A 72,089-nucleotide genomic window follows, 5' to 3' on the forward strand; every position below is an offset into this window, starting at 1 on the left:
ACTCAGTATCCTTCCACAATCCAAATATATACTAGCAGGTTAACTGGCGTCTGACAAAGATTAACCCTTGTGTGTATGTTGGAAATGTGACAGAGAATTTAGATTGTAAACTCCACTGGGGCAAGGATTGATGTGATTGACCTAATTTTCTATATAAAGTGCTATGACATATGTGTGATAAGTTCTCCCCCTTATCAGACCGCATCCCATTAGGGCTGTGTCCATAAATTTCCCAGGCTGGTTTTCAACCCGTTCCTGCTTTTAGTTCTATTTATGCCAGATTAACCTAGCAGTTTACTGCTGCCAGGGCTTGCTGGAACTAATAGTGCACCAGGAAAAAATGCTGAAACCTTTCTAAAGACTAGTTATTACCGCAACATTTACGAGACAGGAGTGTTGGGAAGAGCTCTATGACTGGTATGGGGCCTCTATTTGTTTTTTTGTGGTGGGGGTGGGGGGGATGGGAAGCTGCATTTAGTTTGTGCTGGCAGGATTCACAGGAAACGGTCATTAGGTCAACAGCACTTAGGTCGACAGTCATAAGGTCGACCACTATTGGTCGGCATGACATTAGGTCGACATGGTCAATAGGTCGACATGGAAAAAGGTCGACGTGAGTTTTTTAATATTTTTTCATTTTTTTTTTTTACAATTGGGAACAGTAACCTGTGCCGAGCGCAGCGAGGCACCTTGCCCGAAGCATGATGAGCGTAGCGAGCCATGCGAGGGTACACGGTGCACTAATTGGGGTTCCTTGTCACTTTACGAAGAAAACGACACCAAAAACAGTAAAAAAACTCATGTCGACCTTTTTCCATGTAGAACTAGTACATGTCGACATATTGACCATGTCGACCTAGTGACCATTTCGACCTACTGCATGTCGACCAATAGTGGTCGACCTAATGACTGTCAACCAAAGTGTGGTCAACCTAATGGCCCATACCCGGATTCACCTAGTGAATTCAGAAAATGGTATTTTAACCAAAGTGGGCCTGGGTGCAAATCCTAGCTATCTTATGTGCATGCAGCATAGTTCTGCCAATATCTTCAGAAATATTGTGCTGGTTATTTTGAAGGAGTCGTGGTGACGGCATCAGCCTGACTGGCTCTTGTACTGGGGTGCAGGTGTGCAGTCCATGACTCATACAGTAGATATACCCATGAATCAAACAGTAGATATACCCATGACTCATATAGTAGATATACCCATGAATCAAACAGTAGATATACCCATGAATCATACAGTAGATATACCCATGAATCATACAGTAGATATACCCATGAATCAAACAGTAGATATACCCATGACTCATACAGTAGATATACCCATGAATCAAACAGTAGATATACCCATGAATCATACAGTAGATATACCCATGAATCAAACAGTAGATATACCCATGAATCAAACAGTAGATATACCCATGAATCAAACAGTAGATATACCCATGAATCATACAGTAGATATACCCATGAATCATACAGTAGATATACCCATGACTCATACAGTAGATATACCCATGAATCGTACAGTAGATATACCCATGAATCATACAGTAGATATACCCATGACTCATACAGTAGATATACCCATGACTCATACAGTGGATATACCCATGAATCATACAGTAGATATACCCATGAATCATACAGGAGATATACCCATGACTCATACAGTAGATATACCCATGAATCATACAGTAGATATACCATGACTCATACAGTAGATATACCCATGAATCATACAGTAGATATACCCATGAATCATACAGTAGATATACCAATGACTCATACAGTAGATATACCCATGAATCATACAGTAGATATACCCATGACTCATACAGTAGATATACCCATGAATATACCCATGAATCATACAGTAGATATACCCATGAATATACCCATGAATCATACAGTAGATATACCCATGAATATACCCATGAATCATACAGTAGATATACCCATGAATCATACAGTAGATATACCCATGACTCATACAGTAGATATACCCATGAATCATACAGTAGATATACCCATGAATCATACAGTAGATATACCCATGAATATACCCATGAATCATACAGTAGATATACCCATGACTCATACAGTGGATATACCCAAGAATCATACAGTAGATATACCCATGAATCATACAGGAGATATACCCATTTCTCATACAGTAGATATACCCATGAATCATACAGTAGATCAGGGGTGTCAAACTCAAATTCATCGGGGGCCGCATCAGCAGTTTGGTCCCCATCAAAGGGCCGGTTGTATCTGTAGGTCTATCCAAAATTTACCGCTCCACCTGCCTTATATGTGCCCAGCCATCTGCCCCCTTTTAAAGTGCCCAGCCATGTGCCCCCTTTTATAGTGCCCAGCCATGTGCCCCCTTTTATAGTGCACAGGTCCCCATTTTACACATTGCGGCAGGCACAGGTCCCCATTTTACACATTGCGGCAGGCACAGGTCCCCATTTTACACATAGCGGCAGGTACAGGTCCCCATTTTACACATTGTGGCAGGCACAGGTCCCCATTTTACACATAGCGGCAGGTACAGGTCCCCATTTTACACATTGTGGCAGGCACAGGTCCCCATTTTACACATTGTGGCAGGCACAGGTCCCCATTTTACACATAGCGGCAGGTACAGGTCCCCATTTTACACATTGTGGCAGGCACAGGTCCCCATTTTACACATTGTGGCAGGCACAGGTCCCCATTTTACACATTGCGGCAGGTGGTGGAAGGAGGGAGAGAGAGAGAAAGAGAGGAAGGGAGAGGGGCTGACTTACATTTGAAGCGTTTCTCGCCGCTCTTCAGCCGCCTCTCCCTCCTCGTCTGCGCGGCTCCCTTCTCCCTCCTCCGACGGGGTTTCGTTGAATGACGCGTTTGCGCCGTGACGTCACGACGCAATCGCGTCATTCCGCGAAACCCCGCCCCCCCCCCGAGCTGGGCACTCGGGAGAAGGGGGTTTCATGGCGGCGGCACCGCGGGCCATCAGACGAGGTCTGGCGGGCCGGATTTGGCCCGCGGGCCTTGTCTTTGACACCCCTGCAGTAGATATACCCATGAATCATACAGTAGATATACCATGACTCATACAGTAGATATACCCATGAATCATACAGTAGATATATACCCATGACTCATACAGTAGATATACCCATGAATCATACAGTAGATATACCCATGAATCATACAGTAGATATACCCATGAATATACCCATGAATCATACAGTAGATATACCCATGAATCATACAGTAGATATACCCATGAATATACCCATGAATCATACAGTAGATATACCCATGAATATACCCATGAATCATACAGTAGATATAACCATGAATATACCCATGAATCATACAGTAGATATACCCATGAATCATACAGTAGATATACCCATGAATCATACAGTAGATATACCCATGAATTACAGCTACGTGCTGTAAGACTAGGAGTGATGTTAGTGGGGCTACCCCTGCAGTAGCTACTGCCGCCCTACTCTAAATGACTTTCATTATAACTGCATCAGATATCATTAAGCTATTTATATTAATATAACACAGTTTGATGTCATCGCTTTGTACTAGGAATTTCTCATAATTCTTTTAATCCTTCTCATAATTCTTTTGGTGCTTTAATAAACTGAAAGAACAAACCCAAGACAGGTCTAGTGAAATTACTGTTTTAGTCACATTTCCACTATAATGGTAACCCTCATATGAGTTAGTAATATAGTGATTGTTCATAGCCTTCAAATGTGAATATCTTGAGAAAGTCATTAAATATAGTATACATAGGGAAGAGCCTGACATCTTGGATTCAATGCTGGGATGCTTATTGACAGCTCTGTAACAGCCGTTTCCCATTCTATTCCACAGCTGCTGATGTGCTTTACTTTACTAGTCACTTTCACATATTCATGAATTATAAAAAGCCAAGTCCAACGTAATGTATAACTCTCTCCTATCCGCCGATGTTTTCCTGCTCAGTTATTTGGCCAGAAGTTTTAGACAGGAAAAATCAAAATAATTCTGCAGCTGATGCAAGTGCAACTGATATGAGAAATGTTATAGAGCACAGACATTATCATAAAACAGTCATGCATATGGCTATGGTTTTTTCCCATGGATTTCAACAGATAAAAATGTCACGATTAAACTTAAAATACGATTAACATACAGTATATACAGTAAGCACATATGCAATGATATATTTCTTGGCACATTGGGGGTAATTCCAAGTTGATCGCAGCAGGAATTTTGTTAGCAGTTGGGCAAAACCATGTGCACTGCAGGGGAGGCAGATATAACATGTGCAGAAAAAGTTAGATTTGGGTGGGTTATTTTGTTTCTGTGCAGGGTAAATACTGGCTGCTTTATTTTTACACGGCAAATTAGATTGCAGCTTGAACTCACCACACCCAAAACTAACTCTCTCTGCACATGTTAAATCTGCCTCCCCTGCAGTGCACATGGGGGGTAATTCCAAGTTGATCGCAGCATGATATTTTTTAGCAGTTGGGCAAAACCATGTGCCCCTCCTGCAGTGCACATGGTTTTGCCCAACTGCTAAAAAATTTCCTGCTGCGATCAACTTGGAATTACCCCCTTTATGTCATGTTGTGGAGTGGACAAATAGTGCGATCTGCTGGACAGAATGTGAAAAAAAATATTTTAAAATAAATACTTTCACATTATCTGATTTAAGTAAATCCCGTATGAGACAAGTGTTATATTTCCCTGAATAAACCACACAATTTCACTTCACCACAATTTTGTGAAATACAGATATTTATTACTGAATGGGACAATGACATCTGACTCTCCATTACCACAATTACAAAGGTGAAATCTTCCACCCTACTCTCTAGTGGGTGCTAGGTGGACAGACAAGTTCTAATCAGCATCTAGGTAGGAAGGGGTTGCAGTCAATTTACCTCCAATCAAAATCCAGACAGCAATTGACCGATGGTCAAAATCCTGACAAGGTGAAAATCCTGACATGGACAAAATACCGACATTTAAAATACCGACATGTAAAATGCCGACAGGTCAAAATGCCGACATGATTTTTTCATGATTTTTTTCATTGAAACCGACTTGTTCATACTTTACCATCCCAGTGGACCTGGAGGGGGAATATAATAGTGTGCCCGAAGCATGGCGAGCGCAGCGAGCCATTCGAGGGGACGCGGTACACTTATATGGTGTCCATGTCAACCTATGTCGACATACACACAAAAACAATTAAAAATGCATGTCGGTATTTTTACCTGTCGGCATTTTACATGTCGGTGTTTTGTCCATGTCGGGATTTTGACCATCGGTCAATTGCTGTCGGGATTTCGACCGTCTGGGTTTTGATTGGAGGTATTTCATACCGATCCCGTAGGAAGTAATCACTTCAGGTACTTAGCAAGCACTGGCCCATGCCAAGAATGCCAGCTGTAAAAGGAGACTGGACACTTCCCTGTTGCAGAATAGTATAGGACAGGGAAATGACAGCGTGCAGCACCATTTACATATGCTGTGAATTGCTATATTCCTATTTGCCCATTGTTTCTTACATGGTCCTTTTTGAAGTGCGTACAAGGAGTCTCCTGAACGCTTTCCGGAAATCCCGGTTAAAGACAGTATATATGACAGGGTTCAGGCTGCTATTGCAATATCCAATCCAGAAGAAAAAGTTAAAGAGAGCATCAGAAATGCCACACCTGCCCTTACATACAGACTCCAGGCTGTAGGTGAAGAAAAATGGGAACCAGCAGATGACAAAGCCACCTATCACCACAGCTAGCACAAAGGTTAGCCTCTTCTCCCTCAGCTGTGTCAGGCGGGTCTGAGAGACTGAGACTAACCTGTCTCTGCGTTGCTGGCCCCGGTTTATGGTCCAAGACAGTCTTTTACCTTTAGCATTGTTGGTCCCATCACCTGTTTTCTCGTATGCTGAATCTGGTGGTATCTTGTGGATTGAAGATGAGCTCTCCTCCATGTCCATTGCCTCTGCATCATGGTCGTTGGGTAGGTTACCCTGGGCTAAGCACTCCTGGTGACAACATGCGCCTTGCTGGAGACTGCCACAGTCAGAAAGCGCATTTCTGAGATTGGACACTGTAGAGGCTCGATGCTTGGCTACACGGTAGATGCGACAATATAGCAGTATCATAATAATGCAAGGAAGAAAGAAGGATACAGTGCACGAAAACAAGACATACCAGGTGTCATCGTTTAGGTTACACTTCCATTCTTCATGAGAACTTGTTTTTAGCAGTGGTGGGAAACAGATGATGGCAGACACCACCCAAATGACTGCAATCATGCTCTTTATCCTCTTAGGTGTGCGCCTCATGTTGTACCGTACTGCTTTGGTAACAGACCAGAAACGGTCCATGCTGATGGCGCACAAGTGAACAATAGACGAGGTGCAGAAGAGAATGTCTAAAGCGAGGTACATGCTGCACCAAATATTCCCAAAGGCCCAGTAACCCATGACTTCTTTGGCCAAGGAGAAAGGAATGATCAAAGCTCCCACAAGAATGTCTGCTGATGCCAGGGACACAAGGAACAAGTTCTGTGGGGCCCTCAGAGCCCGACTAGTGAATATTGCTAAAACCACTAGAATGTTGCCAATGACTGTGGACAGAATGATGGACCCCACTGCAATAATAATTAGGGCACTCTCCCATGCTGCATAGGGCCAGCTCCCCAGCTCTTGCTGGCTGCTGTTTCCAGACTTGTTGTAGATGCCAGAAGATGTTAAAGTTGTAAACTCCATCTTAGTCACATGATAAAGATAGCTGAAGTCACCATTAATGAAGTCATTGTCCAGCAGATCCTCCATGCATTATAGTAGTGACAGTTCATGTATTACTGAACATGTACCTATAATTGTACTGACACATGTTGTCAGAGTCAGCAGCCAAAGTATGGGGACTGTGAGGCACAAAGCAGAGATGTCAGAAGTACAATCTCTCACCTCATTTCTTTCAGCGTCTATACACAGATAACCCCCATCAGAAGACCTCCAGCATTCCAGAGACCCAGACAATGCATTCCTTCAGCACTGATCCCAGCACTCTTCTCCTGAATGTACACACTCCAAGTATGCTGCATGTGTCAGTCAGTGCTGCTATTCTTCATGTGGCTGTTTACTGTTTGCCTGTCCTACTTGGCTGCAGACTGGGTACATTTCCCTCACTTAGGTGCCAGGGGTAAGGGTGGAACAGTTCTACAGTGCCCTCATCTCACTGCTTTGTGGTCTCAGCACCTAGCACAGGATCCTCCTTCCTTCTGCAGCAGCAGCAGCAGCACGCAGTCCGGGCACAGGATTCTCCCCAGTCCGGGTGGGATCTTCTCCTCTCCACTAGTTCTGCAGGTCTCGTAACTAGCAGGCATTGTAAGTATACAAGAAGCATGCACTGTGCAAGCAGCACCGCCCCACTCGTGCCGTGGGAGGGATTACTAGTAGTCAGGACAGGATTATATAGTGAGGAGCCAGGTGTGTGAGGGATGATGGGCTCGGATAGTGTTCTGTTTATTATAGTAATACAATTATATATACTGTTGTATGTAAACATGTCACACACAGATGTTTATTTTCTTTTCTCTTTCTATTAATACTTGCAGACTTCATATCCTCTATACGTGTCCCTGTAGAGGGCAATGCCCTGTGGGGACAGCAGGGGAAGAGGAGCATTGGAAATATGTATATTTTAGGAACATAACTATGATGAGAATCTTCCCCAACATCCTTTTCTGTAATGCGTTTGGGTATTATATATGAGATCACAGCATGTACACATTCACGTCCAGCAGATATTCTCACGTACAGACACATACTCATAATAAATAGGATCCATTTCACAAAACAGCTACTTCAGAACATTGATATTTGCTGTGACTACTCTGTTAGGTAATGATTGCACATTTCCACATACATCACTGTAGCTGCTGGAAGTAACTCCTGACCCTAATATGTTTCTCTGACGTCCTAGTGGATGCTGGGTACTCCGTAAGGACCATGGGGAATAGACAGGCTCCGCAGGAGACTGGGCACTCTAAAAGAAAGATTAGGTACTATCTGGTGTGCACTGGCTCCTCCCTCTATGCCCCTCCTTCAGACCTCAGTTAGAATCTGTGCCCGGCCCGAGCTGGTTGCACACTAGGGGCTCTCCTGAGCTTCTAGAAAAGAAAGTATTTGTTAGGTTTTTTATTTTCAGTGAGATCTGCTGGCAACAGACTCACTGCTACGTGGGACTTAGGGGAGAGAACCAAACCTACCTGCTTGCAGCTAGCTTGTGCTTCTAGGCTACTGGACACCATTAGCTCCAGAGGGATCGAACACAGGGCCCGACCTCGATCGTCCGTTTCCGGAGCCGCGCCGCCGTCCCCCTTGCAGAGCCAGAAGACGGAAGAAACCGGAGGAAATCGGCGGCTGAAGACTTCTGTCTTCATTAAGGTAGCGCACAGCACTGCAGCTGTGCGCCATTGCTCCCTATGCACACCACACACTTCGGTCACTGATGGGTGCAGGGCGCTGGGGGGGGGGGGGGGGGGGGCTGGGCAGCAATTAGAGTACCTTACATGGCAAAAAGCACATAATACAGTCTAATAAACTGTATATGTGCATAATCCCCCGCCATAAAAGTATATAAAAAAGCGGGAGAAGTCCGCCGAGAAGGGGGCGGGGCTATCTCCCTCAGCACACCGGCACCATTTTCTCTTCACAGCTCCGCTGGAAGACAGCTCCCCAGGCTCTCCCCTGCAGTTTCCAGGCTCAAAGGGTAAAAAAGAGAGCAAGCACTAAATTTAGGCTGAGTATATTAAGCAGCTATAGGGAAAATTCACTTTTGTTAGTGTAAATCCCTGTTTATATAGCGCTGTGGTGTGTGCTGGCATACTCTCTCTCTGTCTCCCCAAAGGACTTTGTGGGGTCCTGTCCTCAGTCAGAGCATTCCCTGTGTGTGTGTGCGGTGTGTCGGTACGGCTGTGTCGACATGTTTGATGAGGACGCTTACGTGGAGGCGGAGCAGGTGCCGATAAGTGTGATATCGCCCCCTGCGGGGCCGACACCTGAGTGGATGGATATGTGGAAGGTATTAACCGACAGTGTCAACTCCTTACATAAAAGGTTCGATGACGCAGCTTTGGGACAGCCGGCATCTCAGCCCGCGCCTGCCCAGGCATCTCAGAGGCCGTCAGGGGCTCAAAAACGCCCGCTACCTCAGATGGCAGACACAGATGTCGACACGGAGTCTGACTCCAGTGTCGACGAGGATGTGACAAATATACAATCCACTAGGGCCATCCGATGCATGATTACGGCAATGAAAAATGTGTTGCACATTTCTGACATTAACCCGGTTACCACAAAAAAGGGTATTATGTTTGGGGAGAAAAAGCAGCCAGTGACTTTTCCCCCATCTGATGAGTTAAACGAATTGTGTGAAGAAGCGTGGGGTTCACCAGATAAGAAACTAGTAATTTCTAAACGGTTACTAATGGCGTACCCTTTCCCGCCAACGGATAGTTTACGCTGGGAGACATCCCCTAAGGTGGACAAGGCGCTCACACGCTTATCAAAAAAGGTGGCACTGCCGTCTCAGGATACGGCCGCCTTAAAGGAGCCTGCATATAGAAAGCAGGAGGCTATCCTGAAGTCTGTGTATACACACTCAGGTACTATACTGAGACCTGCTATTGCTTCAGCATGGATGTGCAGTGCTGCAGCAGCGTGGTCTGATTCCCTGTCTGATAACATTGATTCCCTTGACAGGGACACTATATTGCTAACCATAGAGCATATTAAAGACGTAGTCTTATATATGAGAGATGCCCAGAGGGACATTTGCCGGCTGGCATCTAGAATTAATGCGATGTCCATTTCTGCCAGGAGAGTATTATGGACTCGGCAGTGGACGGGTGATGCTGATTCTAAAAGGCACATGGAAATTTTGCCTTACAAGGGTGAGGAATTGTTTGGGGACGGTCTTTCGGACCTCGTATCCACAGCCACAGCTGGGAAGTCGACCTTTTTACCTCAGGTTCCCTCACAGCCTAAGAAAGCACCGTATTATCAAGTACAGTCCTTTCGGCCTCAGAAAGGCAAGCGGGTTAGAGGCGCCTCCTTTCTGCCCAGAGGCAGGGGTAGAGGGAAAAAGCTGCACCATACAGCCAGTTCCCAAGAACAAGAATCCTCCCCTGCTTTCACTAAGTCCACCGCATGACGCTGGGGCTCCACATGTGGAGCCAGGTGCGGTGGGGGCCCGTCTCCGGAACTTCAGCGACCAGTGGGTCCGCTCACAGGTGGATCTCTGGGTTCTACAGGTGGTATCTCAGGGATACAAGCTGGAGTTCGAGACGTCTCCCCCTCGCCGTTACCTCAAATCAGCCTTGCCAGCTACTCCCCAGGACAGGGAGGTAGTACTGGCGGCAATTCACAAGCTGTACCTCCAGCAGGTGATAATAAAAGTTCCCCTCCTTCAACAGGGACGGGGTTACTATTCCACAATGTTTGTGGTACCGAAACCAGACGGTTCGGTGAGAACCATTCTAAAATTTAAATCCTTAAACGCTTATATAAGGAAGTTCAAGTTCAAAATGGAATCGCTCAGGGCGATTATTGCAAGCCTGGAAGAGGGGGATTACATGGTATCACTGGACATCAAGGATGCTTACCTACATGTCCCCATTTACCTACCTCACCAGGAGTACCTCAAGGTTGTGGTACAGAACTGCCATTACCAATTCCATACGTTGCCGTTTGGTCTGTCCACGGCACCGAGGGTGTGTTCCAAGGTAATGGCCAAAATGATGATACTCCTTCAAAAGAAGGGAGTTATAATTATCCCGTACATGGACGATCTCCTTATAAAGGCGAGGTCCAAGGAGCAGTCGTTGATCGGAGTAGCACTATCTCAGGAAGTGCTACAACAGCACGGCTGGATTCTGAATATCCCAAAGTCGCAGCTGGTTCCTACGACGCGTCTGCTGATATTGGGCATGTTTCTGGACACAGAACAGAAGAAGGTTTTTCTCCCGGAGGAGAAGGCCAAGGAGTTGTCATCTCTGGTCAGAGACCTCCTGAAACCAAAACAGGTGTCGGTGCATCATTGCACGTGAGTCCTGGAAAAGATGTTAACTTCTTACGAAGCAATTCCCTTCGGCAGGTTCCATGCAAGGAACTTTCAGTTGGAAGTGAGGATCGCATCTTCAGATGCATCGGCTGATCACCCTGTCCCCGAGGGCCAGGGTGTCTCTGCTGTGGTGGCTGCAGAGTGCTCATCTTCTCGAGGGCCGCAGATTCGGCATTCAGGACTGGGTCCTGGTGACCACGGATGCAAGCCTCCAAGGTTGGGAGCAGTCACTCAGGGAAGAAACTTCCAAGGACAATGGTCGAGTCAGGAGACTTCCCTACACATAAATATTCTGGACCTAAGGGCCATTTACAATGCCCTAAGGCAAGCAGAACCCCTGCTTCGAAACCAGCCGGTGCTGATTCAGTCAGACAACATCACGGCTGTCGCCCATGTAAACCGACAAGGCGGCACAAGAAGCAGGATGGCGTTGGCAGAAGCCACAAGGATTCTCCGATGGGCGGAGTATCACGTGCTAACACTGTCAGCAGTGTTCATTCCGGGTGTGGAAAACTAGGAAGCAGACTTCCTCAGCAGGCACGACCTCCACCCGGGAGAGTGGGGACTTCATCCAGAAGTCTTCACGCAGATTGTGAACCGTTGGGAACGGCCACAGGTGGACATGATGGCATCCCGCCTCAACAAAAAGCTAAAAAAGTATTGCGCCAGGTCAAGAGACCCTCAGGCGATAGCTGTGGACGCACTAGTGACACCGTGGGTGTACCAGTCGTTTTATGTGTTCCCTCCTCTTCCTCTCATACCCAAGGTACTGAGGATAGTAAGTAAGAGAGGAGTAAGAACTATACCCCTAGTTCCGGATTGGCCAAGAAGAACTTGGTACCCAGAACTACAAGAAATGATCTCGGAGGACCCATGGCCTCTGCCTCTCAGACAGGACCTGTTACTGCAGGGGCCCTGTCTGTTCCAAGACTTACCGCGGCTGCGTTTGATGGCTTGGCTGTTGAACGCCGGATCCTAACGGAAAAGGGCGTTCCAGATGAAGTGATTCCTACGCTGTTAAAGGCTAGGAAAGACGCTGCCTGAAGTTCAGATGTTGTTAGGGGAGTGCTGCATATTCAGCCCCTTTTGTGCCTCCAGTGGCACCTTGGGATCTCAACGTAGTGTTGGATTTCCTGAAATCACATTGTTTTGAGCCACTTCAGAACGTGGAGTTGAAGTATCTCACGTGGAAAGTGATCATATATATTTGGCCTTGGCTTCGGCTAGGCGTGTGTCAGAATTGGCGGCTTTGTCATGTAAAAGCCCTTATCTGATCTTCCATAGCGACAGGGCAGAATTGAGGATTCGTCCCCAATTTCTCCTTAAGGTGGTATCAGCGTTTAATTTGAGCCAACCTATTGTGGTGCCTGCGGCTACTCGGGACTTGGAGGCCTCCAAGTTGCTGGATGTAGTCCGGGCCCTGAAAATCTATGTTTCCAGGACGGCTAGAGTCATAAATACTGACTCGTTGTTTATCCTGCATGCACCCAACAAGCTGGGTGCTCCTGCTTCTAAGCAGACTATTGCTCGCTGGATCTGTAGCACGATTCAACTTGCACATTCTGCGGCTGGACTGCCGCATCCTAAATCAGTAAAAGCCCATTCCACGAGGAAGGGGGCTCTTCTTGGGCGGCTGCCCAAGGGGTCTCGGCATTACAACTTTGCCGAGCTGCTACCTGGTCGGGGTCAAACACGTTTGAAAAATTCTACAAGTTTGATACCATGGCTGAGGAGGACCTTGAGTTTGCTCATGCGGTGCTGCAGAGTCATCTGCACTCTCCCGCCCGTTTGGGAGCTTTGGTATAATACCCATGGTCCTTACGGAGTACCCAGCATCCACTAGGACGTCAGAGAAAATAAGAATTTACTCACCGGTAATTCTATTTCTCGTAGTCCGTAGTGGATGCTGGGAGCCCGTCCCAAGTGCGGATTTTCTGCAATACTTGTATATAGTTATTGCTTAACTAAAGGGTTATTGTTATGAGCCATCTGTTCAGTGAGGCTCAGTTGTTATTCATACTGTTAACTGGGTATAGTTATCACGAGTTGTACGGTGTGATTGGTGTGGCTGGTATGAGTCTTACCCTGGATTCCAAGTCCTTTCCTTGTAGTGTCAGCTCTTCCGGGCACAGTTTCCCTAACTGAGGTCTGGAGGAGGGGCATAGAGGGAGGAGCCAGTGCACACCAGATAGTACCTAATCTTTCTTTTAGAGTGCCCAGTCTCCTGCGGAGCCCGTCTATTCCCCATGGTCCTTACGGAGTACCCAGCATCCACTACGGACTACGAGAAATAGAATTACCGGTGAGTAAATTCTTATTTTCTGTAAGATCAGACGTGTTGTGGATGATGACACCGCCGTGTTACATGTTTGGCTGCAGTATGAGTGATAACTAAGCTTACTGTTTTATCTTGCCTGGTCAGGGCTCTGAGCTGCCACGCATATAGTATACTATCTGTGAGTATTCAGGTTGTGCACGCTGTACGTCAAGATATTAACAATTAAAAACAGCCGCAATGCTTGATTCAATTTGGAAAGTATATTTTCACACGCCGAAACTAATGCATCAGGAAGAAACAGTGGGGGCAATTCCAAGTTGATCGCAGCAGGACATTTTTTAGCAATTGGGCAAAACTATGTGCACTGCAGGGGGGGGCAGATATAACATGTGCAGAGAGAGTTACATTTGGGTGGGTTATTTTGTTTCTGTGCAGGGTAAATACTGGCTGCTTTATTTTTACACTGCAATTTAGATTGCAGATTGAACTCACCACACCCAAATCTAACTCTCTCTGCAAATGTTATATCTGCCTCCCCTGCAGTGCCCATGGTTTTGCCCAATTGCTAACAAAGTTACTGCTGCGATCAACTCAGAATTACCCCCATTATGTAACAATTGCAACATTGCTGGGTGATCATATCATTCAACCCATTAAGAACCTAGCAATCTGGTGGACCATTGGGGGTCATTCCGAGTTGTTCGCTCGTTGCCGATTTTCGCTATACTGCGATTAGTCACTTACTGCGCATGCGCTTAGTTATTTTACACAAAAGTTAGGTATTTTACTCACGGCATAACAAAGCTTTTTCATCGTTCTGGTGATCGAAGTGTGATTGACAGGAAATGGGTGATTCTGGCTGGAAACTGGCCGTTTTCTGGGAGTGTGCGAAAAAACGCTGGCGTTTCTGGGAAAAACGCGGGAGTGTCTGAAGAAACAGGGGAGTGTCTGGGCGAACGCTGGGTGTGTTTGTGACGTCAAACCAGGAACGAAACTGACTGAACTGATCGCAATGTAGGAGTAAGTCTGGAGCTACTCAGAAACTGCTAAGAAATTTCTATTCGCAATTCTGCTAATCTTTCGTTCGCAATTCTGCTATGCTAAGATACACTCCCAGAGGGCGGCGGCTTAGCGTGTGCAATGCTGCTAAAAGCAGCTAGCGAGCGAACAACTCGGAATGAGGGCCATTATGCAGTAGGTAGCATCTATCCTTGTGTATCAATGCCTATTTCCCTGTAGATTGTAAGCTTGCGTGCAGAGCCTTCCTACCTCTATGTCTGTCTGTCTTTACCCAGTTTTGTTCTATAACTGTTGTTCCTTTTGTAAAGGGCAACGGAATATGCTGTGCTATATAAGAAACTGATAATAAATAATAATAATAATAATAATAATTATAATAATAATAATAATTTCTATAAAGTGGAACAACCACCCAGTGCACATTTCTCTGTTTTTTTTTTTAAATAAACACATTGGGGGAAAGTAATAACCTTTTTAATTTTTTTAATATGCCCCTTTTATTTCAGTGATTTTCCTGCAAGGGACATGTCACTGTATGTAATAGAATGTAAATTGCCTGAAATCTGCCAGAATGGAACACGCCTGGTTGCAAGAAAGCTTTCCGATTTTTCAAATTTTAAACAAACAATATATCAGATGTTACAGCCTGCGACTTTTCAACTTGCTGGAAGCGTGCCTGAAAAAGTAGCCAAACAATTGAGGTAAAAACAATGAAATAGAGATGTGTAGGTAAAGGCCCACAAAAAAAACAAAGTTGCCCCTTCCTTAGGCAAATGCAGCCTTGTACTATCAGCACTAATGCCCTTCTCACACCCTTTTAGCGGCGGGGTGGGCTAATAAATATTGTTTAACAAGAGAAATATTTTTCTCTGACGTCCTAAGTGGATGCTGGGACTCTGTAAGGACCATGGGGAATAGCGGCTCCGCAGGAGACTGGGCACAACTAAAGAAAGCTTTAGGACTACCTGGTGTGCACTGGCTCCTCCCACTATAACCCTCCTCCAGACCTCAGTTAGAATCTTGTGCCCGGCTGAGCTGGATGCACACTAGGGGCTCTCCTGAGCTCCTAGAAAAGAAAGTATATTTTAGGTTTTTTATTTTCAGTGAGATCTGCTGGCAACAGACTCACTGCTACGAGGGACTAAGGGGAGAAGAAGCGAACCTACCTGACTGAAGATAGTTTGGGCTTCTTAGGCTACTGGACACCATTAGCTCCAGAGGGATCGAACACAGGACCCGACCTCGATCGTTCGGTCCCGGAGCCGCGCCGCCGTCCCCCTTACAGAGCCAGAAGCATGAAGATGGTCCTGAAAATCGACGGCAGAAGACTTCGGTCTTCAACAAGGTAGCGCACAGCACTGCAGCTGTGCGCCATTGCTCCTCATGCACACCTCACACTCCGGTCACTGATGGGTGCAGGGCGCTGGGGGGGGCGCCCTGAGCAGCAATATTAAACACCTTGGCTGGCAAATCTACACAATATATAGTCATATAGGCTATATATGTGTAAAATACCCCTGCCAGAGATCCATAAAAAAGCGGGAGAAAGTCCGCCGAATAAGGGGCGGGGCTATCTCCCTCAGCACACTGGCGCCATTTTTTCTTCACAGTGCAGCTGGAAGACAGCTCCCCAGGCTCTCCCCTGTAGTTTTCAGGCTTAAAGGGTTAAAAAGAGAGGGGGGGCACTAAATTTAGGCGCAATATTGTGTATACAAGCAGCTATTGGGGAAAAAATCACTCAGTTATAGTGTTAATCCCTGCATTATATATAGCTCTGGTGTGTGATGGCATACTCTCTCTCTGTCTCCCCAAAGGACTTTGTGGGGTCCTGTCCTCAGTCAGAGCATTCCCTGTGTGTGTGCGGTGTGTCGGTACGGCTGTGTCGACATGTTTGAGGAGGAAGGTTATGTGGAGGCGGAGCAGAGGCCGATAAATGTGATGTCGCCCCCTGGGGGGCCGACACCAGAGTGGATGGATAGGTGGAAGGTATTAACCGACAGTGTCAACTCCTTACATAAAAGGCTGGATGACGTAACAGCTGTGGGACAGCCGGCTTCTCAGCCCGCGCCTGCCCAGGCGTCTCAAAGGCCATCAGGGGCTCAAAAACGCCCGCTACCTCAGATGGCAGACACAGATGTCGACACGGAGTATGACTCCAGTGTCGACGAGGTTGAGACATATACACAATCCACTAGGAACATCCGTTGCATGATCTCGGCAATGAAAAATGTGTTACACATTCTGACATTAACCCAGGTACCACAAAAAAGGGGTTTTATGTTTGGGGAGAAAAAGCAGACAGTGTTTTGTTCCCCCATCAGATGAGTGAATGAAGTGTGTGAAGAAGCGTGGGTTCCCCCGATAAGAAACTGGTAATTTCTAAAAAGTTACTGATGGTGTACCCTTTCCCGCCAGAGGATAGGTCACGTTGGGAGATATCCCCTAGGGTGGATAAGGCGCTCACACGTTTGTCAAAAAAGGTGGCACTGCCGTCTTAGAATACGGCCACTTTGAAGGAGCCTGCTGATAAAAAGCAGGAGGCTATCCTGAAGTCTGTATATACACACTCAGGTACTATACTGAGACCTGCAATTGCCTCAGCATGAATAGTGCTGCTGCAGCGTGGTCTATTACCCTGTCAGGACAGGGATACTATTTGCTAACCATAGAGCATATTAAAGACGTCGTCTTATATATGAGGGATGCACAGAGGGATATTTGCCGGCTGGCATCCAGAATTAATGTAATGTCCATTCTGCCAGGAGGGTATTGGGGACCCGGCAGTGGACAGGCGATGCTGACTTTAGAAGGCACATGAAGATTCTGCCTTATAAGGGTGAGGAATTGTTTGGGGATGGTCTCTGGGACCTCGTATCCACAGCAACTGCTGGGAAGGAAAAAATTTACCTCAAGTTTCCTCACAGCCTAAGAATGCACCGTATTATAAGGTACAGTCCTTTCGGCTTCAGAAAAGCAAGCGGGTCAAAGGCGCTTCCTTTCTGCACAGAGACAAGGGAAGAGGGAAAAAGCTGCACCAGACAGCCAGTTCCCAGGATCAAAAATCTTCCCCCGCTTCCTCTGAGTCCACCGCATGACGCTGGGGCTCCACAGGTGGAGCCAGGTGCGGTGGGGGCGTGTCTCGGGAACTTCAGCGACCAGTGGGCTCGCTCACAGGTGGATCCCTGGGTTCTGCAAGTAGTATCACAGGGATACAAGCTGGAGTTCGAGGCGACTCCCCCTCGCCGTTACCTCAAATCAGCCTTGCCTGCTGCCCTCGAGGAGAGGTAGTACTGGCGGCAATTCACAAGCTGTACTTCCAGCAGGTGATAATCAAGGTACCCCTCCTTCAACAAGGCCGGGGTTACTATTCCACAATGTTTGTGGTACCGAAACCAGACGGTTCGGTGAGACCCATTCTAAAATTGAAATCCTTGAACACTTATATACGAAGGTTCAAGTTCAAAATGGAATCGCTCAGGGCGGTTATTGCAAGCCTGGACGAAGGGGATTACATGGTATCACTGGACATCAAGGATGCTTACCTGCATGTCCCCATTTACCCTCCTCACCAGGAGTACCTCAAAATTGTGGTACAGGACTGCCATTACCAATTCCAGACGTTGCCGTTGGTCTGTCCCCGGCACCGAGGGTATTTACCAAGGTAATGGCCGAAATGATGATACTCCTTCGAAAAAAGGGAGTTATAATTATCCCGTACTTGGACGATCTCCTTATAAAGGCGAGGTCCAGGGAGCAGTTGTTCGTCGGAGTAGCACTATCTCGGGAAGTGCTACAACAGCACGGCTGGATTCTGAATAGTCCAAAGTCGCAGCTGGTTCCTACGACGCATCTACTGTTCCTGGGTATGGTTCTGGACACAGAACAGGAAAAAGGGTTTCTCCCGGAGGAGAAGGCCAAGGAGTTGTCATTTCTAGTCAGAGACCTCCTAATACAAATACAGGTGTCGGTGCATCAATGCACGCGAGTCCTGGGAAAGATGGTAGCTTCTTACGAAGAAATTCCATTCGGCAGGTTCCATGCAAGGATCTTCCAGTGGGATCTGTTGGACAAGTGGTCCGGGTCGCATCTTCAGATGCATCGGCTGATAACCCTGTCTCCAAGGGCCAGGGTGTCGCTGTTGTGGTGGCTGCAGAGTGCTCATCTTCTAGAGGGCCGCAGATTCGGCATACAGGACTGGGTCCTGGTGACCACGGATGCCAGCCTTCGAGGCTGGGGGGCAGTCACACAGGGAAGAAACTTCCAAGGACTGTGGTCAAGTCAGGAGACTTCCCTACACATAGACATTCTGGGACTAAGGGCCATTCACAATGCCCTAAGTCAGGCTAGACCCCTGCTTCAACACCAGCCGGTGCTGATCCAGTCAGACAACATTACGGCGGTCGCCCATGTAAACCAGCAGGGCGGCACAAGAAGCAGGATGGTGATGGCAGAAGCCACGAGGATTTTCCGATGGGCGGAAAATCTTGTGTTAGCACTGTTAGCAGTGTTCATTCCCGGAGTGGACAACTGGGAAGCAGACTTTCTCAGCAGGCACGACCTCCACCCGGGAGAGTGGGGACTTCATCCAGAAGTCTTCAAAATGATTGTACACCATTGGGAAAGGCCACAGGTGGACATGACAGCGTCCCGCCTCAACAAAAAGCTAAAAAGATATTGCGCCAGATCAAGGGACCCTCAGGCGATAGCTGTGGACGCTCTGGTAACACCGTGGGTGTACCAGTCGGTGTATGTGTTCCTTCCTTTGCCTCTCATACCCAAGGTACTGAGAATACTAAGAAGGAGAGGAGTAAGAACTATACTCATGGTTCCGGATTGGCCAAGAAGAGCTTGGTACCCAGAACTTCAAGAAATGATCTCAGAGGACCCATGGCCTCTGCCGCTCAGACAGGACCTGCTGCAGCAGGGGCCCTGCCTGTTCCAAGGCTTACCACGGCTGTGTTTGACGGCATGGCGGTTGAACACCGGATCCTAAAGGAAAAAGGCATTCCGGAGGAAGTCATTCCTACGCTGATTAAGGCTAGGAAAGATGTGATCGCAAAATATTATCACCGCATATGGCAAAAATATGTTGCTTAGTGTGAGGCCAGGAAGGCCCCAACGGAGGAATTTCAACTGGGTCGATTTCTGCACTTCCTACAGTCAGGAGTGACTACGGGCCTAAAATTGGGTTCCATTAAGGTCCAGATTTCGGCTCTGTACATTTTCTTCCAAAAAGAACTGGCTTCACTGCCTGAAGTTCAGACTTTTGTTAAGGGAGTGCTGCATATTCAGCCCCCGTTTGTGCCTCTAGTGGCACCGTGGGATCTCAACGTGGTGTTGGATTTCCTGAAGTCGCATTGGGTTGAGCCACTTAAATCCGTAGAGCTAAAATACCTCACGTGGAAAGTGGTCATGCTGTTGGCCTTGGCGTCGGCCAGGCGTGTATCAGAATTGGCGGCTTTGTCATGCAAAAGCCCTTATCTGATTTTCATATGGATAGGGCGGAATTAAGGACTCGTTCCCAATTCCTTCCTAAGGTGGTATCAGCTTTTGACGTGAACCAACCTATTGTGGTGCCTGCGGCTACGTGGGACTTGGAGGACTCCAAGTTACTGGACGTAGTCAGGGCCCTGAAAATATATGTTTCCAGGACGGCTGGAGTCAGGAAAACTGACTCGCTATTTATCCTGGATGCACCCAACAAGCTGGGTGCTCCTGCTTCAAAGCAGACTATTGCTTGCTGGATCTGTAGTACGATTCAGCTTGCACATTCTGCGGCTGGACTGCCGCATCCTAAATCTGTGAAAGCCCATTCCACGAGGAAGGTGGGCTCTTCTTGGGCGGCTGCCCGAGGGGTCTCGGCTCTACAACTTTGCCGAGCAGCTACTTGGTCGGGGTCAAACACATTTGCTAAATTCTACAAGTTTGACACCCTGGCTGAGGAGGACCTAGAGTTTGCCCATTCGGTGCTGCAGAGTCATCCGCACTCTCCCGCCCGTTTGGGAGCTTTGGTATAATCCCCATGGTCCTTACGGAGTCCCAGCATCCACTTAGGACGTCAGAGAAAATAAGATTTTACTCACCGGTAAATCTATTTCTTGTAGTCCGTACTGGATGCTGGGCGCCCATCCCAAGTGCGGATTGTCCTCAATACTTGTATATAGTTATTGCCTAACTAAAGGGTTATTGTTATGAGCCATCTGTAGTGAGGCTCAGTTATATTTCATACTGTTAACTGGGTATAATATCACGAGTTATACGGTGTGATTGGTGTGGCTGGTATGAGTCTTACCCTGGATTCAAAATCCTTTTCCTATTGTGTCAGCTCTTCCCGGCACAGTATCCTAACTGAGGTCTGGAGGAGGGTCATAGTGGGAGGAGCCAGTGCACACCAGGTAGTCCTAAAGCTTTCTTTAGTTGTGCCCAGTCTCCTGTGGAGCCGCTATTCCCCATGGTCCTTACGGAGTCCCAGCATCCACTACGGACTACGAGAAATAGATTTACCGGTGAGTAAAATCTTATTATAAATACTAGTGTACTACAAACTGCAACAAGCCCATTCATATCTAACAGGTGTTAGCATGCCTTGACACATGCAGCTAATCTGTAAGAGGAAATATTAATATAATGACAGTACACACTCACCAAATTTTACATTATTTAATTGAAGATGATTAAACACCCCCTCATTACCATAACTTTGCATTTTAGTACTCATTCAGATGGTTTTCTTTCCATCAGGGCCTGAACAACCAATAGGCTGATCAGGCTGCATCCTGGAGCGCTTTGAAACCCTGCATCTCTTGATCGCACGTCTCCTTCCACCACCCCTCCTGTCTCTAATACCTATACAACATTCATGAACTTAACTTGAGAGCTGTTTGTTATTTAGTCACACTGTCCTTTATTACATTTCAAGATGCTGACATACCCAGGATTCGTACCCTATGCGTGTTGCATTGCAGTCAGACACTCTATTCATAGAGCTATCTCCCCTTACATAGAAAGTTAGAGACTTCTAACTGTTTGAAATTTTTAAGTACTTAAGTAATCAATGAGTTGGATATAACTGTCAACATTTTAAAAAGTAATTAGCAGCTTAGCAGCTCTTCCAACACACCTATGAGGTGGCTGCCTAATGTCGTTTTTTTTTTGGGGTGTTGCCAGTAGCCCTAATCCCCAGCTTTACTTTCTTATTAATTATAATGGGTTATATTTTCTGCTGTGGGGTACACTGGGCTCCACAAGGATAGACATTGGGGTGTAGAGCAGGATCTTGATCCGAAGCACCAACAGGCTCAAAAGCTTTGACCTTCTTCCCAAGATGCATAGCGCCGCCTCCTATATCGCCCCGCCTCCGTGCACAGGAGCTCAGTTTTGTAGTTGTGCTTGCAGTGCAAGCATGTAACATGAAGAGCTGCTCACAGCAGCTCTAGAAAAAGCTTTTTCTGAGGAAAAAGAAGACTACAAGGGCTGCAGCAGAGGCACAGATTGTGCTGGATGTCAGTAGACATTGCCTGCTGCAGCTCCACCTCTCCCCCAGCGGCGCTGTACACTCCCACGCCCTGGTTGCCGGGTACCTACAGCAGGAGGCTCCGGTTTTCCTCCAAGTTAGTCACACATGGCTGGGGCTCTCCGGGATCGCGTGGCAGCACTTCGGGAGGAGGTAAGTAGGTCCCGCTCGCGGGACCCGCACTTTATCGCGATCTGGCGCAGCCGGTGGGAGGCGGGCCGCGCGCGCTGGAGGTGGACACTGTGGCAGTACAGGTGATCCCACTAGATCACCAGGGCATGGGTGCAGGTCAGGTTTTCTCTCTAAACCTTTCTACAAGTAGCCCGCAGTACCCGGTGGTTTTGCCAGCAGAGGGGATAAGGCTTAGACTTGGAGCCCCTCCCCCAGCCCCAGGGCGCCATTTCCAACAAATGTTCCCACCTGGAGCTGCATAGTTGTCTCTCCCACACTCCCTGTCAGTGTTTGGGCGCCATTTCTCTCAGCTACACTGTTCCTGGGACTGCTTGGGCAAATCCTCCTTTGTAAAGACGCCTGGTTGTCAGCGCTGTGACTTTACATGACACTTTAGTATTCTACATGTCAATAAGACAGTGTTAGTTAAGAAAGAGTGCATTTAGTCAGGGTTCTCTGGTACAAGTACCCTGTGATATACATCCAGTTCTTACTGTGCAGTGTTATATCTATTGACTTCATAGCTATATATATATAAGCTGGTCCAGTGCAGTATTATTGTTAGTAATAACCTCTGCATTGTATAACTGTGACTATATGTGTGTGCATTAGCTTGCTGAGTAGTTTCCATTTCGTGTCTCTCACTCAACTTGCTATCCCTATATTCTATAACCTGAGGGGGCTTGGTGCATCAGGTTTTATAATTATTTAGGATTTTCACAAGATATACTTTAATACGTATTTTTCTATGTGATTTTAGTCACCGTATCTCTCCTGTATCTCTGCTTGTGCTGACGACACTGCGCAGGGGTTTGGGCAAGAGGTATTTTGCTGCTGACAATTGTGCTGTGTTACCTGATACTGCAAGTTATATCATGTCTGCTTCTGAAGGTAACGGTTCTGGGGCTGAACACACTACCGGTGTTGCTGAAGCCACAGATCCCTATGAGGAGACTATAGCAGCTGTGGGCTCTGGTTCTGGGGGCTCCTTGTCCTCCAGTGGGACTGTAGCAACGGGGGTACATAATGACCCACCGTGGGCTACTTTCTCCACGCTTCTACATACGCTAGTTACTAAACTAACACCCCCTATGGGACCTCCTATGCCGGTGCAACCGTATGTGGTCCCCGCAGCTAACCCGCCGTGGGCGGATAATTTGTTTGCTCAATTGAAGAAGTTGAACCAGTCCTTGACTACTAAAAAGTCTGGCCCTCGCTCGCCTAAGACCAAGGGGTCCTCTAAGCGAGCTCTTATCTCCTCACAATCCACTGCTGTCACTGACACCTCGTCTGATGAAGATGGCGCTTACACTGACCCCACAGATTCTGACACAGATACTGCTGATGGGGAGGGTAGTTCACATGTGGATGTTCCTGATCTTTTGGAGGCTATTAAGTTGATTTTACAGATTACGGATGATCCCGAGCCATCCGTCCCTCCTAAGAAACCAGATAGGTTCAAGCGTCAGAAGGTGGTTAAACAAGTTTTACCTCACTCTGACCACCTAGTGGATATACGTCAGGAACCCTGGGGAAACCCGGTAGAGAAGTTTGTGCTTCAAAAGAAGATGCTGGCTCACTATCACCTCGCGTCAGAGCTGTCTAAAAATTGGGAAACGCCTCCTCCAATAGACTCACATGTGGCTAGGATGGTGGTTTCCTCAGCTCTACCTGTCACTACAGTCACGTCTCTAAAAGATATACAAATAAATTCAATATGGAACCGCACTAGTCTTAACAATCTAAACAAAATGTAGAAATGACATAAAGAAACCAATATACATGCAGTTGGTAAAAAGTTTTAAACTGCTAATGATTGGCGGTGCTCCCAGGAATTTTGTAGACTGGACTACAATTGAAAAAGAGAGAAAAGACAAAAAACCCTTGTTTGGGAGCACTCGTTTGTAATGATTTGTATAATATAAGTAGAATAAATGATAAGTGAAATAAAACTTAACCTTTAATTGTTTCTTGAATAAAAAGAAATAAATGTGGAATGATTTTGAGACTCGTGTCTAATGTTTGAAAAAAGGAACTTGTTTGACCTTTTTAGCAAATGAGGTACAAGTTACTGAGAGAAGGTGAAAATATCAGAAGCAATATGTTTGATGAATATCAATGTGTTCTGATGAAGTAAGTGTATCCAGAACAATCACTGTACATGCCTTGGAATGAAGGTTTCAATAGAAGCGTGATATGGTAGCAAGGTTGAGTTGACTGAACAGAATCTTTTGAGAAAGAAAGAAAAGGGGGCCCACTGCACCTGGTATTCTCAGGGGGTTTCCCATCCTGATACTGACCAGGCCATACCTGCTTAGCTTCCGAGATCGGACAAGATCGGGCGCATTCAGGGTAGTATGGCCGTGGGCCTGTTGTAGGAAAAATAAGGAAAGAGATGAAAAAGAGAATCCACTCCTAATGTCCGTACTGTACATAAATCAACCATGTGTAGTCCGGGAGTGTTTTACCAGAAGCAGAAGTAGAAATATAGAAAGCGTTGGAGAATTAAAAAGGGCCCACCGCACCTGGTATTCTCAGGAGGTTCTCCTTCCTAGTACTGACCAGGCCATGCCTGCTTAGCTTCCGAGATTGGACAAGATCGGGCGTATTCAGGGTAGTATGGCCGTGGGCCAGTATGGGGAAAATATGAATGGAAAGGGAGAGTACACTGCTTTCTGTACTTCACACTCAACCAAGGCCACTGATGGTCTCAGTTGGTATTTCCGGACAAAGTGTGTCAAGATGATTCTAAGTGTCTAGAATTGATAGAGGTATAGTGTGGTAAGTGAAGTTCGGCAGATGGAGAACTCCCATGGAAATGCTGAAAGGATAATATATGGTGTGTGTATATATCTTAATGCTTGAACTGGGAAAAAATAATAATAACTTACAAATAAAAAAATGAGAATATGAGCTCAGAAAAAGGCTTATAGATGGAAAAAGAGCTCAAGGCTGGCTCATGGATAGTATATATAGGGGTATATTTACTAAGGTCCCGATTTTGACCGAGATGCCGTTTTTTCTTCAAAGTGTCATCTCGGTAATTTACTAAACTCAAATCACGGCAGTGATGAGGGCATTCGTAATTTTTTGGAAGTCCAATGAAAAAATTACGAATGAATACACCATCGGTCAAAACGCGGCTGTTTAAGTATGAATCTCGGTAATTTACTAAGAAGTGCAAAGCAAAAAAAAAAAAAAAACACTGCCGTGAAAAATTACAACTCGTAAAAAAGTGCTAAAAAAAACAGACCTGCTTTTTTTCCCCGTGATTGGATAGGCATGCACGGATCCATGAGATCCGTGCATGTATATCAGTGGGAAGGGGTGGGAAAGTGGTTATTTTCGGAAAAAAAAATGCGTGGGGTCCCCCCTCCTAAGCATAACCAGCTTCGGGCTCTTTGAGCCGACCCTGGTTGCAGAAATATGGGGAAAAAAATGACAGGGGTTCCCCCATATTTAAGCAACCAGCATCGGGCTCTGCGCCTGGTCCTGGTTCCAAAAATACGGGGGACAAAAAGAGTAGGGGTCCCCCGTATTTCTAAAACCAGCACCGGGCTCCACTAGCTGGACAGATAATGCCACAGCCGGGGGTCACTTTTATATAGTGCCCTGCGATCGTGGCATCAAAAATCCAACTAGTCACCCCTGGCCGGGGTACCCTGGGGGAGTGGGGACCCCTTCAATCAAGGGGTCCCCCCCCCCCAGCCACCCAAGGGCCAGGGGTGAAGCCCGAGGCTGTCCCCCCCATCCAATTGGCTGCGGATGGGGGGCTGATAGCCTTTTGTGAAAATGAAAAGATATTGTTTTTAGTAGCAGTACTACAAGGCCCACAAGCCTCCTCCGCATGCTGGTACTTGGAGAACCACAAGTACCAGCATGCGGCGGAAAAACGGGCCCGCTGGTACCTGTAGTACTACTACTAAAAAAATACCCAAAAAAAGACAAGACACACACACCTTGAAAGTAAAGATTTATTACATACATCCACACAAACATACAAACAAACATACTTACCTATGGCCCCACGCAGGTCGGTCCTCTTCTCCAGTAGAATCCAAGGGGTACCTGTTGAATAAATTATACTCACCAGCTCCAGGGTCCCAGGCTCCTCGTAGCATCCATTTGTAATCCACGTACTTGAATAAAATAAAAAAACGGACACCCGAGCCACGCACTGAAAGGGGACCCATGTTTGCACATGGGTCCCCTTTCCCCGACTGCCAGAAACCCACTCTGACTTCTGTCTAAGTGGGTTTCTTCAGCCAATCAGGGAGCGCCACGTTGTAGCACCCTCCTGATCGGCTGTGTGCTCCTGTACTGACTGACAGGCAGCACACGGCAGTGTTACAATGTAGCGCCTATGCGCTCCGTTGTAACCAATGGTGGGAACTTTCTGCCCTGCGGTTGACCGAAAGTGACCTCACCGCTGAGCAGAAAGTTCCCACCATTGGTTACAATGGAGCGCATAGGCGCTACATTGTAACACTGCCGTGTGCCGCCTGTCAGTCAGTACAGGAGCACACAGCCGATCAGGAGGGTGCTACAACGTGGCGCTCCCTGATTGGCTGAAGAAACCCACTTAGACAGAAGTCAGAGTGGGTTTCTGGCAGTCGGGGAAAGGGGACCCATGTGCAAACATGGGTCCCCTTTCAGTGCGTGGCTCGGGTGTCCGTTTTTTTATTTTATTCAAGTACGTGGATTACAAATGGATGCTACGAGGAGCCTGGGACCCTGGAGCTGGTGAGTATAATTTATTCAACAGGTACCCCTTGGATTCTACTGGAGAAGAGGACCGACCTGCGTGGGGCCATAGGTAAGTATGTTTGTATGTTTGTGTGGATGTATGTAATAAATCTTTACTTTCAAGGTGTGTGTGTCTTGTCTTTTTTTGGGTATTTTTTTAGTAGTAGTACTACAGGTACCAGCGGGCCCGTTTTTCCGCCGCATGCTGGTACTTGTGGTTCTCCAAGTACCAGCATGCGGGGGAGGCTTGCTGGGCCTTGTAGTACTGCTACTAAAAACAATATCTTTTCATTTTCACAAAAGGCTATCAGCCCCCCATCCGCAGCCAATTGGATGGGGGGGACAGCCTTGGGCTTCACCCCTGGCCCTTGGGTGGCTGGGGGGGGGACCCCTTGATTGAAGGGGTCCCCACTCCCCCAGGGTACCCCGGCCAGGGGTGACTAGTTGGATTTTTGATGCCACGGCCGCAGGGCACTATATAAAAGTGACCCCCGGCTGTGGCATTATCTGTCCAGCTAGTGGAGCCCGGTGCTGGTTTTAGAAATACGGGGGACCCCTACTCTTTTTGTCCCCCGTATTTTTGGAACCAGGACCAGGCGCAGAGCCCGATGCTGGTTGCTTAAATATGGGGGAACCCCTGTCATTTTTTTCCCCATATTTCTGCAACCAGGGTCGGCTCAAAGAGCCCGAGGCTGGTTATGCTTAGGAGGGGGGACCCCACGCATTTTTTTTCCCGAAAATAACCACTTTCCCACCCCTTCCCACTGATATACATGCACGGATCTCATGGATCCGTGCATGCCTATCCAATCACGGGGAAAAAAAGCAGGTCTGGTTTTTTTTAGCACTTTTTTACGAGTTGTAATTTTTCACGGCAGTGTTTTTTTTTTTTTTGCTTTGCACTTCTTAGTAAATTACCGAGATTCATACTTAAACAGCCGCGTTTTGACCGATGGTGTATTCATTCGTAATTTTTTTCTTGGACTTCCAAAAAATTACGAATGCCCTCATCACTGCCGTGATTTGAGTTTAGTAAATTACCGAGATGACACTTTGAAGAAAAAACGGCATCTCGGTCAAAATCGGGACCTTAGTAAATATACCCCTATATATACTATCCATGAGCCAGCCTTGAGCTCTTTTTCCATCTATAAGCCTTTTTCTGAGCTCATATTCTCATTTTTTTATTTGTAAGTTATTATTATTTTTTCCCAGTTCAAGCATTAAGATATATACACACACCATATATTATCCTTTCAGCATTTCCATGGGAGTTCTCCATCTGCCGAACTTCACTTACCACACTATACCTCTATCAATTCTAGACACTTAGAATCATCTTGACACACTTTGTCCGGAAATACCAACTGAGACCATCAGTGGCCTTGGTTGAGTGTGAAGTACAGAAAGCAGTGTACTCTCCCTTTCCATTCATATTTTCACCATACTGGCCCACGGCCATACTACCCTGAATACGCCCGATCTTGTCCAATCTCGGAAGCTAAGCAGGCATGGCCTGGTCAGTACTAGGAAGGAGAACCTCCTGAGAATACCAGGTGCGGTGGGCCCTTTTTAATTCTCCAACGCTTTCTATATTTCTACTTCTGCTTCTGGTAAAACACTCCCGGACTACACATGGTTGATTTATGTACAGTACGGACATAAGGAGTGGATTCTCTTTTTCATCTCTTTCCTTATTTTTCCTACAACAGGCCCACGGCCATACTACCCTGAATGCGCCCGATCTTGTCCGATCTCGGAAGCTAAGCAGGTATGGCCTGGTCAGTATCAGGATGGGAAACCCCCTGAGAATACCAGGTGCAGTGGGCCCCCTTTTCTTTCTTTCTCAAAAGATTCTGTTCAGTCAACTCAACCTTGCTACCATATCACGCTTCTATTGAAACCTTCATTCCAAGGCATGTACAGTGATTGTTCTGGATACACTTACTTCATCAGAACACATTGATATTCATCAAACATATTGCTTCTGATATTTTCACCTTCTCTCAGTAACTTGTACCTCATTTGCTAAAAAGGTCAAACAAGTTCCTTTTTTCAAACATTAGACACGAGTCTCAAAATCATTCCACATTTATTTCTTTTTATTCAAGAAACAATTAAAGGTTAAGTTTTATTTCACTTATCATTTATTCTACTTATATTACACAAATCATTACAAACGAGTGCTCCCAAACAAGGGTTTTTTGTCTTTTCTCTCTTTTTCAATTTACGTCTCTAAAAGAGCCTACGGATAAACGTGTGGAGGGTTGTCTGAAAGCGATTTACACCCTCATGGGTGCTGTACAAAGGCCCACTATTGCAGCATCATGGGCTGCAGGGGCTATTGAAGCATGGGCCCTAGAGTTGGAAGCTGAAATCTCTTCTGACCATGCTAGACAATGCTTGTCATATATTGTCACAGCTTCTCACTATATTAAAGAGGCGGCATCTGATGCCGGTATTCTAGCAGCAAAGGCCTCTACTACATCAGTCCTGGCTCGCCGGATATTGTGGCTGAGATCCTTGTCTGTGGATCTGGACTCTAGAAAAACCCTGGAGGTACTCCCTTTCAAGGGAGATTTTCTGTTTGGGGAAGACTTAAATAAGATAGTGGCTGACTTGGCTACTGCCAAAACTGCCTGTGTGCCAAGTACCGCTCCTTCTGTGTCGAAGGCTAAAGGTACTTCCTTTCGCCCCTTTCATCCTTCAGGTAAAGCAAAAAGTCAGGCGTACAACAAGCAGGCCCACACTTCCAAACCTGGTAAGCCGAAGCCCAAAAGAGCCTGGGATGCCCGTCAGCCAGCGTCCAAGACGGATAAGACTGCCGCATGACGGGGCGGGCCTCCTCCTGGGGGATCCCAGGGTGGGGGGCCGGCTTCTATGGTATACCCAGGAATGGTTGAAGACCACTTCAGATGCCTGGGTACGGGAAGTCGTCACTCGAGGTTACGCCATAGCCTTCAAAAACCGCCCCCCTCATCGATTTTGCCTGACAGACGTCCCGTTGGACCAGACAAAGGCAAACACTCTACATTCGGTGGTACAGACCCTCCTGGATAGAGGAGTCGTAGTACAGGTGCCTCTTGCTCAGAGGGGCCGGGGGTACTATTCTCCGCTGTTTCTAGTACCGAAACCGAACGGGTCCTCTCGGCCCATTCTCAATATCAAGGCATTGAACAGATTTGTGAAAGTTTCCAAGTTCCGTATGGAAACCCTTCGCTCTATAGTTCTGGCCTTGGAACCTGGGGATTACATGGTCTCCCTGGACATACAGGATGCTTACCTGCATATTCCTATAGCAGTGTCACATCAGCAATACCTGAGGTTTGCGATTGGCATCCTCCATTACCAGTTTCGGGCGTTACCTTTTGGTTTAACTATGGCTCCGCGAGTCTTCACAAAAGTTATGGCGGTGATGACGGTGGTACTCCGCCATCAAGGGGTCAGGATCCTGCCGTATCTGTACGACTTGTTAATCCTGGCAAATTCCCCAGAACTTCTCCTACGTCATCTGGATATGACTGTCCGGTTTCTACAAGCCCACGGGTGGCTCATCAACTGGAAGAAATCCTCCCTGGTCCCTGCTCAGAGCATGGTGCACCGGGAGCGCTATTGGACACTCGCAACCAGCGGTTGTTCTTGTCTCGGGAGAAAGTCCTGAAGCTTCAGGACGGGATTCGTTGCTTCCTTTCTCGTGCGCAAGTGTCGATACATTCGGCAATGCAGGTGCTGGACCTCATGGTCTCAGCGTTCGACATGGTGGAGTATGCTCAATTCCATTCTCGCCCCCTCCAGAGGCTGATTCTAGCCAAGTGGGACGGCCTGCCTCACCGGATCAGGTCTCACATGATCTCATTGACTCCAGAGGTCTGTCTGTCGCTGCACTGGTGGCTCCGGGACCAACGATTGTGCAGGGGCCGTCCCTTCTGGATATCCGACTGGGTCCTGTTGACGACAGATGCCAGTCTCAGAGGTTGGGGAGCGGTGCTGGAGCAACACTCCCTTTAGGGTCAGTGGACCAAGGAGGAATCTCTCCTCTCGATCAACATTCTGGAATTGCGGGCGGTCTTCAGTGCGTTGAACCTGGCCCAGCATTTAATTCAGAACCGTCCTGTTCAAGTACAGTCGGACAACGCCACCACAGTGGCTTACATAACTCATCAAGGCGGCACTCGAAGCCGTTTGGCAATAAAGGAAGTCTCACGGATTCAACATTGGGCGGAACGCCATCTACCGGCCATATCGGCAATATTCATTCCGGGAGTCCTGAATTGGGAAGCGGACTTTCTCAGTCGTCAGGACGTACACGCCGGAGAGTGGGGCCTCCATCCAGAAGTGTTTCATAGTGGAAAAGTAGGGCCTTCCAGACGTAGATCTGATGGCGTCTTGACACAATCACAAGGTTCCGGTCTTCGGAGCAAGGACGAGGGATCCTCAAGCAGCATTCGTGGATGCGCTGGTGGTGCCGTGGAGGTTTCGACTGCCGTACGTGTTCCCTCCGTTGTCACTCCTGCCCAGGGTAATTCGGAAGTTCAAGCAAGAAAGAGGAATTCTGCTTCTCATAGCTCCAGCGTGGCCCTGGCGGCACTGGTTCTCAGACCTGCAGGGCCTATCGTCAGAGCGTCCAATTCTACTTCCACAACGCCCAGACCTCCTCGTTCAGGGCCGCTGTGTCTACCAGGACCTGGCCCGGCTGTCTTTGACGGCGCGGCTCTTGAAGCTTCCGTCTTGAGGGCTAAAGGGTTTTCTGAGGCGGTCATTCAAACTATGTTGCGGGCCCGGAAACCGGCTTCTGCTCGGATTTGCCACAGGGTCTGGCATTCTTACTTTGTTTGGTGCGCATCTAACAATAATGACGCTTCCAAGTTTAGTACAGCCAAGTTGTTGGCCTTTCTTCAGCAGGGCCTGGACTTAGGCCTGCGTCTGGCCTCCCTCAAGGTTCAAATATCTGCCGTGTCGGTGTGGTTTCAGATAAATATTGCGACCTTACCTGATGTGCATACCTTCACTCAGGGTGTGTTGCATATCCAACCTCCCTATGTCCCGCCTGTGGCTCCTTGTGATTTGTCGGTGGTTTTGGAGGCGTTACAAGAGTCTTCGTTTGAACCTCTTGGTTCAGCCGATCTTAAGTGGCTTTCCCTTAAGGTGGTATTTCTGCTGGCTATTGCTTCAGCTAGAAGAGTGTTGGATTTGGGTGCATGTCTTGTAGTTCCCCATATCTGATATTTCACTGTGACCGGGTGGTTCTTAGGACTCGTCCCGGTTATTTGCCTAAGGTGGTTTCTTCGTTCCACCTTAATCAGGAGATTGTGGTACCGGCCTTTGTCTCTCCTGATCTGTCTCCCAAAGATCGGTCTTTGGATGTGGTACAGCCCGTATCTATGTGAAGAGAACTGTTTCTGTTAGGAAATCTGATTCTCTCTTTATTCTGTTTGGGTTTCACAAACGGGGCTGGCCTGCTCAAGCAGACTTTGGCCAGATGGATTAGAATGGTGATTGCACATGCTTATGTGAAGGCTGGTCTATCAGCTCCTGCTCACATTACGGCCCATTCTACTTGGTCCGTGGGACCTTCTTTGGCGGCCCGCCGTGGTGCGGCCCTTGAACAATTGTGCAAGGCGGCTACGTGGTCCACAGTGACCACGTTCATAAGGTTCTATGCCTTCGATACTGCCGCTTCCCAGGATGCTTCCTTTGGACGCCGGGTTCTTGTGCCCGCTACAGTGCGTCCCCTCCCATAAGGAACTGCTTTAGGACATCCCTAATGTCTATCTTGTAGAGCCCAGTGTACCCCGCAGCAGAGAACGAGTTTTATGGTAAGAACTTACCTTTGTTAAAACTCTTTCTGCGAGGTACACTGGGCTCTACATGGCGCCCACCCTGACGCACTTAGCTTCATTGGGTTGGTATGGCGTTAGCCGCTGACACTTCTCCTGTCGGGAGAGAGTGGTGTTTGTGGCAACTTGCAGTTGTTGTCTCTTTTACTTGCTACTGCATTGGGCTGGTTAACAAAACTGAGCTCCTGTGCACGGAGGCGGGGTGATATAGGAGGCGGCGCTGTGCATCTTGGGAAGTAGGTCAAAGCTTTTGAGCCTGTTGGTGCTTCGGATCAAGATCCTACTCTACACCCCAATGTCTATCCTTGTGGAGCCCAGTGTACCTCGCAGAAAGAGTTTTAACAAAGGTAAGTTCTTACCATAAAACTTGTTGTTGTTTTTTTGTGCAGAGTAAATACTAGCTGCTTTTTGATGCAACCCACAAATGTTAGACAGCTTTATTTTTATACTGCAATTCAGATTTCAGTTTGAACACACCCCATCCAACTCTGTATATTTCTGAAGATATTACATCTGCCCCACCTGCAATTTAACATGGTGCAGCCCAGTTGCAGGCCCTTTGTTCCACAAAGAGCCTGCACAAAAAGTTAGGCTGTAATCTTGCCAGTTCTGACGCAGAGCCGGATTAAGGGGGGTGCCAAGGGGGTCAGTACCCCGGGCCCCCCTGGCATAAGGGGCCCCCCAGCCAAAGCTGCTCTGCACCGCTCTAGTGCTGCTGTTCCCTCTGCCCTGTATCAGCCGCTGACCCGTGAGGAGTGGGGAGGGAGCCACATGAAACAGCCGCGAGCGGGACATCACACACCCGCTGGCAGCTCGGAATCCTCCCTCCCCAGCAGCCGGGAGTCTTCTCCTCCCTGCTGCAGCGTGGAGCCTTGACCCCGACTTCTCCTGTTGCCGTTGGCTGGCATTGTGCTGTGCTGGGCTGGAGCGGGGCGAGGGGGGGGGGAAAGAGAGAGAATAGGGGGGTGGCCCAAATGTTTTTTGTTTTCAATGCCCGCTGTCCGGCCCTACGGCTGGCTTTCGGAGCCCCGCCCCCTTGTAGCTGTATACCGCGATTTGGGGGTCGCAGCAGAGGGGGAGGAGCTAATGTGAGATAATTGTTATAGATTCACGTCATATTGGCTCCGCCCCCTCCCCGGCGACCCGCGAATTGCGGCATTTTTGTCGTGGGGGCGGGGCCTAATGGTGAACTGTGTCCCTGGCACCCAGCAATATCTCCTGGCTGTGGCATCCTCAGTCCTCACCCCTTTACTCAGGGCAGGCTTCCATGTAAGTGTGTGCACAGTTTGTGCTCTATATGTGTATACTGTAGAGATGAGCGCCTGAAATTTTTCGGGTTTTGTGTTTTGGTTTTGGGTTCGGTTCCGCGGCCGTGTTTTGGGTTCGACCGCGTTTTGGCAAAACCTCACCGAATTTTTTTTGTCGGATTCGGGTGTGTTTTGGATTCGGGTGTTTTTTTAAAAAAACACTAAAAAACAGCTTAAATCATAGAATTTGGGGGTCATTTTGATCCCATATTATTATTAACCTCAAAAACCATAATTTCCACTCATTTTCAGTCTATTCTGAATACCTCACACCTCACAATATTATTTTTAGTCCTAAAATTTGCACCAAGGTCGCTGGATGACTAAGCTAAGCGACACTAGTGGCCGACACAAACACCTGGCCCATCTAGGAGTGGCACTGCAGTGTCACGCAGGATGTCCCTTCCAAAAAACCCTCCCCAATCAGCACATGACGCAAAGAAAAAAAGAGGCGCAATGAGGTAGCTGACTGTGTGAGTAAGATAAGCGACCCTAGTGGCCGACACAAACACCGGGCCCATTTAGGAGTGGCACTGCAGTGTCACGCAGGATGTCCCTTCCAAAAAACCCTCCCCAATCAGCACATGACGCAAAGAAAAAAAGAGGCGCAATGAGGTAGCTGACTGTGTGAGTAAGATTAGCGACCCTAGTGGCCGACACAAACACCGGGCCCATTTAGGAGTGGCACTGCAGTGTCACGCAGGATGTCCCTTCCAAAAAACCCTCCCCAATCAGCACATGACGCAAAGAAAAAAAGAGGCGCAATGAGGTAGCTGACTGTGTGAGTAAGATAAGCGACCCTAGTGGCCGACACAAACACCGGGCCCATTTAGGAGTGGCACTGCAGTGTCACGCAGGATGTCCCTTCCAAAAAACCCTCCCCAATCAGCACATGACGCAAAGAAAAAAAGAGGCGCAATGAGGTAGCTGACTGTGTGAGTAAGATTAGCGACCCTAGTGGCCGACACAAACACCGGGCCCATTTAGGAGTGGCACTGCAGTGTCACGCAGGATGTCCCTTCCAAAAAACCCTCCCCAATCAGCACATGACGCAAAGAAAAAAAGAGGCGCAATGAGGTAGCTGACTGTGTGAGTAAGATTAGCGACCCTAGTGGCCGACACAAACACCGGGCCCATTTAGGAGTGGCACTGCAGTGTCACGCAGGATGTCCCTTCCAAAAAACCCTCCCCAAACAGCACATGACGCAAAGAAAAATAAAAGAAAAAAGAGGTGCAAGATGGAATTGTCCTTGGGCCCTCCCACCCACCCTTATGTTGTATAAACAAAACAGGACATGCACACTTTAACCAACCCATCATTTCAGTGACAGGGTCTGCCACACGACTGTGACTGATATGACGGGTTGGTTTGGACCCCCCCCAAAAAAGAAGCAATTAATCTCTCCTTGCACAAACTGGCTCTACAGAGGCAAGATGTCCACCTCATCATCACCCTCCGATATATCACCGTGTACATCCCCCTCCTCACAGATTATCAATTCGTCCCCACTGGAATCCACCATCTCAGCTCCCTGTGTACTTTGTGGAGGCAATTGCTGCTGGTCAATGTCTCCGCGGAGGAATTGATTATAATTCATTTTAATGAACATCATCTTCTCCACATTTTCTGGATGTAACCTCGTACGCCGATTGCTGACAAGGTGTGCGGCGGCACTAAACACTCTTTCGGAGTACACACTTGTGGGAGGGCAACTTAGGTAGAATAAAGCCAGTTTGTGCAATGGCCTCCAAATTGCCTCTTTTTCCTGCCAGTATAAGTATGGACTGTGTGACGTGCCTACTTGGATGCGGTCACTCATATAATCCTCCACCATTCTTTCAATGGTGAGAGAATCATATGCAGTGACAGTAGACGACATGTCCGTAATCGTTGTCAGGTCCTTCAGTCCGGACCAGATGTCAGCATCAGCAGTCGCTCCAGACTGCCCTGCATCACCGCCAGCGGGTGGGCTCGGAATTCTGAGCCTTTTCCTCGCACCCCCAGTTGCGGGAGAATGTGAAGGAGGAGATGTTGACAGGTCGCGTTCCGCTTGACTTGACAATTTTCTCACCAGCAGGTCTTTCAACCCCAGCAGACTTGTGTCTGCCGGAAAGAGAGATCCAAGGTAGGCTTTAAATCTAGGATCGAGCACGGTGGCCAAAATGTAGTGCTCTGATTTCAACAGATTGACCACCCGTGAATCCTTGTTAAGCGAATTAAGGGCTCCATCCACAAGTCCCACATGCCTAGCGGAATCGCTCCGTGTTAGCTCCTCCTTCAATGTCTCCAGCTTCTTCTGCAAAAGCCTGATGAGGGGAATGACCTGACTCAGGCTGGCAGTGTCTGAACTGACTTCACGTGTGGCAAGTTCAAAGGGCATCAGAACCTTGCACAACGTTGAAATCATTCTCCACTGCGCTTGAGACAGGTGCATTCCACCTCCTATATCGTGCTCAATTGTATAGGCTTGAATGGCCTTTTGCTGCTCCTCCAACCTCTGAAGCATATAGAGGGTTGAATTCCACCTCGTTACCACTTCTTGCTTCAGATGATGGCAGGGCAGGTTCAGTAGTTTTTGGTGGTGCTCCAGTCTTCTGTACGTGGTGCCTGTACGCCGAAAGTGTCCCGCAATTTTTCTGGCCACCGACAGCATCTCTTGCACGCCCCTGTCGTTTTTTAAATAATTCTGCACCACCAAATTCAAGGTATGTGCAAAACATGGGACGTGCTGGAATTTGCCCATATTTAATGCACACACAATATTGCTGGCGTTGTCCGATGCCACAAATCCACAGGAGAGTCCAATTGGGGTAAGCCATTCCGCGATGATCTTCCTCAGTTGCCGTAAGAGGTTTTCAGCTGTGTGCGTATTCTGGAAACCGGTGATACAAAGCGTAGCCTGCCTAGGAAAGAGTTGGCGTTTGCGAGATGCTGCTACTGGTGCCGCCGCTGCTGTTCTTGCGGCGGGAGTCCATACATCTACCCAGTGGGCTGTCACAGTCATATAGTCCTGACCCTGCCCTGCTCCACTTGTCCACATGTCCGTGGTTAAGTGGACATTGGGTACAACTGCATTTTTTAGGACACTGGTGAGTCTTTTTCTGACGTCCGTGTACATTCTCGGTATCGCCTGCCTAGAGAAGTGGAACCTAGATGGTATTTGGTAACGGGGGCACACTGCCTCAATAAATTGTCTAGTTCCCTGTGAACTAACGGCGGATACCGGACGCACGTCTAACACCAACATAGTTGTCAAGGCCTCAGTTATCCGCTTTGCAGCAGGATGACTGCTGTGATATTTCATCTTCCTCGCAAAGGACTGTTGAACAGTCAATTGCTTACTGGAAGTAGTACAAGTGGGCTTACGACTTCCCCTCTGGGATGACCATCGACTCCCAGCAGCAACAACAGCAGCGCCAGCAGCAGTAGGCGTTACACGCAAGGATGCATCGGAGGAATCCCAGGCAGGAGAGGACTCGTCAGAATTGCCAGTGACATTGCCTGCAGGACTATTGGCATTCCTGGGGAAGGAGGAAATTGACACTGAGGGAGTTGGTGGGGTGGTTTGCGTGAGCTTGGTTACAAGAGGAAGGGATTTACTGGTCAGTGGACTGCTTCCGCTGTCACCCAAAGTTTTTGAACTTGTCACTGACTTATTATGAATGCGCTGCAGGTGACGTATAAGGGAGGATGTTCCGAGGTGGTTAACGTCCTTACCCCTACTTATTACAGCTTGACAAAGGGAACACACGGCTTGACACCTGTTGTCCGCATTTCTGTTGAAATAGTTCCACACCGAAGAGCTGATTTTTTTTGTATTTTCACCAGGCATGTCAACGGCCATATTCCTCCCACGGACAACAGGTGTCTCCCCGGGTGCCTGACTTAAACAAACCACCTCACCATCAGAATCCTCCTGGTCAATTTCCTCCCCAGCGCCAGCAACACCCATATCCTCCTCATCCTGGTGTACTTCAACACTGACATCTTCAATCTGACTATCAGGAACTGGACTGCGGGTGCTCCTTCCAGCACTTGCAGGGGGCGTGCAAATGGTGGAAGGCGCATGCTCTTCACGTCCAGTGTTGGGAAGGTCAGGCATCGCAACCGACACAATTGGACTCTCCTTGTGGATTTGGGATTTCGAAGAACGCACAGTTCTTTGCGGTGCTACTGCTTTTGCCAGCTTGAGTCTTTTCATTTTTCTAGCGAGAGGCTGAGTGCCTCCATCCTCATGTGAAGCTGAACCACTAGCCATGAACATAGGCCAGGGCCTCAGCCGTTCCTTGCCACTCCGTGTGGTAAATGGCATATTGGCAAGTTTACGCTTCTCCTCCGACAATTTTATTTTAGGTTTTGGAGTCCTTTTTTTACTGATATTTGGTGTTTTGGATTTGACATGCTCTGTACTATGACATTGGGCATCGGCCTTGGCAGACGACGTTGCTGGCATTTCATTGTCTCGGCCATGACTAGTGGCAGCAGCTTCAGCACGAGGTGGAAGTGGATCTTGATCTTTCCCTAATTTTGGAACCTCAACATTTTTGTTCTCCATATTTTAATAGGCACAACTAAAAGGCACCTCAGGTAAACAATGGAGATGGATGGATACTAGTATACAATTATGGACGGACTGCCGAGTGCCGACACAGAGGTAGCTACAGCCGTGAACTACCGTACTGTGTCTGCTGCTAATATAGACTGGTTGATAAAGGGATGTCGTAGTATGTATGTATGAAGAAGAAAGAAAAAAAAACCACGGTTAGGTGGTATACAATTATGGACGGATTGCCGAGTGCCGACACAGAGGTAGCCACAGCCGTGAACTACCGTACTGTACTGTGTCTGCTGCTAATATAGACTGGTTGATAAAGAGATGTCGTAGTATGTATGTATGAAGAAGAAAGAAAAAAAAAACACGGGTAGGTGGTATACAATTATGGACGGACTGCCGAGTGCCGACACAGAGGTAGCCACAGCCGTGAACTACCGTACTGTACTGTGTCTGCTGCTAATATAGACTGGTTGATAAAGAGATGTAGTAGTATGTATGTATAAAGAAGAAAGAAAAAAAAACCACGGGTAGGTGGTATACAATTATGGACGGACTGCCGAGTGCCGACACAGAGGTAGCCACAGCCGTGAACTACCGTACTGTACTGTGTCTGCTGCTAATATAGACTGGTTGATAAAGAGATGTCGTAGTATGTATGTATGAAGAAGAAAGAAAAAAAAACCACGGTTAGGTGGTATACAATTATGGACGGACTGCCGAGTGCCGACACAGAGGTAGCCACAGCCGTGAACTACCGTACTGTACTGTGTCTGCTGCTAATATAGACTGGTTGATAAAGAGATGTCGTAGTATGTATGTATAAAGAAGAAAGAAAAAAAAACCACGGTTAGGTGGTATACAATTATGGACGGACTGCCGAGTGCCGACACAGAGGTAGCCACAGCCGTGAACTACCGTACTGTACTGTGTCTGCTGCTAATATAGACTGGTTGATAAAGAGATGTCGCAGTATGTATGTATGAAGAAGAAAGAAAAAAAAACCACGGTTAGGTGGTATACAATTATGGACGGACTGCCGAGTGCCAACACAGAGGTAGCCACAGCCGTGAACTACCGTACTGTACTGTGTCTGCTGCTAATATAGACTGGTTGATAAAGAGATGTCGTAGTATGTATGTATAAAGAAGAAAGAAAAAAAAAACCACGGTTAGGTGGTATACAATTATGGACGGACTGCCGAGTGCCGATACAGAGGTAGCCACAGCCGTGAACTACCGTACTGTACTGTGTCTGCTGCTAATATAGACTGGTTGATAAAGAGATGTCGTAGTATGTATGTATAAAGAAGAAAGAAAAAAAAACCACGGTTAGGTGGTATACAATTATGGACGGACTGCCGAGTGCCGACACAGAGGTAGCCACAGCCGTGAACTACCGTACTGTACTGTGTCTGCTGCTAATATAGACTGGTTGATAAAGAGATGTAGTAGTATGTATGTATAAAGAAGAAAGAAAAAAAAACCACGGGTAGGTGGTATACAATTATGGATGGACTGCCGAGTGCCGACACAGAGGTAGCTACAGCCGTGAACTACCGTACTGTGTCTGCTGCGACTGGATGATAAATAATGATATAAAAAATATATATATATCACTACTGCAGCCGGACAGGCATATATATTATATAATGACGGACCTGCTGGACACTGTCTGTCAGCAGAATGAGTTTTTTATAGAATAAAAAAAAAACACCACACAAGTGAAGTCACACGACGAGTGTTTAACTTTTTCAGGCAATCACAATATAGTATACTACTAACTATACTGGTGGTCAGTGTGGTCAGGTCACTGGTCAGTCACACTGGCAGTAGCACTCCTGCAGCAAAAGTGTGCACTGTTTAATTTTAATATAATATGTACTCCTGGCTCCTGCTATAACCTATAACTGGCACTGCAGTGCTCCCCAGTCTCCCCCACAATTATAAGCTGTGTGAGCTGAGCACAGTCAGATATATAATATATACATAGATGATGCAGCACACTGGGCTGAGCAGTGCACACAGATATGGTATGTGACTGTCTTGTACTCCTGGCTCCTGCTATAACCTATAACTGGCACTGCAGTGCTCCCCAGTCTCCCCCACAATTATAAGCTGTGTGAGCTGAGCACAGTCAGATATATAATATATACATAGATGATGCAGGCATGCAGCACACTGGGCTGAGCAGTGCACACAGATATGGTATGTGACTGAGTCACTGTGTGTACCGTTTTTTTTCAGGCAGAGAACGGATATATTAAATAAAACAACTGCACTGCTGGTGGTCACTGTGGTCAGTCACTAAACTCTGCACTCTCTTCTACAGTATCAGCCTCAGGTCAATCTCTCTCTCTCTCTCTCTCCTAATCTAAATGGAGAGGACGCCAGCCACGTCCTCTCCCTATCAATCTCAATGCACGTGTGAAAATGGCGGCGACGCGCGGCTCCTTATATAGAATCCGAGTCTCGCGAGAATCCGACAGCGTCATGATGACGTTCGGGCGCGCTCGGGTTAACCGAGCAAGGCGGGAAGATCCGAGTCGCTCGGACCCGTGAAAAAAAACATGAAGTTCGTGCGGGTTCGGATTCAGAGAAACCGAACCCGCTCATCTCTAGTATACTGTATGTATGTGTATATATGTTCTATTAGTGTATACAGTATGTATATGTGTATATTTTCTATGTGTGTGTATGTGTTTTATGTGTGTGTTATGTATTTGTGTGTATGGGGGGGTATGAGTTCTATGTAACGTGTGTATATATATATATATATATATATATATAAATTTACAAATCGATTGGCCGGCACTCCCTCTTCTTAATCAGCAGCCGTGGTTCTCTTTACACTGCCTTCACATAACCTCCAATAGTTTGGCACTCAGCGGACTTCTTAATCACATATCACAAATGCCAGCTAGTTCAGCTACGTTTCGGGTTTTATTTACCCTTTTGTCGTATATGTGCTGTTTGACAAAGGGTAAATAAAACCCAAAACGTTGGTGAACTAGCTGGCGTTTGTGATATGTGATTAAGAAGCCCGCTGAGTGACATACTTTTGGAGTATATATAAATATATATATATATATATATATATATACACAATGGTCGAAGTGGGGCGGTATACGAAATGAGGAAATTAAAGTGCAGCAGGAGGCGAAGGAAGTGGCCATCCTGCTGCACATGTTGCTCCACGTCCCTGCATGGCGGCCAGCGGCTGTGTAGAGCGCTGTACTAGCAGGGACGTGCAGTCAGGGGAGGCAGGGGAGGCAGTGCCTTCCCTGCCATTAATGATTAAAATAATATAAAGAAGATACTGACACATATTCTGTGTCAGGAGTAGTTTCTTTATATTATCCTAATCATTTTAATGCTAAAAAAGTAATTTGGGAGGCACTGATAGCAGTGCCTCCCGTTAACTATAAGAACAAGTCATGGTGCTGGGGGGGCGGGGCCAAGCACTGGGCTGTAAAAGCCCAGTAAAAACCAGAGCGGAAAGCGGCACTTGTACAAGTGCCTCGTTGACAGGGAAAACCCGCCCCTGTCAGCGAGGCAGATGTGATTGGACAGCGGATCCAGTGCTGGATCCGCTCGTCCAATCACCTGTATGTGGCGGGGTGAAGCGGCGGCGGGACCCGGCGCTACTGTGGAGCTCAGCCGCCCGTCACTAGTACAGTAGCACGGCGGGGTCAAGAGGCAGCGGGACCCGAGCTCTTTCTCCGAGTAATGCACCCTTCATCAAGCTGTGAGTATGCGCTGGGAGAAGGGGAGCTGTGTGTTTGGGGATGGGGGGGGGGGGGGGGAATTTGTACAGTATGTATGCGCAGGTATGGGAGGGAGGCTGTACTGTGTATGCACGGGGGAGCTGTACTTTGTGTTTTAGTGGGGGGGGGGGGGGGTTGTACTGTTTATGCGCAGGTGAGGAGGCAAGCTGGTAAGATGTACTATGTGTTTGCACGGGGGTTGCTGTACTGATTCGGGCAAGTTCGAGGGGGGGTAAGTGGAAGGGGGATTGTGATGTCATAGGGATAATATAATGTATGCATGTTAGAATACTTTTTTGGATACCTTGGCTTTTTGGGATTTAAAGAGGCTATTTAGTGAGGATTTTAGGCAGGATTAAAGTGCTAGGGCTACAAATTGTGTATATATTATATGTGTATATTATTCTTTATCATGCAAGGTGGATTTGTCGATCTGGGGTTAAGGGGGAGGTGTTCGCGGGGTCCAGACATGTCAATGTGCCGGGCTCCAAGATTTCTTTTGCTGGCCCTGTGTGCACATATATATGTAAATTCACAGAGTGCATTGCCGGATACACGTTACACACACGCACACACACGCACACATATATATTTCTATATATATTATGTATATGTATGTACGTACGTACGTACGTATGTGTGTATATATATATATATATATATATATATAAAATCTCAGTGCCTCCCTAGCCAGTGACCTCACCGCACGCCACTGTGTACTAGCTCACAGCCGCCCACCGCAGCCAGCCTCCCACCGTTCACCACCGCCAGCCACCCGCCGCTCACCCGCAACAAATGTGGAAATGTTCCGCTGCTGTCACCTCTCTCCCTGTCGTTACCTTCCCTGTCCCTACTGTCACTCTCTCTCTCCCAGCTGTCACTGTCGTCACTCTCTCTCTCTCCCTGCTGTCACTGTCGTCACTCTCTCTCCCTGTCGTTACTCTCTTTCCCTGTCGTCACTCTCTCTCTCTCCCTGTCGTCACTCTCTCTTTCCCTGTCGTCACTCTCTCTTTCCCTGCTGTCACAATTTCAGCTCATTCAGTGTGTTACAATGTGAATTTCAGCTCATTCAGTGTGCTACAATGTGAATTTCGGCTCATTCAGTGTGCTACAATGTGAATTTCGGCTCATTCAGTGTGCTACAATGTGAATTTCGGCTCATTCAGTGTGCTACAATGTGAATTTCGGCTCATTCAGTGTGCTACAATGTGAATTTCAGCTCATTCAGTGTGCTACAATGTGAATTTCGGCTCATTCAGTGTGCTACAATGTGAATTTCAGCTCATTCAGTGTGCTACAATGTGAATTTCGGCTCATTCAGTGTGCTACAATGTGAATTTCGGCTCATTCAGTGTGCTACAATGTGAATTTCAGCTCATTCAGTGTGCTATAATGTGAATTTCGGCTCGTACCGTGTGCTATAATGTGAATTTCAGCTTGTACCGTGTGCTATAAGGTGAAAGGGGCACCAGTACTAGATAGTTTAAGGGGTTCTACTACACTGGTCACGCCCCCTTTTGTGTTACCACACCCCCTTTTGTGTGACCGCACCCCCTGCGCGCGCCTAATTGTGTCCTTGACTTTTGCATACCCCCACTTCAAAATTTCCACCTCGACCACTGTATCTATCTATCTATCTATCTATCTATCTATCTATCTATCTATCTATCTATCTATCTATCTATCTATCTATCTATCTATCTATCTATCTATCTATCCAGACACTCACTTTTGCAAAAGAAAAGAAAAAAAGACCAGCACTCACGTTTTGATGATGAAAAGAAAAAAGGGGTTTATTCCTTACAGAAGAAACATCTGGACATGATCCTAGTACTACAGCCCAATATATATATATATATACACACACACACACACACACACACACACACACACACACACACACACACACACACGTACACGTGCGTGCATCAAAGGAAACCCCCTTCCGAATCCTGCTTTTGCCCCTGCGGGGGGTGGTTGCTGGTGGGGGGCCCCCTGTCTTGGGTGCCCTGGGCCCCCCAAGGGATTAATCCGGCCCTGTTCTGACGTGTGTGTCACCTCAAAGAAGGGAGAAAGCAGTGCCTGTGATATTGTACTGTATGCTCTGCAAGTGTAAATTTACAGTTTTATTTAAAGAAAAATGTATCAATTATGTTCTTACTTATTGTTCAGAAAACAAACAAACTATATTTGATGCTGGATCTTATATACAGTGGCGGATTTAGGGGGGGGGGGCACCAATGCACGTGCCCCCCCCTGTCATTTGAAATAGATTTTTGCATATATTTTTTTTGCGCACGGGGTGGCGCGGCGGGCCCGCCTGACCTGATGAGGCTGCTGCAGCTGCTGCTGGTCCAGGATTGGCTCCCTTGAGAAACGTGACATGCAGTCAGTCAGTGCACGTCACGTTTCTGTCTGTGCAGAGGAGCCGAGCAGGAGGAGGTCCCAGCTTCAGCCCGCCGCTGCCGCTGAACCAGCCTCACACAGTGCTGCGCACTAGACAGCAGCCGCCAACGAGTGACAGTGCACCCGCCAGCAGCCAGCCCACCTTGCAAGAGGAAAACGCCTGTCCCTTTCTGGTGAGTCTTGTCCTGGGGGGGGGGGGGGGGGGGAGAGCGGGGAGAGCTGTCAAGTGTCTGGCCGGGCCCTGCTTACTGAGTCTTTTCCTGGTCCTGTGGGGGAAGGGGGGGTGGGGGTCTGAGAGGGGGAGAGCTGTCCAGTGCCTGGCTGGCCCTGGCCCTTTCTGGTGAGTCTTGTCCTGAGGGGGAGGGAGGAGAGCGGGGAGAGCTGTCCAGTGCCTGTCCCTGCTTACTGAGTCTTTTCCTGGTCCGGGGGGGGGGGGGGGGGTGTCTGAGAGGGGGAGAGCTGTCCAGTGCCTGGCTTGCCCTGGCCCTTTCTGGTGAGTCTTGTCCTGAGGAGGGGGAGGGGGGGGAGCGGGGAGAGCTGTCCAGTGCCTGGCCCTGCTTTCTGCCGAGTCTTTTCCTGGTGCTGAGGGGGGGGGGAGTGGACAGAGCAGAGGCCTGGGGGGGGGGGGGGGGGGTCGCATGTGGTGGAGTGGACAGAGCGGAGGCCTGAGGGGGTAACATGTGGTGGAGTGGACAGAGCAGAGTCCTGGGGGGGGGGGTCCCAAGTGGTGAGGAGTGGATAGAGCAGAGGCCTGGGGGGGGAGGGGGAAGGTCGAAAGGGTTTCGGTATGAATGGTTGACAGTCATTGGGTCGACAATCATTAGGTTTACCACTAATGGTCGACAGTCACATGGTCGACGTGGACAAAAGGTCGATACATGAAAGGTCTTTTCCCCCCTGTGTATAAATTCATGGACCACTGGATTGTTTCTAAGTATAAGTTATACATATATATATATTTTTTTTTACAGGTACTATTGGATTCTACATGGACAAGTGGACGTGATCGTCGTGGGATGTAGGTAAGTAATCTCTCTCTCTCATAATTTCCCCCCCTCTGTATTTATTTTAATTTTTGCAGGTGCCGGGTGCCCCTATTGGATTCTACTGGACAAGTGGACGTGATCGGCGTGGGATGTAGGTAAGTAATCTCTCTCTCATTTTTACAGGAAACCCTATTGGATTCTACTGGACAAGTGGACGTGATTCTCGGCGTGGGATGTAGGTAAGTATGTGTGAGTGTGTAAGTGTGTTTTAATAAAGTTTTACTTTCACGGTGTGCGTGTTGTGTTTTTATTTGGGTATTTTTTTGTTGTAGAACTACAGGTACCAGCGGGCCTGTTATTTCCCCACATGCTGGTACTTGAGGTTCACCAAGTACCAGCAAGCGGGGGAGGCTTGCTGAGCCTTGTAGTTCCACAACAAAAAACAATATTCTTTTTTTACACACTTATGGCTATCAGCCCAGCACCCACCGCCCAGGGGTGCTGGGGACAGCCTCGGGCTTCACCCCTGGCCCTTGGGTGCCTGGAGGTGGGGACCCCTTGATTTAAGGGGTCCCCACTCCTCCAGGGAACCCTGGCCAGTGGTGACTAGTTGGGGGGGTAATACCACGGCCGCAGGGACCTCCATAAATGTGTCCCCCGGCTGTGGCATTATGTCCCTGGCTAGTGGAGCCCGGTGCTGGTTTTAAAAATACGGGGGACCCCTACATCTTTTGTCCCCCGTATTTTTGGAACCAGGACCGGTCGAAGAGCCCGATGCTGGTTGTCTAAATACGGGGATCCCCTGTCCAATTTTTTCCCAGTATTTAAACAACCAGGACCAGCTCAAAGAGCCCGAGGCTGGTTATCCTTAGGAGGGGGACCTTACGCATTTTTTTTTTTACAATTTTTTAACCCATTCAGACCTTTTTCCATTAAGTTAATGGAAGCCCTGGACAACAAAATTGCATTCATGTCCTCCTCCCACTCCCTTCCCAGTCCCAAGCACTAATTTTTATTTTTTTCTATAAAAATGTACAATATATCACAAGTATGATGAGCAGGCAGCGGGCATTGGCAGTGCATTTCGACCACAGACACACTCGATACTCACATTGAGCACGTGACCATACCCCTCACACAATTGGTCACACCCACTGAAACTTGGTCACGCCCACTCCACTTCTAACTCCACCCCTCCTTGATAGCGCAACCACCTATGGTGCCCCCCCTGTAATTTTTTTCTGGATCTGCCCCTGCTTATATATATATATATATATATATATATATATTATGATGAAGCCCTGATCGCTCGCTAGCATTTTTTGCAGTGCTGTAATCAGGTTAGAACTGCATATGCACCACGGGTACAAAGAGGATCGTTGCTGTGCGATGGGGTTTTACGAAGTATCCATTTGCACAGCCGATCGCAAGGTGATTGACAGGAAGAAGGCATTTGTGGGTGGCAACTGACTATTTTCAGGTAGTGGTTGGAAAAACACAGGCGTGTCCAAGCATTTGCAGGGCGGGTGTCTGACATCAATTCCGGCCCCGGACAGGCTGAAGTGATCGCAGCGGCTGAGTAAGTTCTGGGCAACTCAGAATGAAACTGCACAAAGTTTTTTTGTACCGCTCAGCTGCACATGCGATCGCACACTTGCACAGCTAAAATACAATCCCCGGTGGGCGGCGACTATGTTAACGCAGGACTGCAAAAAACAGCTAGCGAGCGATCAGGTCTGAATGACCCCCATGGTTTTGCCCATTTGCTAACAAATTTGTTGCTGCGATCAAATCCGAATAGGGCCCCAAGTCTTTATAATTCTTGCTTTGTGCACTGAGGCACAGTCATGTTGGAATAGAAAAAGGTCCTTCCCCAAACTGTTACCACAAAGTTGGAAACATAGCATTGTCCAAAATGTCTTTGTATGCTGAAGCATTAAGATTGCTCTTCACTGGAATTAAAGGGCCTATCCCAAACCCTGAAAACAGGTGTGGTATGGTATGCCGGCGGTCGGGCTCCCGGCGACCAGCATACCGGCGCCGGGAGCCTGACCGCTGGCTTACCAACAGTGTGGCGAGCGCAAATGAGCCCCTTGCGGGGCTCGCTGCGCTCGCCACGCTGCGGGCACAGTGGCGCGCTACGCGCGCCACGCTATTTTATTATCCCTCCTGGGGAGTCGTGGACCCCCACGAGGGAGGATAAGTGTCGGTATGCCGGCTGTCGTGATTCCGGCGCCGGTATACTGTGCGCCGGGATCCCGACAGCCGGCATACTGAAGACCACCCCTGGAAACAGCCCAATACAATCATCCCTCCTCCACCAAACAGTTGGCATAATGGAGTCAGGCAGGTAACATTCTCCCGGCATCCTGCAAACCCAGAATCACCCATCTGACTGCCAAACAGAGAAGCGTGATTTGTCACTTCACAGAACACGTTTCTTCTGCTCTACAGTGCAGTGCTTTATACCACTCCATCCGATGCTTGACATTGGACTTGGTGATGTGAAGCTCGCATGCAGCTTCCATTAAGCTCTTGCTGCACAGGTTTTGTACTTCCATTAATACCAGTGGAAATTCAGAACTCTTCAGCTATGGAATCCGCAGAGCGTTGGCGACTTTTACGCACCATGCGCCTTAGCAGTTATTGACCCCACTCTGTGATTTTATGTTTGCTGTTGTTCCTAAACACTTCCACTTTCTAATAATATCACTTACAGTTGACTGTGGAATATCCAGCAGGGATAAAATTTCACGACCCGTCCTATTTCAAAGGTGGCATCCTATCACATTACCACGCCTAAAGTCACTGAGCTCTTCAGGACAACCCATTTTGTATCACAAATGTTTGCAAATGGAGACTGCAAGGCTAGGTGCTTGATTTATACACCTGTGGCAACGGGTCTGGTTGAAACACCTGAATTCAGTAAATAACAGGTGTGGCCAAATACTTTCGTCCATATAGTATATATATATATATATATATATATATATATATATATATATATATGTGTGTGAAGAAGAGGTAGAACCCTGTGTTATGTGGTTTCCAAGTGAAACGTAAATAATATTATGCGTACCGCATCTCATGTGTGTTCAGGCCTGTATAATGAATGGAACTACTCCTGGTCACGATCTTCTTACTTCCCCGGTTACTCCGTGGGTGGGCCGTAAGGAGATTTAGAAAGCCACAATAGTGTAATATTGTAAGACAATAAAAACAGGTGTGCTGATATAGAAAGCATTTTTCAGATGTGATGAATAGTAAAAGAGTAGTTCACCCACTGTCAGTTTCATAAGCAGGGTGGTGTATCCACAACCTAAGGTAGTTTGAAAATGAGTACCATCAGGACTTGTAAATCTTGCATATTTAAGTTAAGGGCTCCTGAGCTGGTATAAACAGTGAAATCACTCTGTCTCCTCTGAATCCTCCTTATTGGTCAAAGTGGGCCATATGCAACGGTATGGCATACCGGCACTTCGCCACAGACCCGGAATGTTCTTTTTTTAATAGCAGTGTGCAGACTCGCTATTAATAGAGGCAGAGCTGAGTGCTGAGCAGCAGGCGGATGGGGGAGTGGCACATGAAGGGCGGCTCTGCGTGCAACAAAAAAAAAAGTGAGGCACCCGCTCTCTACTCTCCTGCAGGAGCTGTTCCGTCCTCCCCCTGCTGGCTCGCTTGTTCCCCCCCCCCCCACCGACCCCATGACCGGAAGCGGCACCTTCACTCACGGCAAAAGGGGTTACCCCCAACACTGGCTGACCTATCCCCAGCGCTTCCTGACTGGCGGCGGTGGCGCCGATCTGGGCCAATTATCCTGTGAATCCGCACACCGCTCTGTAGTGCCTAACCCTAACCTACCCACCCGCAGCATAACCGTAATCTCCCCTCCCACAGCGTAACCCTACCCTCCACTCTCCTCCCGCAGCCTAACCCTAACCTCCTCTCCAGTGCCTAACCATAAACTCCCCTCCCACAGCCTAACCCTAACCTCCCGCAACCTAACCCTAAACTCCCCTCCCGCAGTGCCTAACCCTAACCTCTCCTCCCGCTGCCTAACCCAAACCTCCCCTCCCAGCAGCCTAAACCCTAACCTCCCACAGCCTAACCTTAACCTCCCGCAACCTAACCCTAACCTCCCCTCCCGCTGCCTGACCCTAACCTCCCCTCCCAGCAGCGTGACCCTATCCTCCACTCCCACAACCTATCCCCAACCTATCCACCCCCCCCCCCCCCCCCCCGTGCCTAACCCTATCAGCAACTTATAATATGCCATATCTGAACTTTTTCACCTGAGGAGCTCGATGTTCTGGTGGGGCAGGAGGTGGAGGACTGGGCTGACGATTTGCCTAGGGTGCTGAAAAACCTTGCACCGGCCCTGCTGCGACCTCCCACTCCTCTACCCTGTTATAAGGGAACCGCGGGTGCTTTTTCGGGAGGTGGGGTGGGGGTTTACCTGGAGTAACGTGTGTCAAGGTGCTGTACCTGGAGTAACGTGTGTCAAGGTGCTGTACCTGAAGTAACGTGTGTCAAGGTGCTGTACCTGGAGTAACATATTTCAAGGTGCTGTACCTGGAGTAACGTGTGTCAAGGTGCTGTACCTGGAGTAACGTGTGTCAAGGTGCTGTACCTGAAGTAACGTGTGTCAAGGTGCTGTACCTCGAGTAACATGTTTCAAGGTGCTGTACCTGGAGTAACGTGTGTCAAGGTGCTGTATCTGGAGTAACGTGTGTCAAGGTGCTGTACCTGAAGTAATGTGTGTCAAGGTGCTGTACCTGGAGTAACATGTTTCAAGGCGCTGTACCTGGAGTAACGTGTGTCAAGGTGCTGTATCTGGAGTAACGGGTGTCAAGGTGCTGTACCTGGAGTAACGTGTGTCAAGGTGCTGTATCTGGAGTAACGTGTGTCAAGGTGCTGTATCTGGAGTAACGTGTGTCAAGGTGTTGTACCTGGAGTAACGTGTGTCAAGGTGCTGTACCTGGAGTAACGTGTGTCAAGGTGCTGTATCTGGAGTAACGTGTGTCAAGGTGCTGTACCTGGAGTAACGTGTGTCAAGGTGCTGTATCTGGAGTAACGTGTGTCAAGGTGCTGTATCTGGAGTAACGTGTGTCAAGGTGCTGTACCTGGAGTAACGTGTGTCAAGGTGCTGTATCTGGAGTAACGTGTGTCAAGGTGCTGTATCTGGAGTAACGTGTGTCAAGGTGCTGTACCTGGATAACGTGCATCAAGGTGATGTACCTGGCATAACGTGTGCAAGGGGCTGCATCTGGCGTAACGTGTGTAAGGGACTCTACCTGGCGTAATGTGTATAAGCTGCTGTACCTGGCATAATGTGTGTAAGCGGCCATTGGCATAATGTGAATTTTGGCTCATTCCATGTGACATAATGTGTAAGGGGCACCAGTACTAGATAGTATAAGGGGTCCTACTATTGTGGTGTATAAGGGGTATATGGTGAGGTACACTACACTTAAGACCACGCCCTTTTAGTGACCACGCCCTTTTAGTAACCAGGCCCCCTTTTCCCGTTACAACCTGCACCATAACCCCACTTCAAAATTTCCACTTCGACCACTATATATATATATATATATATTAGATTAGATTAGATACCCGCCAGACAGTCCCTGAGCACAAATTTGCTCACAAATAAGACTATTGTTCGATAGGGGTAATTCAGAGTTGATTGCAGCAGCAAATTTGTTAGCAGTTTTGCAAAACCAAGGGGGGTAATTCCAAGTTGATCGCAGCAGGAAATTTTTTAGCAGTTGGGCAAAACCATGTGCACTGCAGGGGAGGCAGATATAACATGTTCAATGAGAGTTAGATTTGGGTGGGTTATTTTGTTTCTGTGTAGGGTAAATACTGGCTGCTTTATTTTTACACTGCAATTTAGATTGCAGATTGAACTCACCCCACCCAAATCTAACTCTCTCTGCACATGTTATATCTGCCTCCCCTGCAGTGCACATGGTTTTGCCCAACTGCTAAAAATTTTCCTGCTGCGATCAACTTGGAATTACGCCCCAAGTGCACTGCAGGGCCAATATTTACTAATATTCGTGTTTGAGTCGGTTTGTGTAGTGTTTAAACTCGTTTTGTATCGGGTGCATTTTCATGCAACTTTTTGAATCCATATACGCAAAGTTACGAAGCAGTCGACTTTATTGTTTTCGTGTTTTCCGATGTCGATGCCAGTCGGTTTTTTTTGGCACATTTACGGCCGTCATTGTTGTTTGCGTACGTGTTTTTGTTGTATTTGCTGGTTTTTTTCCTAAGTTAAACGCGGCAGGGTTTTTTTCCCCGCTGCCGCATTTTCACTTCAGTTTCGATTTTCATCCCCGTTCATGATCGGTTGTGTTTCAGATGGTAGGAGTGTCTGTGCGCAACCATATAATACGCCCCAAACTGTCCGCACCTCGTGGGTTTAGTTAGTGGTGAGGAGGAGGGAGGTTGTGCTGTGGAGGTAGGTGAATTTGTGGTTTGAAGAGGAGTGGTGGTAGCGATTTCTGAGTGTGGTATTGTGTTTGAAAGTCATCTTGTCATTCTTGTTGTCTTGTATTTTGTGGTTTTGTCTCATTTTTAGTCCAAGTTATTTTTCTTTATAGTCCCTTGTCAGTGTTTGTGTTTGTGTGTGCGTGTGTGTGTGTGTGTGTGTGTGTGTGTGTGTGTGTGTGTGTGTGAGTAGTGTAGTGGTAGTGGAGGAGTGTGTTGTTTTTTGTTTTTTTTTACCTGTGTTAACTGTTTAGACACACAATTATGTGTGACTCAGAGGTGGAGGGTGTAAGTGAGGGGGCTCGTTGGTCAGGTGGAGGAGGTGAGTGTTAGTGAGGTGGAGGAGGTGGGTGAGGTTGCTGCAGCAGCCTCAAGTGATAGTGACAGTCAGAGTGCTCCGCAGCCACGCACCACTACTAAGACTGGGCAGAATGTGAAGTTTAGTTTTGCTGAAAATGTGGCATTGGTGCGTGAGCTGATGAAGTATCAGAGGCAGCTATTTGGCCCTGAGTCCGCCAAGGTACCAACACGGAGGAAGACGGTGTTGTGGGCGAAAGTAGTTGCTGTTGTAAATAATGAGGGGGTGGTCAAGCGGACGGAGGGCACGTGCCGCAAACGGTACTATGACATTAAGCGACGTGTCAAGTCCAAAATGGCCAAGGAGGCCAAGTCGGCTCGGAAAACCGGTGGTGGGCAGCCCTATATTGCAAGTTATCTGGAGTATGAGGAGCCCATGCGGAGTGTAATACCTCCAGAAGTTGTCTCTGCAACCCATGTCCGGGATTCAGATAGGCCCAGGAAGAATGGTGAGCATGTGTATTTGCATTTTTTTTTTTTGTAATGTGTGTCATGTGACGTTGCATATTACTCCCATCTTCAAGTGTGTGTCAGCAAATACATTGTTTTGGTTAATGTTTTATATAAAAGTCAATGTAACATCTTACTTTAGTGTATGTCATGTGTTTTTCAGACAGATTTTTTGCATGTGTAGTTTGGACTTGGTGTGTCTCTGAATTGTCCTGCAATAATGTTTTCCTTTTGGGCTTTTAAAAAAAAAAAATTGTGACTATGTTTTATATTTAAGTGATCCATGTTGTTTTTTTTTTAAAAAGTGGTTGTGATGTTAGAGGCTGGAGTACTGGAAAGTGGTTTGGAAACCACTTACATGTGTAATGTTATCTTTAGATAATGTTAATTATTTAATTTAAAAAACAATAATTTTTGTGGGGTTTTTTTGCTTGTATTTGTACCGTGACACCACACTGCAGTGTTATTTTTTTTTAAATTGCTGCATTTTGTTTTTGGTCATATAGTGGTAATGTGTCTTTGGAGTGCCACATCACAGAGCAAATAAGATATTGCATCTGTAATATTTTTCCTTCCAATACAAAATGAAGTTGTGTTTTTTTTTCTTTTTTAAAAACCTTTCCTTGAACTTGTGGCCTATGTCAGTGTCCTGTACATGTTTTCCTGTGTTGATGTTGCCATAGTGCATATGTGTTTTGGTCATTGTTTTATTTTTATTTTTTTATTTCTGGTCCTTATGTTTGTTTTAATTAAAAACCAAGCATTTCTAAAAGAATAAATGTTTATAAGCATAATGGGTGGATGTATACACAATAGCATGATTTTTTAATATAATTCATTTTATACAGTGTCTGAAAAAAGCAGTACTCCTCGTCGGCCAGTAACTCCTATCACATCTGATGATGATGACGCTGCGGAAGCAGGTAAAGTGTCCATTATAGTATAGGGCAGTGGTTCCCAAACTGTGTGCCGTGGCACCCTGGGGTGCCACGGGACACTTGCAGGGGTGCCTCAGGTTGGTGGTCAAGGACCAATTCAAACTATTTATTGTCAATTTAATAGGCACAATTTAATAGGCAAAACCATTGCTGGTGGCTGCCAATTATAAAATATGTGGACAAACAGAAGCAAATCTTGTCCCTCACCACATAACTGACCATAAGGGTGACATATAAACATAATTTACTTAATCTAATATTTTTTTCTAATATTTTCAATAAGAAACTTGTGGCCTAGGGGTGCCGTGAAAAAAATATCTGACACTCCAGGGTGCCGTGACTCACAAAAGTTTGGGAACCACTGGTATAGGGTATGCTTGTAAAGGAATGGGCATAACAAAATTGCACTTTCATTAAAAGGTCCATCAAAAGAAGTATGGAGCAGCAGAAGTGGCACTTCTGTAAGACATCACCACAAAAAACCTGTGCCCGAAAAGAAAGCAAGGTCGTATGTCCCGGCACAAACACAGCAGGCTACCCCGCCACGAAGATTATCGTCCGTATGTTCTGTACTCCCACTCCAAATTTTGGACACACCTCCAAGACGTCATCCACACTCCCCTCATCTTGATTGTGAGTATCAAACTCAAAAATATGTGAAAAATGTCTGAACATAATCATAATCAGTCCTAACCGCATTAAGTCAAAACACATCCAAAAGTAAAATACTTACCGCAGTAAGAAAAAGCTGAAATGGAATCCAAACTAAATGGCCTTGTCCACATCCAGTAAAGATATGTATGTCCACTTGAGCCATACAGTATGACATTGGGTATAAGATGCTGCAACAAAAAAGCATGTTGGTTTGTTTGCAAAAAGTAAGGTTGTTTTTCCAAAATTCACATGTGTGCTTGAGGTAACATTGCAAAATACATATAAAAACATTACTATGTTTGTTTTAACAAAGCTATAAGGTAACACATTATGTATTCCAATGTGTTTTTATGGTGGAGTATGTGTGAGCTTCAATAAAACTAAAGTGTTTGCTTTCACAATTAAGTAACCAGACACATTTGCCTCAAACAGGCATATGTATGTATTTAAGCAATGAGTGATGATGTTGCTAGCCAGAATAGTTGAAAGCAACAGTGAATGACATGTGTTTCATGTGTAGTGATTTTTTAACATTTCACAAACATATGGATAGCTAACGGAGATTTGTTTAACATTTCAGCTTCGAGTCCTGGGAACAGCATCCCTCCACAACAACACCAACACAGTGACATGGAGGAGACAAACATCTTAGAAATGCAGCCATTAATGCAAGGAATGAGCCCCCCAGCACCTGTGAGTACACCACCACAGCAAAGCACACCACCACCACAACACAGCCCAACAACACCAGGAACACAAGGCCCTGATCAGGTGTTTTGGACTATTTGGGCTAGACAGCAGGCCACTAATGAAGATTGCCTGCGTAAGCAGATACAAATGTTTGCAAGCCTACCATCTCACCTCAGAAGAATATCAAGAAATCTGAGTAGACAAAATGAGCAAACAACTAGAATAGGCAATACCATGGAACTCATGCGTACAGACATTACACAGGTCATGGACAACTTACAGCACATAATGGAAGAACAGCACAGACAACAGCAAAGTTATATGAGCATTTTTCAAAACAATCAAAAGATTAATGAAAGTTTATTCCGAATAGTAGACAATCAAAATGCTGCTACACGTGAACTCAATGCCACCCTCACTAACCTGAATGAAACACTCAGATGCATGCACCAACAGCAAACAAGCAGCAGTTCTGGTACGACTACTCCAAATATCACGCCAGTCTCATCACCACCAAGATGGTCCACCAGAGCACGACAACATGACAGTGCTAAAGGCAAAGGGCAGGACAAGCAGCCACCCAAAAAAAGTGAAAAAAAAACAAGTTAGACATTTGTGATAAGTAACTCAAAATAGTTAGCAAGTGTTTTTGTTGTTTAAAAAATATAACACTTAGCTCCTTGACCCTTTTTTCAACATCATTAATTATAAGTGGGTCAAAAAAATAAAAAAATTTAGTACGCACATTTATTCATTAACATTTTTTTTGGTATTGGAGGAGGGAAATGTTGATGGAGCCACACATACATGTTAGCAGGAAGTAAACTGACCACTTGATTTTTTTCTAATCATTACTCTTTCTAGATTCCAATCATTCTCTTTGCCTGCAGATACAATAATTGCCAGCCAGGCAGAATGTCTTTAGCAGGAAGTAAACTGACCACTTGATTTTTTTTATAATCATTACTCTTTCTAGATTCCAATCATTCTCTTTGCCTGCAGACAATCCAAATTACAATGTTAGTGATACATATCTTAGCTATCTTATCTATACAACATTACAAGAAGAACACAATTGAGTTGCGTAAAAAGCTTGTAATATGTTGCCTTTGTTTTGTTTGTAAAACATTGTCCAAATGAATGTCAGTATTGTTGGGACATGTTTGTGTGTGTTAAAAATTTATTAAGCATGTTTTTACACATGATGCTGAAACAAACAAATATGTACTTTTACAACAAAAAAACAAAACTGTGTTTAATAATGTATATGTGTGGCAAACTGTGTATTTACTTACACATCATCAAGTTTACAGCATCAAACATTAGGAAATAAATTTGTCCTGATTACAGTAAGTTTGTGAGTCTTAAATATGATGGTGCATCACACATAGGGACACATGTATTCCTCAAGGCTAACATATTATATGTTGAGGAGTGTTTTTTGGGAACACAGGTTCACAAACTCGACCCTCAGGAACCCACACAGTGCATGTTTTGCAGGTCTTCTCACAGAATCACAAGTTACATTATTAGCTCCAACTGTGAACCTTTTAACATATGTCTGTGAGTAATTCATACACCTGTGCTTCTACTGGGTTAAGAGAAAAACATGCACTGTGTGTGGTCCTGAGAGCCGAGTTTGTGAACCTGTGCATTAGGACGTTACACACAATGATAAAGTGAAATACTAAATGGATGATGTGGCCTTGTAAGAAATTAGCACTGCAAGTTTACGATCACTTATCCAGACTTAATGCATGCCACTCATAATCTGTTGTTTTGAGATTAAAAAAACACACAATACACATGCGACATTTGTTTTTCATATAGCGAGGGTATGTTTGTATGTGTCAAGGAGACTGTCACATTCTGAGTAATGGATTTAGGAAAAAAAGGCAAAACATCTATTTATGAATACACAACAAATGAAATAAGCAAACCAAGCTTACCTTAGAAATAGCGATAGATGATCAGTTGCCTAACCTGCCTCCCTACATCAGTACTCCAAGCATCACCAGATGTCTCTAATTCCTCTGCTTGCTGGCTGCTTTCTTCCTCCTCCTCAACATGTGGCAGATGTTGTTGCAAACACATGTTATGAAGAAAGCAGCAGCAGAACACAATTTGAGTCACCTTGGAGGGACTATACAACAAAAGGCCACCAGACTTATCCAGACACCGAAACCTAGATTTCAGCACACCAAAACATCTTTCTATCACATTCTGCGTGGACTTATGTGCATTATTGTAATTGTGTTCAGCAGGGGTATCAGGTCGGGACAATGGAGTTAGAAGCCAAGAGAAACAGCCATATCCTCCATCACCTAAAAGACAGATATAGTAACGTGATTCATGTTAAGATACAGCAACACATAAGTAACACACTGTGGGGCAGATGTATTAACCTGTAGAAGGCATAAGGAAGTGAAAAACCAGTGATATGTGCAAGGTAATAAAGGCAGCAGACAATCTGTTCCTAAATGTTAATTTACATATTGGAGCAGATTGGCTGGTGCCTTTATCACCTTGCACAGATCACTGGTTACTCACTTCCTTATGCCTTCTACAGGTTAATACATCTGCACCTGTATTTGGACAAAGTATACGCAGGCCTACACATATCAAATTACATACCCAGCAGCCATCCATCTGGGATTTGTCCGTCCTCAAACTTATCAAAGAGGGATGACTGACTGAGGATGAAGGAGTCATGGCAGCCCCCAGGGTAACCAGCAACAACACTCATTATTTTGAGATTTGCATCACAAACCACCTGCACATTTGTGGAGTGTTCGAAATGGCGGTTTGTATATATATGCTGCCTGCCCCTAGGTGGTCTCAGCTGAATGTGTGTGCAATCTATGGCTCCAAGCACATTGGGCATGCCAGCCAGCTCATAGAAGTCTACCCTGACGGCATGCCACTGAGACTCCTGGGTAGGGAAGCAGATTGAGGCCTCGATGTGGGGCTGCAAAACAGCCAACACCTGTGTGAACATTTTAAAGAACAATAAACATGAGATTTTAGGACAGAACTGGCCACCGAGAAATTAAAACAAACACAAAACAGAAGAGGTCGTTAGGTATACATCACATGTGTTAAGATTCTGGAAAATGAGGGCTGTGAGATTCCTATGACATCCCCAGACACAGCCTGAAAGCTGCCAGTAGCCAGAAAGTGTAACACAGCCAGGAGTTTGTGCAGGCCTGAGACAGGGCGAGAGCGTGCTGTCTCAGGGTCTAGGCCCAGTTTGACAAGGTCATACAGACAGAAAATGTTGTTACAATTTAGACGGAACATCTGTATGACCTTATCATCGGACAATGTGTTTAAGTTTAAACGCCGCCTAAAAAAACGAGGCCTGCGCAGCCTCCGCGGAACCTGTACAACCTGCTGACCATGTTCAGTTTCTTGGCCCTGGGTACTTACAGGCTGATGTCTGAGTCTGAGGAATCCCACAGCACACAAAAGATCACTGGCCCACAGTCCTGCTGCCATTTCTGAGTGTAGGTGTACTGAAATGGGCCTAACATCCTTTTATAGGCATCCTAATTCAGATGTGAGTGTTTTTTTATTTGCAACACATGTAAACACGACTGAAAAAAGCAGGTCTATTTTTTTGCCGCTTTTTTTAACGAATCGCAAAAAAATACGACCGCATTTGAGCACTCAGAGACTAACACCCAAATACGAATGAATAGTGAATTCCCGTATTGTATGAAATAACAGCCGCGTTTGACCGATGGTCTATTCATTCGTATTTCGGAATGTTGTCATTCAAACCATTACGAATAGACCAGACACTGCCGATATTGGTGCTTAGTGAATTCCCGGATTGGGACTTAGAAAAAAAAACACAAATCGGCCAAACTCGGATTTTTAGTAAATACTGGCCCAGGTGTGGCAGATATAACATTTGCAGAGAGAGTTAGATTTGGGTGGGTTATATTGTTCCTGTGCAGGGTAATTACTGGCTGCTTTATTTTTACACTGCAATTTAGATTTCAGTTTAAACACACCCCACCCAAATCTAACTCTCTCTGCACATGTTATATCTGCCTCCCCTGCAGTGGACATGGTTTTGCCCAACTGCTAACAAATTTGCTTCGGCAATCAACTCTGAATTAGGCCCTACACTGGTGGGACTATAGTAGTATCCTGCCCAGGGTCCCTTTGGGTCTTGATCCTGATCGGGACCAAACAGAATAATTTGGTGTTCCTGAAATAACATGTATTTATTTATTTATTTATTTATTTATATATATATATATATATATATATCATATAAAGAAAGACCACACATTTACCGTGAATAATAAAGATTACTAATGTTATATCTACACAATAAATGAGCAGACAGGCACCCTATAACATTATTTATAAGGACTAAGTGGTATTAGTGATTGGCCCTACATTATACTGTATTGTTCGGCCCTTCGTAAACACCAATTGAAAATACAAACACATGATAAAACAGTAATACGGATAACATTAAAATATTTATAACAAATTACAGACTTTTGAGTGTATAAAATTGGTCAGCAAATAAGGTTATGTGAATAACAATAATGCTGAACTCTATCAACACCTATCATTTATATTTTATATGTATTATGTTTGGTGTATGAGCTCACTGGAGTTAAACATGTTTATGTCCAATGTGTGAAAATTGTAGGCTTTATGTATCCCATAAATGAGGAAAATGCTATTTCATTTGGTATCATTTACAGAATTGAGGTGTAACTAATCCACTTCAGACATACTACATGATTTGTCTTCAGATGAACTATAAATCTAGTCTATATTCTATCTAGAACTATACTTTTTTTTATATTAAAAAGAAAGCTCTAGTAGTTATATCCAGTGGAAGGTAGCTTTCACAGGGGGGAATTGGGCTCTCACTTACGTGTATTCTTTAACCTCACCAGGGTTGTGCGGTGAGATAAATGTCTGAGAAGGCACTGGCTAGTACCAGAGCCAGATTTACATACAGTGCTGCAAGTATGGCGGTACGGGGCAGTACTGCGTACCGGTATGCCGGGCCGCCACCTTGCAGATACCGGGTGTTGGAGAGAGAAGAGCACAGCATGCGCCTCTCCTCTCCTGCCTGCCCAGTCACTCCCCCCGTGAGTCTGGCGGTGTCGTGTATTACACTGACTGACACGCCGGTCCGTGAGCCAATCAAAGCTCGCGGAACGGCAGCCAATCAGGAGCTGACGCTGCCGGACTGCGGGCTCTGACGTCGCCGCCGCAGGAGACCGGACTGAAGGCAGGAGAGGGGCAGGAGGGGCGCGTGCTGCGTTCTCCTCTCTGCAGCAGCAGCAGCAGACACTGCCAGCCCCAGGCAGCAGCAATGGTGGGTTGCACTTCTGGGGGCATATCTTGCACTGTGGGGGCATGTGCATCTGGCATAGTGGGGCATATGTATCCGGCAAATTGGGGGCATATCTGGCACTGTTTGGGCGGTATCCGTTCAGATGGTCGACAATGTTAAGGTCGACCATCATTAGGTCGACCGCTATTGGTCGACATTGACATGAAAAAAATGGTCGACACATGAACATGGTCGACATGAGTTTTTCACAATTTTTGGGAACTTTTTCATACTTTACGATTAAGAATGCCAAATTGATTTCTCACAAATATTTAAAATGCCCGCTCTAATATATATTGTAAACGCCTGCACCTCTTATTACCATATCCCATGAATGTGCGCTATACATCGCAAAACACTGCATCCCATAAGAGAAAACAATACACCCACACATTATCTGAGTTCCAAAGCTCATTGATGTATATATTTGTTATTAAAAGGATATGGATTCAATATATATTACAAAGTACAGTATACCTATAGTTACATGGTTACACTCACACAGTAAGCAGTTAATACATACAGCTACATGCCATTACATACAGTTTCAGTTACAGGCCAGCGATACAATTACCATTCCCTCCAATGCATTTTATGTCTCTCTCTCTCTGTAAATAAATACAGGAACTGAACTGGCAGCAAGTCCATCATCCTCTGAGACCAAAAAGCAGCTGAGCTCCTGTGTGATCAATGTGTCATCTAGTTTCTGGGGGAGGGGTTCACGATGAGTCACCAGTCCCTTTGTATATGGTAATCAGGTTCAGCCTTGAAGACATCCAAAGGGCTGGCCTGAGCTTCCTGTCCACTGTCCTAATAAGAGTGATTTTAGCTTTTATACATTTAATCATAATTATCCGCTGCAATGTCCCACAACTTCACAACAAGCATCAAATGAATCTACACATCAATCTGGTTGCTTCAATAGTAAACATGACCGGTCTATCTTGTTTCGTTCAAATAATACACATACATGACACCACTCCATCATATACAATTCTAAATCATCATGATGTCTGGCGCTTGATACCACCACAATTAAGTACTGCATGAAATAAGTGTTGAATCCATCTCTGTGGCATGTCCGTGTAAATGCGTGTGTTACCATATATTGCTGTGCTCGCTGCGCGTATTTGCAAGTATAGCGACTTATATGTGTGTAGAGTTTGTATGTTCTCTTTATGTAATATTTTTTGACTTAGATACGATCCACATGGACTACGATTGGGAACGATACCCCAGCGAGCCATGCAAGGATACGCGGTGCACTAATTGGGGTTCCCCATCACTTTACGCAGAAAACGACACCCAAAAAAAGTAAAAAAACTCATGTCGACCTATTCAAGTGTCGACCTTTCACGTGTCGACCATTTTCATGTCTCGACAATTTGTCCGTGTCGACCATGTCAATGTCGACCAATAGTGGTCGACCTAATGAGTGTCAACCTTAACATTGTCGACCATTCATACCGGAACCATTTGGGCATATCTGTCACTCTGGGAGCATGTGTACAGTATATCTGGCACTGTGGGGGCATATCTAGCACTGTGGGTGAATGTGTGTCTAGCACTCTGGGGGCATATCTGGCATTCTGGGTGGCATATCTGGCACTCTGGGGGCATATCTGGCACTGTGGGGCATGTGTATCTGGCAAAGTGGAGGCATATCTGTCACTGTTTGGGCATATCTGGCAATCTGTGGGTATATGTGTATCTAGCACTGTGGGGGCATGTGTATCTGGTACTGTGGGGACATATCTAGCACTGTAGGGGCATGTGTATCTGGCACTGTGAAGGCATATCTGGCACCGTGGGGGCATATCTGGCATTGTGGGGGGAATGTGTATCGGTCAACATTGGAGCATATCTGGCACTGTGGAGGAATATGTGTATCTGACACTGTGGGGGCATATCTAGCACTGTGGAGGCATGTGTATTTGGCACCGTGGGGTCATATCTTGCACTGTGGGAGCATATGTGTATCTTGCACTGTGGGGGCATATCTTGCATTGTTAGGGCATATCTGGCATACAGTATGTGTATCTGGCACTGTGGGGGCATATGTGTATCTGGCACTGTGGGGGCATATGTGTATCTGCCACTATTGGGGGTTTATGTGTTTCTGGCACTATTGGGGGCATATGTGTATCACGCCCCCATTATCATTGGCCACGCCCCATGTGGCACACGAGTTTTGACTATGAAAATGATTATTTCTAATATATTCTTTCTATTTTTCAAATATTTTATATAGTCAAAACTGTGGCACATACGTTAGCATGACAGGAAAGGCTCACTGATGCTCACTTGGCCTAAAGCATACACACTGAGCTATTTTCCCTGTGCCAACGATGTTCACGGGGGGGGGGGGGGGGGGGGGGTGAAACACTTTCCACTGTAGGAGACTGCGGAAAGAGCTTCTCTTGGCTGTACAAACAGCCCGACAATCGGCGGCGGTTAGCGATGATGCGGGAGCGCACGCACTTATCGCTAGCCCGTGCTCACTGGACGAGTTTGAGCTCAAAGTAGCTCAAAATGCCAAAATTGAGCTACTTTGAGCACAAAATCGCCCAGTGTGTATGGGCCTTTAGTTTAACTTATTGGTTGGAGTTGCTGCGTCTTTAGTGCACATGTGAAGAACCCATTCTGCGCATGCACAAATTGGTCCTTCGACAATGGATGCAGGGCGGCTTCAGCCTGACAATTAATGATTGACAGTTTAATATTGTTTGGGTGCGGGGATGGCCTCCATTTTGCAAAACAGAGACATGTCACCGCCATTGCAGGGGAGGGAAGGGATCTTTGTGTCAGAGGATGCAGATTTCCTGACCTCTGGGTACAAGTAGCAGCTGCAGCAGCCAGCTTGCACGACCCCCACATCTGAATGACCCCCAATTATCAGCTGAAAAACAAAAGCAATGGCATAAATTCATTATACAGCATTAAAAAAAATAGAGTTCTGTAATCATATTAATATTGATGATGATAATGATAATGAATTTCATTTAACCACTTAACTGTAATTTTTTTGCCACAAAATCACAGCCATACAGACACCATTGCTTCCCCACGGCACTTGAATTTGCCTTGCAGTGTTCCTAGGACAACAACCAGTATCACTGCTGCAGAGCTGCCCCAAAGTGTCCTTTGGACTCTCTGGGCACCCATCCTAAAGTCTGTAAAGCTACCTGGAGCGCATATTCGGTGGGTGGGTGGGGGGGAGGTAACAGGGCCGGCCTAGGGCAGCATAACGCCTTACGCTGATGCTAGCTGTAAATGGTATTCCTGGTGCAAAGGTATACTTTCTGCTGCCAGTGGCTGCTGCCAGCAATATCAGTGAAAAGGAAAAAATCATTTCATTTCTGAAATAAATCGTCCTCTTAGTGCATGCAACCTTTTAGGGTAAATTCCTAACCAGCAGTGTTTCCATGTGCAATAATTGAGTTTGTGCAAGATGAATAATGTGACATTCCTGATGCGGAGTCAGGGTTTAGCGTAATTGTCTATGTGTATATATTTTTATTGTTTTATTTTACTATAATGCTTTTATGCAGGTGTGTACCATACTTACTGGTTTGTTTTTCTTTCACGTAAATGTCTGTTTATGTTTATATTTCTTTATTATCGATACTTGGTGTCGGTCATTGTTTTATTTATTGCTTACTGCTTCTTTATGTTGTATTATTGCAGCCATGTAACACAAGATTTTTGTTATACTCTCTTTTGCTACCTTGTTCTTTTGACATTCTGTTCGTTTTTGTTGTTTGTATGCACAAACGAAAAAAATAAATCAATAAATATCTCTAGATTTAAAAATAAGATGAATAATTTGACAAACGTTTACTATTGAGATACTTAGCAAAAGTTATTAAAACCAGGTCATTGTGCTTATCTCCCATCCTTAGGTTCAGTTATGCATGTCACTTCTGATTAGCAGCCACCAGCACAGATCCTGCCTATCACATCGATTCCACAGAAGAGGACATAGCAGAGGGAGAGAAGTGAGACAAGGGGAGAGAAAGTATAGCACAAGGTGACAGTGGGCTGTGGTGGCAGATGGTGGGTCAAAACATCTTAAATGGACAAATCAAGGACATTTAACAAAATATATTTTGCATTCCGGAACTTGGCAAATCTGACAGCTTTGCAGCCCCCATAACAACCTATGGATATGGAGGGACCGGGATGCGGCCAATTTACTCAATTAAACCATTGACCGACAGTCAAAATCCCCACAAGGTCAAAATTCCAACATGGTCAAAATACCGACTAGGTCAAAATACCGACAATGTCAAAATACCGACATTTAAAATATCGACCGGTTATATTTTTTATATATTTAACCTTTTAACTTTTAAACCTTAAAATAAATCAATTTGAATGGTATTGTAATATGTTGGGTTTTTTCTCTATTTCATATATACTTTCCTTCCTCCATATGGACCCTTTATGAGGACGTTAAAGACAGGAAATCATCCGGAGAGGGAAGTTTTTCTTTCATATTAACCCCTTCCTACCATTTTAATATTTTGTTGATTTTTCACTAATCATAGTGTAAAGATTTGAACACTCACGCTACAGTTTTCTTGTCAGACATTTCTTGTTCACATATTGGATATAGGTTTAGGGTGTACACCACAACAAAAAAACAGTAGCTGCTTGTTGGAGCGCCAGTGTTGACCTTCCCAAATATATTGTAAATATGAACCCATGATTAGATTATAGAATCCAGAGAATGGCTTGCGTCCTTAAGCCGGGTACACATTGAGACACTAGTTATGTTGTTTCCGAACTAATTGGCATATCATTCAGTGTGTACAACCCAATATGCAGGTGCCCACGGTAGCATGCTTCATCACCCGTGCTGCATGGCCAACTGAGCGATACCGCATGCGACCTGGTGTATGCCAATGAAGGACAGAACAGTGATCTTTCCGTCCTTCATTAGATTGTTCTGGATACCTCTTCCATTATTTTGGAGAGCTCCTGGAATTCACTCTTGCCTCTCAGTTATGACACTAAATATAATTATAAAGGTTTTAGGTATATGAATACCTAGAGTGTTTTACTCAATGCTTTTATATTTATATGTGCCATACAGTAAGCATATGTTATATCTTGTTGTATAAGCACATTAGACAGTGTTCATAATAAATACAATACAAATTACAGTTCATGTTTGGTCTGCATTGTCATGTGGAAAGATCTGCAATTTAAAATGCTATTACTCTTTATACAAACAACTGTGATGACTGATGGCAGAAAGTGACAAGGATAACAATATATTACGCTAGTCGGTTAGTGCAGAAACTAATAATAAAAGAGTTTCAAAATAATGATTTTTCTTTTATAAATGTGATTGAAAATAAAATGCTTTATTCAAATACAGAGTGTTTTCTTTACCATTATTTTCTTACTATTATTGCTATCCTGAGCCTGCAATAATAGAACAAGGATTGCATGGGGAAAAGTATAATTGGAGAAACCAGGTGAATCTTATCATAGATGGGGGGTTACCTCTGGCAACAGCAATACTTTCACTGATGGTAACCCCTTGATAAAGAGATCATCAGTTTTCCATTGTGGTTCTTTTCACCATTTAATAAATTGAGACTTAGGGGCTCCAAATGATACTTATCAATTTGCCACTGGCATTTAGCATGTCTTACCTGCCCAGCAAAGTCCAGAAGTGCTAACAACCTCCTTGGCATCCTCCTCTGTGTTGCCGGCAGCCTGACCATGCTGATGACAGGTTGCTGACTGATGCGCTTGCATGACTGATGGTCGTATGTGCATGTGCATATTGCATCAACCCAGCAGTGCTGAAGGCTTGGCTGAAGCTGGAAGAACTATAGATGGCATACAATAATAAACATATGTAAGCTAATCTTACTACGGTTTCCTTAATACTGAATAATAATAACTTATATAACCCCTTTTAACACCAAAATAGAGTGCTAAAAAGGCTTATGATGGTTCTTACAGGGAATACATATGTTTTACCGGCAGACGGCATGTCGGCTGTCAGTATACCGACAGTGGCACCCCATCTGTCAGTATCCCGGCAGCATAGCAGTGAGTCCACTTGCGGCTCTCTGCTTTCGCCACGCTTCGGGACCGGTGGCTTGCTTCGCTCGCCCTGGTTATATTCCCACTCGGTTGGTGGCGTGGACGGGATTCCGGCTGGTGGAATTTCACCGGCTGCCGGGATTCTGGCGTTGGTCTTCTGATCTTCGGGATCCCAACAGCCGGTATTTTAACTGCATCCCCTTTGCAGTGTTGTGTGGTTAGAGTTCAAGCTGCATTTGCCATGAGATTCTCCACTCTGCTGCAGTGGTGTAGCGTCAGCACTGCTGAGATGTTGTGTGCCATTAGTAATGTGATTTTCTCTGGAACTCTTTACCTCTCCCCCTCAGACTCTCCACCTCCCTACAGAACTTCAAACGGGCTCTTAAGACCCACTTCTTTACCAAACCCAGCCAAATCTCATCCTAACACTCTGTCTCATGCTTGGTCTACCCCATCTGTGTCACCCCTGTCTGTCTGGCCCTCTCCTTTAGAATGTAAGCTCTCACGAGTAGGGCCCTCTTCCCTCATGTGCTTATCCTTTTCTTACTTTAATAATCCTCAACTGCCCAAATCCTGCAGTTTTTTTGGCCACCTTGAAACTTATCTCTATGTTGTCTACTGCTGTAGTTATGCTTAGTTACCCTGTTCTTGTCCTATATTGTCTTCAACTGTAAGTCACTGTTTTCCTGTTTTGATTATGTGCATATGTACTCTATAATTGGGCGCTGCGGAACCCTTGTGGTGCCATATAAACAAAGGATAATAATAATAATAATAATAATAATAAAGCAATTAGTGGGAGATTGCTAGGAGCCAATGCTAATGATAAGGTTGTTTACGCACCTGGAAAAGAAATAAGAGTAGCACTGACATTGCTAATTGACTGCTAAAAACACACAGATTTACAGGACTTTTCCAATCAACAGTTGAACCAACTCCTACATAAAGGCCTCACATTCCTGCTACCGGATGTAGGATCACAGGAGCACTGTCAATGTCAGAAAATACAGCCCACTCTGAGTCTTTCTGACATTATCTGAGAACTGAGCTGAATGTCAGGAGTATTTTCCATATCTTCGATCAGTCTAATTGGGTGTCACTGAAGAGAGAGTGGGATGATAATATGTCACAGCAGCAGCGCAGAATCTGGCTCTGACAGACCTAATATGCTTGTAGGTCTGACGTCTTATGGGACAATTCTGAATAGTGCTAGCACCTACTTCTGGCATGGAGTTTCTCAGGCTAATATAGTCCACTCTTCCACTTACAAGTACTTCCTGAACATGCAAGCTTTAGTACAGTACATAAGGTAATACGTTCTTAGTAACGCATTTCAAAACATAAATATTATAAGAATGAGCAAGTTAATGAATATGAAATTGCTGCCCATCATTTACTCATTCAGCACTTCACTCAGTTGCACAGGACAAGACACATCAAGTCAGCAGAACACATGTGTACTCAGGCGTCAACACCACGGTCCTCTAGGGATTGTCCCTATGTCCTCTTTGTTAATCTTCTACAACCTCTAGTCTGAACTAGGTATTTAAATCCTCCAATACCACCACAAATACATGGTCGAGTCACATTATTATGACCACCAGCTAATAGCCTACTCACCGCTGTGTGCAGAACGGACAGCAGGTAGACGTGCTGGGAGTTACTCAATAAGGTGCTGGTAGGTTGGCACAGATTCATTTTGACGGTGAGCTGCTCCACTGTGGCGTGTCGGTCGGCCGTCAAGCACCTTCACCTCTCACATCAATGACACATGGTGCTCCGCGGTTTCGACGTCGGTTATTCGCAATGGTGCCATTTGTCCAGTCATGATACACTTTCACCACAGCAGCATGTGAACAGTTCATACTAATGTGACTCAACCATGTATATGAACATTTAATCTTCTACAAAGTTTTGTTTAACTGAAGGCTGGAATTTTAAGCTTGAGGCATATTAAACCATGAGGGGTTTTGGAGTGATGCCACTTTAAATATGCTAATGTGGTATCACCTTTAAATATTGCCCAACTTCTTTTACATGCAGCCAGTGGAATATAAGTTTAATAGTCCGCATGGGGTAGGATTGTGGAGGAACAGTATCTTTATTTTCATTATCCAGATCTGATTTAGGCAGCGCTTTGGACAGGGGAATTAAGTGTTCTAGGTGCAATTGGGGACGCTGCAGGCTTAGGTCAAGAAAATCTTGTTCTTCTGATGGGGTGCGTTCTGGGTCGCAAGTGGTTCCTAAGGGTGAAATTGTCCATTGTGACAACACAGCAGTGCTCACGGTTTGTGTCAGAGTATAAGTGATAGGATTAACTGAGAAAAATATGTCAATGCTTTTTCATTATGTAATAAAATGAAGGCGTTAAAGACAGCTAAACAGCGCTGTGGGGTTGGCGAGGAAGTATATTGCTCCTACCATAATTGGCTTGCTGGCTTTTACATTATTTGCAGCATATTATATTGAGATGCACCCTCAGGGTATTTGAATGGGATCAAATACTACAATTTGATGCTTTTAATCTGTGAGAATTACATCCTGGTGGTTGTATGACAGTCAGGAGCCTTCATCATGGACTTTGGTTCCAAGGATGTGGAGGTTTGGCTAGAGGTGACTCAGCCAGCTTCCACATCTGGTGTTTAGGCCACGCTGTGATTACAACCTTCCTTTCAAGGGGGCCCTTAATTGCTAACCCCAGGTATGTGCTATACCTTCAACAGCTCCAGCTGTACAACAGGAACCTGTTGTAGGTTTGGACGTGCATGTCTATGATGTGGGCCCCTCCCCCCCCCCCCGCCTCGCTAAATACTGCTTCCATTCAATGGCAGGACCTTCTACCAATCACCTGTTAGATGGGACTAAGGGCCTAATTCAGACCTGATCGCAGCAGCAAGTTTGTTAGCAATTGGGCAAAACCATGTGCACTGCAGGGGAAACAGATATAACATGTGCAGAGAGAGTTAGATTTGGGTGGGTTATTTTGTTTCTGTGCATCGTAAATACTGGCTGCTTTATTTTTAGATTGCAATTTAGATTTCAGTTTGAACACACCCCACCCAAATCTTACTCCCTCTGCACATGTTACATCTTCCCTCCCCTGCAGTGCACATGGTTTTCTCCATTAGCTAACAAATTTGCTGCTGCAATCAGATCTGAATTAGGCCCTAAGTAAAAACTCATCTTCCATACATCTTGGCCATATGTCACATTGTTTGGCGTTATAGCCACTCAAGGGTGAAGCTTAATTTTTGTATCATGGCTTCCGTTATGGAAGGTAAGTTTGGTTGGGGTTTAAGGTTTATAGTGCTTGTGAAAAAGAGTAACCACCTATTTGTTCCAGTTTTTCCAGTTTATTAGAAGTCCATGTTGGGCAGCGGGCACAACTGTAAAGTGGTCTGTATGCAAATCACCACAGAATTCTGGAGAGCTGCAGAATTGTGTCTTACTAGCCGCAGTCATGCTGAACACTGGCTGCAAAGGCACTTCCTGTCGCCATCTTTGGTGAGGCCAATCGCAGTCAGTTCCTGTTTTTCCGTGTACCAGGTGGTACAGACCGGCCAGGGTACTACATAGCTATGACAAAATGAATGAACCACAAATACAGAATTATCTAGCACACTCTCAAATCTTACTGATCTCTTCTGATAATAATCAAGCTAATGGCAATTCCAGTAACATACCAGAGGCTGATTCAGCGGGTCCAAACCTTAACATACAAATTTTATTCAAGCATGTGCATGAAAATACAAGTTTTGAGGGAGTTGAATGACCCACTTTACTAGAGTCTTTAAAATGACTTCAGGGAAAGACACAACAGAAAATCTGTCATATATTATAATTTATTGCCTTTATATTAAACCTTCATATTGGCTATGACACAATGTGTAGACGTTAATTTCCCACCTTTATGTCAGTCTTATAAGGATGAGGACAAGATGGGTTTTACCCCTATCCTTGTTGTACAATTAAAGGGATCTGAATGGAAATTGTAAACTTGTTCAAAGTTATCAAGTCTAGAATATTTTAAAACCACTTTTATTCATACTGTATCTCCATGTGATCTCTAGTAGCTTCCTGGGGACCTTGAAGCAACAATGAAAAATAAATGATTTAGATAAAGCTTCCATATAAAACAATTGAGCCATGTGTATTTTTTTGTATTGCCTGATCTCACCAAAAGCCATGATTGACATTTTAAGGTTCCCTTTATTGTGATGGTGTAAATAAAAGGGTAACAGATATACACTTACAAAAGAGAGAGAGAGAGAGAGAGAGAGAGAGAGAGAAACATGTAAAGCCCCAAATCAGACACACAAACACATGGATTTGTGGGCAAAGATAGTGTTGCACAATGGCAAGAGTTTGGTGCATTGTTGATCTCTCATTTTGCAGGAAGGAATTATTTCAGTGACATTGGTTGCATAACTCTTTTAGGCAACAGAGACATTCACCTCTATGCGTCAGGTGTGGGGGGCAAAGAGTATAAAGAGGAGAAAAGGGCGGTTGCTGAATACTGGGGCCTACAGCCTAGGGGGTAATTTACTAAGGTGGGAGGTTTTTTTTAGAACTGGTGATGTTGCTCATAGCAACCAATTAGATTCTACTTAACATTTATCTAGCTGCTTCTACAAAATAATAGATATAATCTGATTGGTTGCTGTGGGCAACATAACCAGTTCTCTGCTTAGCAGAGCAGTGGAGCACAGCATCTATTCACAGGTGACAGAGGGAGAGGGGGCATGCCAGCAGCTTAGAGAGCGCTGGACATGCCACCTCAGTGACGGTAAAGGGGGCGTGACTTTCTATTGCGGCTCTGCCGCGAGACCACCTCCTCTTTTATATAGGCCATGCCCCCTTTTCGGGCGCATGCACGCTTCACGCGCGCCAAGGTCCCGCTTTGCGCTTTCAAAAAGTTGGGAGGTATGCAATTTCGACCAATAGAATAGTACGGTTGAAAAACACAAAGTGGCACGTATTATAAAGACATTGCTGATGTTCTGTCATTCCCTGAATTAATGCAAGCCATACATAAGAACTAAACATAGCAGAATTTAAAACTTAAATGTAAATGAATAAAGGGCATAGCCCTACAGAAGTGCCACCCCCCAGGCCCTAACCCTCACCCCAATACTTACCATCGTGATGCCGTCAGCCGGGGTTTCCGGTGCCGGGATTCCACAAGGTGTCGGGATTGCGGGATTGGTCACCTGACCGCCGGAATCCAGTGCGCTGGGATGCTGACCGCATCCCATACAGAAGAAGGTGACATTTTTACTGTTTTCAGTATACACATTTCCCAGAACTTCTGGCACCCACACAAAACTAA

General features: G+C 46.0%; 2 protein-coding genes and 4 pseudogenes across 2 annotated transcripts; 3 read left to right on the forward strand and 3 right to left on the reverse strand.

The window, feature by feature from the left end:
• Positions 1-4,791: 4,791 nt before the first annotated feature.
• On the reverse strand, positions 4,792-7,443 carry LOC134933041 (alpha-2Db adrenergic receptor-like). The gene has a single exon (XM_063927987.1). It carries the CDS (start codon positions 6,857-6,859, stop codon positions 5,582-5,584), a length of 1,278 nt encoding a protein of 425 aa, XP_063784057.1. The 5' UTR covers positions 6,860-7,443; the 3' UTR covers positions 4,792-5,581.
• LOC134933042 (uncharacterized) lies at positions 7,249-56,818 on the forward strand. The gene is made up of 4 exons (XM_063927988.1): positions 7,249-7,414; positions 53,887-53,961; positions 54,397-54,609; positions 55,211-56,818. Exon 4 carries the CDS (start codon positions 55,261-55,263, stop codon positions 55,927-55,929), a length of 669 nt encoding a protein of 222 aa, XP_063784058.1. The 5' UTR covers positions 7,249-7,414; positions 53,887-53,961; positions 54,397-54,609; positions 55,211-55,260; the 3' UTR covers positions 55,930-56,818.
• Positions 24,387-24,504, reverse strand: LOC134938989 (5S ribosomal RNA; annotated as a pseudogene).
• On the reverse strand, positions 24,649-24,766 carry LOC134937141 (5S ribosomal RNA; annotated as a pseudogene).
• On the forward strand, positions 28,332-28,449 carry LOC134937143 (5S ribosomal RNA; annotated as a pseudogene).
• LOC134938990 (5S ribosomal RNA) lies at positions 28,594-28,711 on the forward strand (annotated as a pseudogene).
• Positions 56,819-72,089: the final 15,271 nt, after the last annotated feature.

This window comes from Pseudophryne corroboree, chromosome 6 (genome assembly GCF_028390025.1).
Source record: "Pseudophryne corroboree isolate aPseCor3 chromosome 6, aPseCor3.hap2, whole genome shotgun sequence".
NCBI classification, from domain to species: domain Eukaryota; kingdom Metazoa; phylum Chordata; class Amphibia; order Anura; family Myobatrachidae; genus Pseudophryne; species Pseudophryne corroboree.

Excerpts from the sequence above, each read along its gene's own strand:
- LOC134933041 (XM_063927987.1), bottom strand. The coding sequence starts at position 6,859 with ATGGAGGATCTGCTGGACAATGACTTCATTAATGGTGACTTCAGCTAT.
- LOC134933042 (XM_063927988.1), top strand. The coding sequence starts at position 55,261 with ATGGAGGAGACAAACATCTTAGAAATGCAGCCATTAATGCAAGGAATG.